Source organism: Mytilus trossulus, chromosome 5 (genome assembly GCF_036588685.1).
Source record: "Mytilus trossulus isolate FHL-02 chromosome 5, PNRI_Mtr1.1.1.hap1, whole genome shotgun sequence".
Classification (NCBI taxonomy): Eukaryota; Metazoa; Mollusca; class Bivalvia; order Mytilida; family Mytilidae; genus Mytilus; species Mytilus trossulus.
In genome coordinates this window covers 23,323,864-23,395,952 of record NC_086377.1, presented here as the reverse complement: position 1 = coordinate 23,395,952, position 72,089 = coordinate 23,323,864, and the positions used below count along the sequence as shown (strand labels likewise).

The window sequence follows — 72,089 nt, the reverse complement described above, 5'->3', positions numbered from 1 at the left end:
CCGTGTACTGTGGACACATTCTTGTTTTTCCGAGTGGTATTTAACGTAAACTCCCCTCCTGGACTTACTATTATTGATAAAAATAATAAGAAAAAAATCCCTATTCAGAATGAAATCCCCCTTATACATACATTTATGAATCATAAACTAAACTATATATCATTAAGATGGAAGCCATATCTGCGGGACCCGTTGTGAATAACGTGTGATCAAAAAATGTATCTTTAACATAGGACATGCGGTTGTCAACTGAAACCAAAGTTTTTGTACGTTTTCCTTAAAGGACGTGGTTCATCAAATATGAGACAACCTTTGGTATTGGTGAAAAATATATGAAGTATCAACTTTGACATTTTCTCGATATAGAGTGGACATTATTTTTACGAACGGACGGAAACTCTGATCACTATAGGGCGTCCGCCTTGTAGAGGGGGCCTAATTATTTAGTTATTGCAAAAAATGCCAGAAGTTCGCTGTTTTTAATTTGCTACACTTCACTTCAATAATGTGTACGGAAATCAACCAGTTATTAAGAGACAAGTTACTTAACTTCTAATACCAGTGTTTGATGTGAACTTATTTTATTTGACACAGATAATAAATAATCATATTTGTACTACTGCTTATGCTACTTTATTGTTTAAATTTAATTTTTGAATGTAAATTTGTTGATTATTAATGGAACAATGTCGTTTGTGAGTAATGTTTTTAATACACTTGTCGACTTAACAAGGTTGTTTAAAATAAAAAATAAAAAAAGGGTGACTGGGGATCAGAAATATGGTCACTTGGTCTTCATCCGACCGTCAGAGGAACGCTTGCCAAAGTGGGTCGTCCGTTTGGCTGTGCATGATGTACAAGTTTGCAGCAACGTTTGGTTAGAATGGGAACGTTTAATCTGATGCCTCGTGTAAAGAGAGTGCCTCGATCTTTGCACGTGAAGAACCCCTGCTAGTAGGTGGCTAGTGCATGAGAACATTTCTGTTTGTATTTAATTAATCCTCATATTCCAGTGGCAGTCTAATTATCCCGACCCTCATCTCGGATGGCCTCTTTTACAATACCTACCTATTGTATTTTTTGTTACCTTGTTCTCGTCCTGAACATGGATGAAATAATTACCACTGGACGTTAAGGCACCAACAATCAATCAATCATTATCAAATTACATTAAGAGGTTATTTAAGAGTGTGCTGTAATAATAAAGTTTGGTATTAACCATTCTTTTAAATGTCATATATTAAAATAAATGTATATATTTTAACTGTCTCAAAACGACAGGCGTTAATCGATATTTAACTTGTTCTTTACATTAATAATTTAATTTGTTCGTTAAATGTTTTTCGACTCGAGTAAAAAAATGAAATTTAAAATTTCGACTTTGATTATCTAATTTTGTTGATCAATGCAGCTGCCAACTATAGTCACGATTTTCAAATCAATACTCATTTGTGCAGTTAAAGTTATTATGTAAAAAATTAACGTGAAACTGCTCTATCATTGAAGTATGACTGTAGTGCTTTTAAATTGCCTTATCAATATCAATATTGAACCAAAAATAATTATTGATGAAATTTTTCCATTAAAACTTTTCATAAGTGTTTAGAATAGGAACCAGAAAGATGTTAACTATATTTGCACTTAGATTAGTAACAATGTCTTACTTGACAATATCGTGTTATATACAAAACGTGTTAGGTTTATTTCAGAAAAATAAACAAATGGACGCAAATGTGATATTTGAATTGGAAAATAGAGGACCAACCATGTGTCTTCGGGAATGTACACATTATAAAGGTTATAGTGGTGTTAATTACAGACGAGATACACTGACTTGTCAACTGTTGTCTGTATCCCTACCAGGAGACCAGTTAAAATATAGTGAAGTCTTCTCATTCTCTGATATATACAATTTTACCTTGGTAAGATTTTTTTTTATTTACTTCTAACCAATAATATTCTTCATATTATAGTATTACCTTGTTTTTATTATTAAGCAGTTGTAAGTATGAAAGTTGTTAAGTAGATACAATCATTAAAGAATTTTGTATTTAAGTCAATGGCGTGTTTTGTCTACAAAATCTCATCAGTGACGCTCGAATTCAAAAGATTAAAAAGGCCAAAAGAGTACGAAGTTGAAGAGGACCAAAATACCTAAAACTTTTGCCAAATACAACTAACGTAATCTCTTCATGAGGTAGAAAAGCCTTGGTATTTAAATCTTGATTTATCTCGACAACTAGTGTTTATCATGATTTTCAAAAATTAGAAAAACAAACTTTTGTAAGAGCACGACTAAATTTCCCAATCAATATTGCATGCGGCTTTTTTATTCATGGGAAGTCGGTACATCGTTATATATTTTGAAATACATATGTCGGAGAAATAACTCAACTTTCCGACATAACCTTTACAAAAGTCATAAAATTAATTATCTTTAAATTAATGTACAATATTTTACAAACAATATTGTTATTTTGAACAGGACGTTAACATGGTTAAGCATACAAAATAAATTTTGCGTTCTTTTTGTTAACTAGTTATTTTCTTTATATAACTATAATTTTAGGATGGAGATAGTTGTCTGCCTACCAATCCCTGTAAGGAACGTGAAAAGTGTGTTCCATTGGATAAGAATGGACACGTTTGTGTACCGTATCGTGAGTAAACTTAATATCAATCTTAGTATGACTATTCCACAATTACAAATTTCGGATTTTTGTTGTTCATTTTGTCCTCTTTGAATATTACAAGTGGGCAACGTTTATGAAATGTTCGTTTGAGTTTAAATGTAGAAATTACTATATGGTTCGTCAAAACATGTATCATATAATATTTATTTTTTAATTCCATTCGATCAACTTTTAAAAAAATATGCAGTGGAATTATTTCACCTTAGAGCACTAAAGGGATAATAGAAGTCAACAAAAACAACAAGTTTTCAAAATATCACCATGAATACACAACATACCTTAGACGAGAAATGCCACCCTTTGGACAATAAAAACTTGTTCGCCAAAAGAATGTAGTTTCTGATTGTCACTTTGTTTAAAATCCTAAATTTAATCAGTAATTTGTACATTGATGGTGTTTTTCTGGTTTGAGTAAACAATATCCTTGATTTGTAGTTGATAGTTTGCGCTAATGACAACGTTGGTGCTGGGAATAAAAGAAATGTGTGATATTGTATCATTGATGCAACAACCCAACAACACTAAAACAATCGTATTGTCTTCAACAATTCACAGCTGGTTTTTGTTTTTGAGACAAAGTGTTAACAAAGCAAAGACAATATTATATATTTATTCTGTTCCCTTGAGGACCTTAAACGTTAGAGCAAGTTAGTTAATGATTTAACGAAGTAAAAGTTTACTTTAGTGGCGTAATGATTTGAGATTTTACATTGCATCTACCAATTCTATGTTTTATTAAGATATTAAAAATAATTAAAAGATTGAACATAAATGTATTGCAGTATAAGTTTTTAAAATGTGTTATCCCTTCCTAAAGCTTTACTGGATAGGGTATCATTCCATAAAAATGATTAGTTAATTTAAAGGAGTAGGTCCGGTAAGGGCCGATTTAGGCCTCAATTTTCAAGTTCATCTGACGAAATATTTAAGACACTTTGTAAATACTTAAATGTCAATTTCAATTGATTTAATTTATTTTTAGTGAACGATTTTAACTGATTAAGTCATTAAAAACGCTCCGATTCAAGCTGAAATATAAAAAATCTATCAAATTTGCCAAAAATCGTCATTTTTCAGATGGTTTTTGTCAAAAAATGAAAGTGGCCACATCCGTGTTCATCCTTAACCTTTATATATATTATGTATTATCGTCAAATACAACATGCATTACAATATTATGAATGAACACGAATGCGGCCACTTTCATTTTAGACAGAAACCGTCTAAAATTTAACTAAAATGCTAATTTTGTGAAGATTTCAGTTATTAAGCATGACTTTATGATGCTAGTACCCGATATTTGTGCATTGTATTGTAAACAACAGCCCATATAGATGTAGAAGAATCATTCTACTTTGCAATCAATAGCTTCATGATTACATTATCACAATTTTGCAAAACTGCTATATTTTGGGGCCAAAAAGGGGTCTTACTGAACCTAGTCCTTTGGTTCTATGTTTTCTGTGTTCAATTTTTTCAGCAAACACTATACAATATATCAAGCTCCAAATCGCTACCAATATTATTGTCCGAACATAAGGGAAACAGAATTTTAAAGCATGTGAAAATGTTGAATGATATAAATCATTTAAATATTCGAAAGATCCACTGGTTGGTTTTAAATCTCGATCTTTTTCTGAATTAGTTCTACCAAAACTATATATTTCTTAACCCTGTATACAATTTTGAAAATAATTTGAACAAAATTTATTTTATAATTCTTCCTGTGTGACGTTTTCAGTCTGACGCCAAACACGTGACTCTACACATGAGTTGATGTGAACCTTGCCATTCAGTCATAGGACTTCAAATATTCCAATCCTTTATGGGTTGATTTACAATTTCTTTGCTTTTGTCCTAATTGAGATTATGACACAGTAATATCTTCTGTACCCCTACATTGACAATTCTACCTAGTATTATGTTTGTTTTGTTCGCGTATCGTTGTTAATATACTTGAATTTAATGCGACTGTCATACAAGTGAGAGGTATAGCGCTGTAAAAAAAACTTTAATCCGCCATTTTCTACATTTAAAAATATATGTACAAAGTCAGGAATGTGACAGTTGTTTGACCATTCGGTTGATGTGTTTTATCATTTTAATTTTGCCATGTGATTAGGGACTTTTCGTTAAGAATTTTCCGCGATGTGCTGTTTTATTGTGATTTTATTTTTTAAACTGTTATCCATTCATGTTTTTAATGTGACAATGCTTGATTTGAACAACAGCTTAAACAATAATTTCATTATACCAGTACTCGATATATTGATCTTATCTTATCAGCGTTGAGAATAAGCAATTAAAAAATAATTAAACGGTAGATAATTGTAAATAATATATAAACCTATTTATTTAAAGATTATTTGATTAAATTTTCTTTTGATATAATCTGTACTAATGTACGACTTCCAATCATAAACCAAACAATCAAATCGATATTATCATTAAAATACGAATATCAAAATGAATGTTTTCTAGATCGTTTGTTTTTGAAGGATTTTTTTTATCTCTTGTTTGCCAGGATATTTTCGATTTTTCCTCAACTAATAGTGTTTGCTTGACCCAATGTGGTCTGCTCATTGCATTTTCTTTTCTGATCTGAATCAGCATTAACTTACATTAATAAAACTCATTTTTTTGTCTCACTATTTTCAATGGTAACGTAAGGTACGGTTGAGAGGTCAAATATATGCTTCATACATTTTTGTACCACTTTTTATGTAACTTTGCTTTATTAGAAATGAACGAACAACCTAGTGGTGAGTTACAATTGTGTTTGTGTATATTCATTAGTTTAATTCAGGTTCTTAGTTCTATTTCTTTATTTTCCGAATTATGTCAACCTCTGTCTTTTAACTACACTCTATTAGATATAGCCACTACTTTTTATTTTGTTAGTTGTGTTAAAAAAAGTACACCATACACCCTTATTTGAAAAATAGTTCATCTGGTATTGTTATTCCTTATTCAGAAAAATAATGATAACAAGAATGTGTCCATAGTACACGGATGCCCACTCGCACTTTAATTTTCTGTGTTCAGTGGACCGTGAAATTTGGGGTCAGAACTTTAATTTGGAATTAAAATAAGAAAAATCATGTCATAGGGAACATGTGTACTAAGTTTCAAGTTGATGTAACTTTAACTTCATCAAAAACTACCTTGACCAAAAACTTTAACCTGAACTTCGCACCATCATTTTCTATGTTAAGTGGACCATGTAATTGGGGTCAGAACTATAATTTGGCATTAAAATTTATAAGATCATATCATGGGGAACATGTGTACTAAGTTTCAAATTGATTGGACTTCAACTTCATCAAAAACTACCTCGACCAAAAACTTTAACCTGAAGCGGGACGAACGGACGCACAGACGGACGAACGGCGGCACAGACCAGAAAAAATAATGCCCCTCTACTATCGTAGGTGGGGGATAAAACACATCATTGCGACTTTTGCAAAGGTACTAATTCTGTAATTGAAATCTGTAGTACACAGGCAAAATTTGCTCACATGAATCTCGCATAAAATTCACAAGAAAATTTCACGTGAGATTCACCTCAATCGAGGTTATACATGAAAATGTTCATGTTCAGAAAAGTTTCACGTGAAATTTTCAAACAAAAAAAATTAATAATTTATTTGAAAATTTAGAAGTTATTTGAAATACTCTATTTTGAAAATTCATGTGAATTTCACGCGAAAAGAAATTCACGTGATTTAAATGTGAAATTCGTATGAGATTCACGTGAAACTCACAAAAAATGATTTCACGTATAACTTCGTTTGAGGTGAAATTCATGTGAACTTCAAGTGAGATTTACATGAATTTAAATTCACGTGAAATTGATGAGAGTGACATTTGCCTTTGTACTGTAAATTTACTTTTAATATTAAGTACTTTTTCTTTACTCTTAAATTATTGTAATATTTAGGTACCTTTATTTTACAGTTCTTGTTTTGTACTGAAAATTGGTACAGGAATAGTACCAACAATGATCATAGTATATCATGTTTGAACATCATAACTATAAAAGATTTGAAATAGACAAACTTTCAAACTGCTGAAAATTTAACGATGCAACCAAAAATCTGTAGTACTTTAATTTCAAGTACAAATCAAGTACTGTAAAATAAAGGTACATAAATATTACAATAATAAAAAAGTACCTATGCAAAAGTAGCTTTGTATTATGACGATATAAACAATAAGACTTAATATAGCAAAACGTGACAAATTCGCAAACTTGGCAAAAGTACAGAGTCATTAAAATGGTTTACATACACAGCTGCAAGGTATACGTATTGAAGTTTATTTCATGTGGTATATATATATTTCAAACAAAATTTGTGTACGTTTATATTCACAAAACGAAAATGAACCTGTTAAAATCATTCCAAAAAAAAGCTCATGAACTCATGTATTTATATTAATTACTATGAACTCGAAATGAATGCTTGATACAATGCTCTTATTGTATTATAAATGTGACAAAGAACAAAACCCAAGAAAATTTAGTGTTTGGAAACGTTATTGTTACTAAATGCATGTAATAATCTGTTAAATTGTCGATTGTCATATAGGAAGAAAATAAAACGAACTTTTTACACTGACTGAAATGCTCAGATCCGTGTTCATTTATGAAAATAAATATGATAAAATATCACGTCTATAAATTAAGAAAAACTACAAGTCGTTATTATTAAAATTAAATTATCAATGTTTAAATAACAATACAGTTTTTATCCATAAACAGTGGCGCCATGCGATGCGCAGCCATGTAAAAACGGAGGCATCTGTCGTAACAAGGTGAACAGCTATGTATGTACCTGTCCAAAAGAATGGACTGGTCCCAACTGTGAAAGTAAGTTGAAACAATCTGAAAATCTTTGGTTTTTACTACACAATAGGAAAAGTAAGTTGAAATGTTAAGGGGCTAAATAGATGTTTCATATATTTGAGATATTCTTTCCTATCGATACCGTTCTAATTGCAAGGTCTCTGGATAAATTGTCATTGTGGTAAAATGAATTTACGTTATATTGCAGAGTTTGATTTATAACGGTAAATACGGTCAAAACATTTAATTTAACTGTTGTCTTTCAAAATTTTCGGTAGCCTTTAATTGATTACATTTATTTCAAAGGTCAAAAACTTGAAATCGTAGACTTGTGTACAGATATATTTGACTGTTTTTAATGTAAAAAAAACAAAAAAAAACACCAAAAAAACGATTGAAAACCGTTTTTAACTATGACAAGTAAAATATGGTTAAATATATGTTACTTCTAACAGGAGGCATAAAAATAAGGATCGCAGAGTATCAGATAATATTTACAATGTGTAAAACATGTTAAATCTCCATAATTTTATAGTACCTTTTATATGTTGTGTAATATATTCTGTTGTTTCTGTGTCTGTGTAGAAATGGCGATGTCAGTTATTTTTTACATTTGAGTTTAAATATACCGTTGGTATCTTTCGCCACTCTTTAACTTATGATGATACATAATATGAAGATTCAAGGGCGTTAGTAATTTTTGGCACTCCATTTTGAACAATAAGCTAATTTAATCACATTTCTGAGATCAAGTATCAATTTTGAACATATATATTTTTATTGTAGCAAAAATATGTGATGTGAAGATGGACTGCTCTGATCTCAAAAGCCCTAACTGCAAAACTGGTACATACCAGCTCAATATTAATGGTACCGTTAATGTACTCTGTGAAATAAGTGATAGTGGGGGCGGTTGGACTGTGAGTATTAAAAGTTAATGGTACAATGTCCTTAATAGTTCATTTCGAAAATAGAGCTCTTGTTTTTAAAAATTTTCAACTATGCAAAACTAATCCTAGGTACAAGTTTCACCATTGTCTCAAAAGGGGGAGTTTTGATCATGACATATAAGGATGCTTCAATTAATGATTGTGATATGTAAATGTATATTTTGTGATCTTAAAATGTTTGTGGCCTAATAAATGTATTTTACGTGATCTTACAATAAAAAGAGCTACTTTAGTGCATAAATCCTGAACTAACCATTATTGATACTACGAATGTGCGTTATCCGTGATATTACAATGATTGTGAATCTTTAAGGGAGTTATCCTTGATCCGACAACAATTGCGACTTCGTAATTTCATTAGATGTGATCTGACTAAAAGCTTGATTCCGTTAGTGCATTTTCCGTGATGTGACACTAAGTATGACTTATTAGAATATTTGTCTTTTTTTGTTTTTTTTCTATTTTTAACCATGGCGTTGTCAGTCAATTTTCGATCTACGAGTTTAAATGTCCTCCTTGGATCTTTCACCGTTCTTTTGTCAGTGCTCAAGCAATTAACTTGATTTTGTCAGTGCATTAACTACCGGTGATGTGACTGAGTTTTACTCCGGCATTATCCGTTATGTAACTATAAAAGTAACTTTGTGAGTGAATAATCAGTAATTTGACGATACGTGAGACTTCATTAGAGTATTTTTATGATCTGACAATAAGTTTGACTTCATAATCATGATAATTGCATGATCCTCGATTTGACATGAAGTTTGACTTCATGAGCATGATACGTGCATTCATTATCTTCGGTTTGAGATTTTTTTATTTTGTTAGTGTATTATTGGTGATTTTGAATTCGTTGTTGCATAATATGTGATCTGGCAATATGTTTGACTCTGTTTGTTCATTATCCGTTATGTAACAATGAATATAACTTTTTCGTGCACTACCCGTGATTTGACTATATCTTCCTTAGTTCGTTATTGGTGTTATGACAACAATTGCAACTACGTAAATGCAATATAGGAGATCTGACTACGATTTTGTCATCGTAAGTTCATGATCAGTAACGGTGATCTGACATTAAATTTTATTCTGCTTACGCATTATCTGTGGTGTGAATTACTGATGTGAGTTAACTTTATAAGTGCATTTACAATAATCTAACAATAAGTGTGAATCGTAAGTACATTATCCGTAATCTTAAATTAATTTTGACTTCGTTAGTACATTATCCACGATCATTATGATGTGACAATAATTGTGATTTTGGAAGTGCATTATTCGAGATCTGACCCTTTTGAAAAACTCTTTGGTGAAATATACATTTATTAAATAGCTGTTGCAGCGATTGCACATTGCCAATGGCGTTATGTGCATCATAATTATGCCAACAACACAATATCCTTGTTCGTACTTCAGAATTCCCACTTTTGGTATCTGTGATATGAAGATAAATGTGAAATCGTAAGTGCATTATCTGCGATATAAAGATAAATATGACTTCATAAGTGCATTATCCGAGATCTGAGAACAATTATGACTTTGTGAATGTATTATCCGTGATGTGACAATTAGTTTGACTTTGTGTGTGTAATTGTATTTACGTTTTTAGCCATGGCGTTGTCAGATTGTTTACGATTTATGATTTTAGTGTCCCTCTGGTATCTTTAGTTCCTCTTTAAAACATTGTTTTGTTGTTGTCTTTTTGAATATATTTTAAAGCTCTTAATTTGGCTTCAAATTATAAAAATTGAGCAGACGTACTTGTCTCTCATACACGTTAATTAATTTGAGATGGTATATAGAGTAATTTCTTAGTTATAAGTGCCTTTGAAATTGAAATAAAATATGTACAATGTAATAAAGTAAAATCCACTTAATTAAACGCTCCACCTGCACGTATAGTAGTCATTAAAGAAACTACTTAACAATTTAACATATAATTCCTTTATCAAAGAACGTGTTTAAAACAAGCAATTTATGTCAATAATAACTAAAAAAGGAATAGTTTTAACAAATAGAGACGGAAACCCTTTCATAGCGTATATCTTACTGTGCTTGAAGTGAAGATTAACTTAACTTCATATAAAACTAATATTTACATTAAACAATTGTATTAATAGAAATCAAACAATATCTCCATATTAACATACAAATTATAGATTAACGAGTGTGATTAGAACGAATTAAAAACTTGCACACGGATAAAAATTGTCAAAGGATAATGACCATTTCAAAACCTTTATTCTGTATTTCGTATGTGTCCATGTTTAAAATGTGAGAATTTCCGTCCGTATATAAGTGAATTCTTTTTAAATGTAAGCCTGGTAACTTTGATAACTATAAATACGAATACAATTAACAGAATACGTTATTTGTAAAATAACTACTTTAATCAAGCATGTGTGTTATTAACAATAACATATTCATATGCGTGGCGTAACTAATAAAGAAGTCAATGACTCTTTTTGTCTACTGACTTTTGTGAAGGTCGGCTTGAGTTGTCACTTGCTGAAAAACTTGATTGTCTGTATAAATCATATGATGTGTAAAAACCAATGTCACGTGAAAAAAAAGATTTTACTATTTTTTTAAGGTGTTTCATAGAAGACAAAGCGGTAATGTTGACTTTTACAGGGATTGGGATTCTTACAAACTTGGATTTGGAAATATAAGTGACGAGTTCTGGCTTGGTATGCTGTATTCTATGTATTTGAAATATTATTTAAATTCGTTAAGATAAAGAAAGTGTATAACAAAAGTAACACAAATGAGTTGCTAGTCTGGCCAGAGCATAAGTATTGAGTACGGACCGCGATGGCGAATATAAAATGTGTTTTACTGTTCTATGGTTCATCAAAAATATGTACAATAAATGATGTTATGTCCTAAAACCAACAAGCATGATAAGATGCGTAATCTTATTCATGGACACATTTCCACAATGATGATTCTCAAAAATTAAGGGAATTGTATATTTTCTTTTTACATTGATATCCTTTTCTTAATCAGTTATAAACCAAAACATCACAGGAAATGCAATAAATTCGGTTAATTCCACATGTTTCAATGTACATTTACGGAAATATATGGCGTTTAACATTTGATGCTACCAACTTAATTAAGTATAATATTTAAAACTACCAAGTTAATTAAACACCCTTCATACACGTTTGATTCATCTTACTACACTAGTAATCTCCCTTAACACATACGGGCATTTTAGTCACCGTTTTGTTCAGAGACAGATAAGGACAGGAAACCAGACTGTTCAAAACGAGGGGCGAATAATGCCAGAAGGAAATTTAGTTATAAATCTAAAGTAAACTGAACAAGCCATTGATAAAAAAAACGGACAAACACATGGTACACAAAACACAACATAGAAAAATAAAGACTTAATCAAATTACTAACCAGTGAGTGTTTAAAGTTATAATGCTTAGCTAGTAGTATTTAAAAAAATATCTTGGAAAGATAAATTATTTGTCAAGGAAACGTTACAAATCTTCATAGCGTAGCAATATTAATCAGATGATACTTTAAGATTGACCCTTCATCTTATTTTGGTTGTATGCATGAAATGTCTATTGAAAAACTTTGTTAAATTTTAAAGGCCCGGGTGAAATCGAATTCGTAATTAAAACTTATGAATTACAGTCAAATATGCCAGTAACAGTCATCATAGGGAGTTAGGAACACTGACCTAAATGAAAGTTGATATAGTTAAATGCAGGTTTATGTTGTGATGGTATGCTATTGTTTCAGAAAAAGGGAGAAGGTTTGGATCCATTAAAACGTTTAATCCCGCTGCAAATGTTTGCACCTGTCCTAAGTCAGGAATCTGATGTACAGTAGTTGTCGTTTGTTTATGTAATATATATATATATATACGTGTTTCTCGTTTCTCGTTTTGTTTATATAGATTAGACCGTTGGTTTTCCCGTTTAAATGGTTTTACCTATAGTAATTTTGGGGCCCTTTATAGCTTGTTGTTCGGTGTGAGCCAAGGCTCCGTGTTGAAGGCTGTACTTTAACCTATAATGGTTTACTTTTTAAATTGTTATTTGGATGGAGAGTTGTCTCATTGGCACTCACACCACATCTTCCTATATCTATTAAACTGTATGAGTATACATGTATCTACAGTAACAAAAGACAAAGATGAGTGAAAGGTCAGTTGACACTCATAACAGCTTTGACTGTACTTAATAATTCGTTTAATATTTCATTTAAAAAAGTCTTAGCTGTTTAATATAAGTGCATGCACTATAAGCGATGAAAGTATTCAACTGCATCCAAATAGCACGGATAACAAAACCGGCTGTAAATTTGAATGTAATCCATTTAATTTTAGGTAATACATATTTACATCTCTTGACAAACCCAGGCAACTTTACCCTGAGAATCGAATTAGAGGATTTTGACGGAAATCATCGTTACGCTGAATACACTCACTTCTCTATCAGTGATGAAAGTTCTGGATTCAAATTGAAGTTCAGTACATATACAGGAGATGCAGGTATTTATAACAATTATTTTGGAATACTAATAGTTATCAAAGGTTCCAGGACTAAAATGTAGCACGCCAGGCGTTTAGTCTACACAAGACTCATCAGTGACGCTCATATCAATATATTTATAAATCCAAACAAGTACAAAATGGAAGAGTATTCATGATCCAATATTCCAAAAAGTTTAGCCAAATACAGCTAAGGTAATCTATGCCTGGGATAAGACAATCCTTATTTTTTATTGAAAAATTCAATGTTTTGTTAGCAACTTTTTATTAAAATGACCACATTTTTGATATTCATGTCAACACCAAAGTGTTGACTACTGGGCTAATGATACCTCGGGAACGAAACGTCCACCAGAAGTGGAATAGTTATAAAAAATACCAGGACTATCATTAAGTACGCCAGACGTTAGGATGAATATGTTCATGTAATTTATAAGAAAACAATTTGTCTTGGTTTTACGCTTCTCTAAACATAAAGCGTCTAGTGCTTATTTTATCACACACAATAAGCAAATACCAACCAAATATAGAAACACTTAACATTTTGTGTAATGCTAAACTTATATCTCACAGCTTGATTTTGGAATAACCTTCATCAGACACGTTTAAAGCAAACTATTGAGAAAGAAAAATTACGAAAAAAATTAATCATAGAGGTTGTTTACCTAATCTTAAAAACGTCTGACGTCATTTAGTCTAATGGAGTGTACATTTAGGAACTATTAATAAAATTGTTTAAACAAACATTTAAACAAGTTCGACCTCAAGGCTGCTAGGGTGTCTTCCGCTAGTTGCATAGTTGAACAGCAGACACGATTGCATGTATTTGTCAAGATCTCTAATGTAATTAATTTGTTAGACTTTCCATTCAACGAAGAATTTATACTTTTTAAAAACTGAAAATACTATTGTTTGATTAAATTTTTAACATTTTCATATTAGGGGCGAAAACACAGATAATGTCGCATTTTTATATGAGAAAGTGTCATAACTATGCCAACCTAAGAGTCCCGTCATCCTATTTTTTTTTCATTTCACAATATCTATTTTCAAAAAAAAAATCTGAACGGTTTTTTTCTTTTTATAACCGAATTCTGAAAAACCTTTACAACTTACAATTTTGTACAACCAGTTGCTAGAAACACGCGTGGTGATCCAGTGTGTTAACTTTTTAAAAAGATTGATTAATTATTGGTTGCTTAACGTCCAGTGGCAAATATGTCATGGATATTCAGGACGAGAACAAGTTCCCAACACGTACAATATGAAGGTTGATATGATAGAGGCCATCTGGGATGATGGTCGGAGAAATTTGGACTGCCACAGGAAAATGAGGGTATCTTGGATAGGAACAGAAATTTTGCCTTACAACAGGCCACCTACGGATCCTCAAAAGAGTTGTTGCAAGGGTTCTTAACGTACAAAGAGCGTGGCACTCGCATTTAACGTCCCCCTTCTGACCGGACGTGACTGCGAACTTGATACATCCCGCACAGCCAAACGGACGCCCCACTTCGGCAAGCGGTTTACTGCCGGTCGGGAGAAGACCAAGTGACCAAATTGCTATACCCCAGTCACCCTTAGGGGGCTTTTTAAAAAGATCTATTGATTTGAATTAAGACCTCCTATCTACATTCGCCAACTGGATCCCCCAAAAAGTTGTTAAGCTTTTTCACAAGTTGAAAAACCTTTACAACTTACAATTTTGTACAACCAGTTGTTAGAAACACGCGTGTTGATACATTGTGTAAACTTTAAAAAAAAAAATCTATCGATTTTAAGACCACCTATCTACATTAGCCAATAGGACCCAAATAGGGATAACAAAACGTTTATGATAATTTGATGACTGGTCGCAAAATTGCTCGTTTATCATTGTACCCAGTAGATTGTACTAAAAAAATAGAATTGTTATCGTCCTTCATTAGTAAACATATTAACTGGTTTGACATATGATCTGTTATCCGGCCTTCATTCATATCTTTTTTCATTGCAATGAGTCTGATGTTCACTCTCGTCTTATGTATTAAATTGTAAACCTGGTATCTTTGAGAATATCTTCTACACATTTTGCGTATAATCTAAATTGATTACAATTTTTATTATAACATGCAAGTATTCTTATCGTTTATCAATATCACTCAGTGCATTTATTTACTTTAGGAGATGCACTTACGTATCACAATGGACAAATGTTTTCGACTAAAGATAAAAATAAAATGAAATGTGCCCAGGACTACAAAGGAGCTTGGTGGTACAATGCTTGTCATCATAGCAACCTGAATGGTCAGTATCTGATCGGAACGCATTCGACATTTGCTGATGGTGTGAATTGGAAGGAATGGAAAGGACACAACTACTCACTTAAATCAAGTAGAATGATGTTCCGTAAAGCATAACTTTAGTTAATGCGTAAAACATAACGTTAACTAATGCGTAAAGCATAACGTTAATTAATGCGTAAAGCATAACATTAAATAAAGCGTAAAGCATAACGTTAATGCGTAAAGCATAACGTTAAATAATGCGTAAAGCACAACTTTAATTAATGCGTAAATTACAATGCATATGTTGTTAACGTCACAACCGCTGCTTAATCTTAGTGTGACACTCAATAATCTAAAAAACAATAATTTCAATACTGTATCAGAACGACTGCTATTTTTCTAGCGGATTTCTATTTGATTAAAATTATCACCATACAACATTGTGGTTTTTTTAATTACTTGAAGAAATGAATCTGCCACCTCAGAAGTTTTATACTTCTTCATTGAAAATCTGACAATTCTTAAACTGTGCCATTGTATGAAAAAATGCTTAATTTCCCCTTGCTGTCTTTCCCCTCATTTTACAACGTTTAGATGATTTCTCCCATTTTATTTATCAAATATAATGTTAACTCATTCATATCCCTGACTTGGTACGGGTATTTTCCTAAATTGATTATGGTTGAAAAATTCGGGTTTTATAGCTATCTAAACCTTTATCTTGTGTGACAGTCGCATACAATTCTAGCCGTATTAAATATAACATAAGGAATCTGAGACTTAGATCTGAGCTGCAAGTTATTTTCTCCATTTTTTTTGGACTATAAACAATAAGACATAACAGATTAATCAACCGACACCATGCCATAAACTACAATAATAAATACATGATTGTTGGATGAACACAATACCGTATATAATTGCAAAATCGCCCTCAGTATAGCAGTCAGATTCGGGAATAAGACAATGATGGTATTGAAAGGCAACTTTGTTAAAAAAAATTAAGACACAAAATATTGAAACATTACACGTTATTAAACCAAAACAAACAGTCAAAACCTTATCGAAGAAGTTAAATTATGAATCTAACTAATGCAATTAAATTGTCCAACAACAGCATCACTACCTCCGTATATATTTATGATAAAATGTCCTTATAGAGGCATTTTGAAACGTTAAACATTTGGAAGCTTGGACATATTTGCAGTCTTATAATCATTATTAATGCATGTTGTTCTTTGAGATGACCCACAATTATCAATGGCATTGGTTACTAAATGTAGATCAATATCAGCAAGTACTAAATTAGCATCATTTTGAAAATCTATCTAAATAGACAATAATAGTGCATTGACTAGACATATCAACGATATAAGGATGAGGCTTAGAAACGGGGAAAGCGAGGCTATCCCGAGCATTTTCCCCGTTTCGTGCCGAATCCTTATATCGTTGATATGTCAAGTCAATGCACTATTATTGTCTTTATACTTCAATCTAAAAAAAACATTTTCAATAGTTGTTTAATGTGTTAATTTTATTATTTGATTTAAACATTTGGAAACTCCCCCTTTTATAAAAAGGCCTCATATCATGCAGGCGGAGAAATATACAACACAATGAAATGTACATTTCATTAAGAAAACATTTAATCGATGGTGAAGGAATTATTGTTTGAGAATAAACTAAAATATCAACAATAAGCATAAAACTTAATGATTTAAGTGAAATATTTTTTTTCTAAAAATTGTAAAAGAAAGAAGTTTGAGTCGTTGTATACAATGGTATACATTGGAAACAAGAAGAGGCTGAATAGGTCGTATGAATAATTAATTACAATTTCGGCAATTTCTATTTAAATATTCATGAGGAAAAGTGATATCAGGTCAGTGACTGTATATGACATAGAAATATACAGTCCACGCATTTTGACTGCTCAAATAGAACGAGTGCAGTATGATTGGTTTTATCCATGTTTACTGTCTGTTTTTCAATAACAAAAGGTTCTGTACAAACATACTTACCACCGGATATGATATCAGACAATATATTGGACATGTTAGTTTGTTGATCTGAATATTCTAAATACTATTTTATTTGTCGACGATATATTTTACTGCATTACTGTTGTTGCCTGCACGTGCTAATGCAACAACAACGATGTTTTTCTTGCTGAAGGATAAGCTTATCTTTTGACCTGTTAATCGTACTTTCCCTGACATTATCTTTACTAGTTCACCAAGTTTATTCTTGCCCATTGACTGTTCCATATAAAATTGAGTTTATTTGTCGAAACCATCAGTTAAAAAAAAAATGTTACTAATTTGGTACCAAATAAAAGAAACAAGTACATGTCAACAACATTTATGAGAACAATTTGGTAACTCTTTTAGGATTTTTCCTCACTCAAAACTTTTCACCTTAGTATTTTACATAGCATGTTTACCTTTTTTTAATTCGTGTGTCACTGATGTCTTATGTAAACGTAACGCGTGTCAGACCAATCTTGATATATATTTATTAAGTTAATATTAGATGTTTCACTTAAGGTCAAGTTACAGTAAATGGGCTATGTCACAAATTTCAGTAAAATTTGGCATAAAACTCTGGCTCGATGAACTTCAACTGAAAATCGAAAAAATAATGCATTTATCTCAGTTATCATTTCAAATATTACTGATTGAATTCTTAAAAAAAATGGGTGAACATTTGTATAGAAAGCACATAAAATCGGTAAAAACCCATCTAATAGTTATCAAAAGTACCAGGATTATAATTTTATACGCCAGACGCGCGTTTCGTCTACATAAGACTCATCAGTGACGCTCAGATCAAAATAGTTAAAAAGCCAAATAAATACAAAGTTGAAGAGCATTGAGGATCCAAAATTCCAAAAAGTTGTGCCAAATACGGCTAAGGTAATCTACTCCTGGGGTAAGAAAATCCTAAAATTTGTCTTAAAATCGTCAAATCTCTAATTCTAGTCCATAGATTTTTCTTAAAAAACTATTTATTGGGTTTTTTCGATTTTCAGTGGTAGTTCAACGAGCCAAGGTTGTACGCAATTTTTTTAGCAAAATCTGCGTCATAGTCCATTTACTGTTCCTTGACCTTAAATGTATATTGATTGATGACTGTGTGGACTTAAGCGCGTAATGTTCAAACTCTTCAATTTATTAAATCCTCACAGATCGAAAGCAATTGTCAAGATATCGGTCCACGTTTACAATTGCAATGGTTGAAATCGGATGTTTTCCTTTTGCATTATTTTGTGTTATATTAGATTAAGCATATTTATTTAAAGTGGAATACTTGCAATGATATCAATCCCTAAAATTGTCAGCCAAGATCGGAGATCGAACCAGGGAACTTTGTATTTTAGTTCAATGCGTTTAAGTTACTTTTCCTAATGACATTAGCATTTTCATCGAGTAAATAACATTTGTTGCAGCTCCTTTACTCACATTTATAAACTAATCTTCCTCTTTCGTGTTCTTTCTAGTCACATATTTTATGTAGTTTTTTGGAAACAGACGATACCGGAAATACCTTTCACGAGTTGCTCTGTTGTGTAATTTTGCAAGAGAATCCCCTGATATAAAATTGAGAATGGAAATGGGGAATGTGTCAAAGAGACAGCAACACTAGTTCAATGATAATGAACGCCATACTAATTTCCAAAAAGTACACAAGAAATTAAAATCAAAATAATACAAAAATGCGGCGGGGTTAAACATGTTTGTGAGATCTCAACCCTTAGTTTACCAGCCATGATATGAAATTATGGCTTGTTTACTTTCATTCACTATACATCTGCAAAATCTTTCATATACATGCTAAGTAAATGATAAAATACAATTAGATATACACGATTCCATGAGTACAGTTCATGTATCAGATTGGTTTTCATATTTACCACATATCGGTATTCTGTCAGAAAAGCAGTACTTCATTGATATAACTCTGATAGATCTAACTAATTATACACCCCTACCCCAGAATTGAATTAAAGGGAACTTTATTCAAATTTCTTGATGAATATATTAATTTAGGGGCCAGCTGAAGGACACCTCCGGGTGCGGGAATTTCACCTGATGGTAGCCTTCTGCGGTTGTTATTTCTATGGTCGAGTTGATGTCTCTTTGACACATCCCCCATTTCGAAATTTCAATTTTATAGGTTAAAAAAAAACAAAAAGATCAAGTTGTTAAAATCAACAAACCTAACTAATTAAATCCCATTTGTCTTTTTAACTTTTTTTTTCTTTCATATAACCTGTAACAACAGAGTTAATTGCAATTTCTAATTCTCTCACTCGGTATTGATTCCATATGCAAAATCATAAAATGCATTTAATAGATAAAAGAAGAGGAGGTATGAATACCAATTATACAACTCTCTCACCCAAGTCACAATTTTTAAAAGTAAACAATTACGTTTGAATAATACTGACTGGTTATCAATTTATCGATTATTCATGTAAATCGTGAACATCTATTGGATGTCATCCAATTTGAAAGATAAAACATCTAGAAGTAAACAATGAAAGCAGGCAGATAAATCCAATCTAGAGAAACATAATTATAAAAAGTGTTCCAGTTTTTAATACTCAGAAATCAATGAAGAATACACAGTACAACCGCATTATTTGGATAAGATTGAACCCATTAGATAGGGCCACACACAACTTAATATTTTGTCTTATTTTAAATATCAATATTGTGTTTATGTCATTTCCTGAAAGATAAAAATCATTATACAGTCACAATCTATATCATCTTCATACAATATAAAATAGATCATAAAACATCTTATTTACCATCACAGATAACAGTGTTTACAATCAAAGCAATGTTATGAAAGACCCAAATGGTATTCGTAAAACTGTGATGGAGAATACACTATCAGAATCAGTACTGCTTAATACGATTGGATTGTCTTTCCTTAAACATATTAATCTTTGCATTGAACAATTCGTAAAAAAAAAAACCATATACATTTACATTAAAAGTAACACATGCATGTATAGAATGACATTTTGACATTTACAGGTGTTTCAAATACTTATTGCCCTTGTTGCTTAAATAATTAAAGCAGATAGCAGTGTTTACAATCAAAGCAATGATCTCAAAGACCCAAGTGGTATTCGTAAACCTGTGATGGAGAATACACTATCAGAATCAGTACTGCTCAGTAAGATTGGATTGTCTTTCCTTAAACATATCAATCTTTGCATTGACCAATTCGTAAAAAAAACCATATACATTTACATTAAAAGTAAAACATGCATGTATATAATTGCATTTTGATAGATCCAGATGTTTAAAATATTTATAATATTTATTACCCTTGTTGCTTAAATAATTAAAAGTAAAAACAAATAATCTATATCATCTTCATACAATATAAAACGGATCATAACTTTTTAAAACATCTTAATAACCTTCACAGGTAACAGTGTTTACTTTCAAAGCAATGTTCTGAAAGTTCCAAATGATATTAGTAAAACTGTGAAGGAGCATGCACTATCAGAATCAGTACTGCTAAATAAGATTGGATTGTCTTCCCTTAAACATATTAATCTTTGCATTGAACAATTCGTAAAAAAAACATATACATTTACATAAAATATCATGCATGTATAGAATGACATTTGACAGTTCCAGGTGTTTCAAATATTTATTACCCTTGTTGTTAAAATAATTAAAAGGAAAAACAAATAAAAAATAAACGTGTTTGTGGTTTTCACATTCAAAAAGTTAATTTTAAATTGCAAGTATTTTAGATAAAAGTCACAAGAAACCTCAAGTTAAAAAAAAAATGCATATGGTTTTTTTTTATAACCCAATGAATATTTTTCATTATAAAACTTATGTACATATACTTTTTTCTGAAGAAAATTCTTTAATTTATTCATATTTAGAAGACGCGACGCAATTCCCCCGACATATTTTCCGTAGGCAAAGTGACATCAGTGTGACTCATCCCGTAAAAATCCGGTGATCGCAATACGCATGAATGTTAAAATAAACTTTTATCTGAATTTGCATGTTAAACACGTGCTCAATTTTCATGTTTTTTTGTTGATTTGTTTTTTATTGTTGCCAAACAGGTAACAATCGTTAAACTTCGGCTTCAAAACACGAACTTTAATGACCTGCCATAATTTTACAACAACACTGACCGATTGAAAAAAAAAATGATGATACGATATTTATGCGAAAAAAATGATAATTTCGTGGAAAGAAGACTAAGTTTATAATGTTGTATGCATTGGTTCAAGAATTGGAAGAACATTTTTTTTCTCCGGTCACTCGTTTCTTATTACTTTAATTTCAATTTTCGATAGCTATAATCCTTGCTAAAATAATTGTATTCATTAATTTTGGATGTAACGCGTCTTCTGTTTGGCTGACGTGGTTTTGCTTATCACATCATAGACACAATTTTGCCTTGCGACCATGACGTCATCAACGTTTTTGCATGATTTGCGCCGATTTAATATGGAAATAAGAATTAAATTATAAGTAATAACTGTAATATTTTGTCAATCTATTCGAAATAACATTTCAAAAATGTGGGGCACACTGTTAAATAACCCGCTACTGTTTCTTCATAGGCAGAAAAAAATATACAGTCATTCCTTAAATAAAGGAAAATTACTCCATCATTGTGGTGTGAAATTATACTTTTAAAGTTGCGATAGTGAATTTTAAACTGAGTGTTGATTCAAAATGTGTAAGCATAATATGTTGTTATTCTCAACGTAAATAATATAAAGTTTACGTGAATATGTGTTTGATGTATTGAGTTATGCAACTTGCATGCAATATAGCATGAACTATGTTCCTATGTACGGTATAGAACGGCAGTCAAAACCACAGCTTACCTAAACTAGATTAACCGCACAAAGTCATCAAAGCTTGGAGACAGCCATGCCATTTTTGCAGGTACGTATCTTTCAAAAAAATATATGGCATCTAAGTCATCATCACTAAATCAATGTGAAACAACAGAAGTCACACTGTTTCTAGTAACCTCGATGTCATCTGAAAAAAGAATAAAACATATTCACTGTTTTTCCCCATAGTCTTTTCACTAATAAGTTGAGATGTAACATCTTTCCCACTGTTCGGTTTATCTTATACTATCATGCTTATAATTTATTGAAAAAGAGAAACAGATGAACATGAACTTGTATCAACAATTATATTTGTATATTTTCCACACATACAAAAAATGTGCATCAGAAGCAGAGTTCACCTAGGGAACATGATATGCAAATATATTTGAAAAAGTTGCAGTGTTTTACTATATTTTCAAATGATAGGATTAATTTAAGATTCAAATTATTTAATTTGAATGAAACAGTGGAATTTATATTTTTACACCTCAGTTATCACACTGGTACAATAGATATTTGATAGTATAAACTCTTGCATTAAATTTACTCACTATATCATTTAGCTCTGTTAATTGGATATAAACATTTCCTTTGTTGTAAATTGTTTATTTATACTATTGCAAAGAGTTTTCTTTACATTTTTGAATTTGATATTACGTTGAAATTACCCGCCATCCCTCCATCTTTTTCATTTTTTTTCTTTCTTTTTATAAATTTATAGCGGCGGATGTTTGCCAAAAAGTTTGATTATATATTTATGTTTATGTATTTTCATTTGTGTATTTAAATATTTATGATATATTGTGTTTTGTAACATTGATGGAATATTTAAAACAGCCATACAAATTATACCTATTGACTTCCTTTTATTTCACCCACTTGATAATTAATCTATACAGAATTGTATTACGACAATAAAATATATAACTAAAACTGGGAAGTGTCTGCCAATAGACCACTTTCGAGTTCATCCGTCACCGGCAAAAACTCGTCAATTATGCACGCCTTTATGAAGTCATTTACCAGATAGAGGGGGGTCGCCTGTATCCCTGCACTATTTATTTTCATCAAGCGTCTTAGTGATCGTCTTTGTGTAGGATAAACTAGAAATAATGGTTGCTCTGTAGTTACTTACTGACAATTCCCTTATGACAGCAGTGTTGATTGTCAATTTTGAGAATTCAATCTGCCGAATAATTGGTACAATATAGAATTATAGTTTTCCAACCATTCGCTCAACATTTGAAGGGAAGTGACGACGCCCCTAAACGCACAAATGACGGTGACAAAGGCGCGTATAATTGACGAGTTTTTTCCGGTGACGGATGAACTCGAAAGTGGTCTATTACCACCTACGGACACGTTACCAACTGTCATTTCGGTAATGTGCATGAAAAAAATATGTCGAATACACAAAAACAAATATAATGCCAATATACATAACATATTCAACCTAATTTGTATTCTATCACAACAAACTCAAAGTTATGTCTTCATAGTATAATACAGCTTTCGGTGGGCTGGTGTTACCTTTCCTCGTTAGTTTTTATCTAGCGGCGTAAATCAGTACATGATATATAACATGTATAAGGCATGAAGATGGAATACTAAGGATTAGATGAATAATCTATAGTATAGTATCTTTCAAAAAAATGTAGGATGCAGCCAACGCTTAACTGTACTATAAGTACGTATGAACCAGTGACAATTCCAGGACACATTTTAACTATCTGTTCCCAGTGATGGTGATACAAGGCTTTATACATAACAAAAAAAAGGCCGCTAGTTTTCCCGTTTTATTTGTTTTACATTGGCGTCTTTTTTATAGCTGACTATGCAGTATGGGATTTACTCATTATTAAAGACCGTACGATGACCTATAATTGTTTTTTACTGTGTCATTTTGGTCTCTTGTTGGGAGTTGTCTCATTGGCAATCATACCCCTTTTTTGTATATATTTAGCATATTTTGTACTTATAGTTCGTGTAAATAGTACCCAAACAATGTTAGATCTGTAAGTTTGGAAGCATTTTTTCGCAAAATGTTTGTTCTTTCCTGACCGGGATCTATAATCGCCTTACACTATGACCGTTGCTAGATCACTCCTGCACTTGGATGCAACACAAATCCAAGCCTTCGGTTGCTATGTGTTACCTCGTAAAAGTTTTCTAATTTTGTTTGTTTATTTATATTTTCTTACCAACAAAATAATATTATTATTGATTTATGTTAGTAAATGTTAGTAATAGTGTTTTAATTTGGTTTTTTGTTACCATGTCGGTTTTCCTTCTTTAACAAAACTGTATAAATTAAATTCCTGTGCATGTATTAAATTTAATAATTAATATATTTATCGATGAAATTTTTCGATAAAGGTTGTCATAATTGTTTGCAATATCAACGAAGAAGGATGTTAACTATCTTTCAACTTGCAGAAGTAATAATTTCTTCTTTGACAATATTGTGTTGTATTCAAAACGTATTGGGTTTATTTCAGAATAACAAACAAATGGACGCACATGTAATTTTCGCAATGGACAATATAGGACAAAAGATGTGTCTTCGAGAATGTACACGTTACAAGGGTTGCAGTGGTATCAATTATAGAGCAGATAACCTGACTTGCCAACTATTGTCTGTGTCCTTACCAGGAGACCAACTTAAAGACAGTGAAGGGTTTTCCTTCTCTAATCTAGACAATTTTACACCGGTAAGATTTAAATTCTGATTCTAATTCATATCATACTACTTTTTTATTATCATTAATCAGTTGAAGTAGTCGTGGTCGTGGTATGTTGGTATAATTGATGGATGTTGTTGTAGTTAACTAAAACCGGTACACCGGTTATCGGTATATTGCAGTGGTTTGTGCTTACCATAAAAAGCATTAAGGCAACAGTAGTATATTGCTGTTCAAAATAGACAAAAGAAACGTAATAACGTTGACGCAATAGTTCATACATAGTTTAGTATTTTTTTGTCAATATTGCAAAATATAGAAACAGACAATTTCATGAAATGCTGAACAAAAATTGTATCAAAGAGAATGACTTGTATTGGTCTTTTTCTTGACATTTTCCTTAATATCTTTTTACTTCTGTAACAGCATGACTATGACGTCCACATAACTTACCAGTATGTCTTTCTTTAAAAATTCTTGAGTAATAATTATATCTTAATATGTATATAATTTGAGGTATATCTGCTTTAAAGATAAAAGTCAAACGTTATCATTTTTTTACTATAATTTCAGGATGGGGATAGTTGTCTTCCTCCGAATCCATGTAATGATCACGAAAAGTGTGTTCCGTCGATAATGAATGGACACGTTTGCCTGTCCTATCGTAAGTTAAATTAAATTTATTGACTTCTAACTACCAGTATTTTGCTCGTTTAAATAATACAGGTGCAACGTTTATTTAATGTTCCATTTTTAGCTCACCTGGCCCGAAGCTTTTCTCATCACTTGGCGTCCGGCGTCCGTCGTCGTTAACTTTTACAAAAATCTTCTCCTCTGAAACTACTGTGCCAAATTTAACCAAACTTGGCCACAATATCATCATTGGGGTATCTGTTTTTGAAAAATGTGTACGGAGACTCGGCCAACCAACCAATATGGCTAAAAATAGAACATAGGGGTAAAAATGCAGGTTTTGGCTTATAACTGTACACCAAATCATTTAGAGCAAACCTGACAGGAGGTGAAATAGTTTATTAGCTCAAGATACATCTGCCCTGGAATTTTCGGATAACCGGTTGTTAGGTTGCTGCCCCTGAATTGGTAATTTGAAGGAAATTTTGCCGTTTTGATACGACCTTCCAAAATTGAAAAAAATTGATCGTATATTGGTATCACGTTGGCGTCGCCGTCGTCGTCGTCCGAAGACATTTGGTTTTCACACCCTAACTTTAGAATAAGTAAATAGAAATCTATGAAATTTTAACACAAGGTTTATGACCATAAAAGGAAGTTAGGGATTGATTTTGGATCTTTTGATCCAAACAGTTTAGGGAAAAGGGCACAAATAAGCGTTTTTTTGGTTTTCGCACAATAACTTTAGTAAAAGTAAATAGAAATCAATGAAATATAAACACAAGGTTTATGAACACATTAGGAAGGCTGGGATTTATTTTGGTAGTTGAGGTCTCAACAGTTTAGGTATCAGGGGCCAAATAAGCACTTTTTTTGGTTTTCGTACCATAACTTCAGTATAAGTAAAAAGAAATCTATGACATTTGAACACAAGGTTAATGATAGAATTTTGGAGTTTTGGTCCCACCATTTTAGGAAGAAGGGACCCAAAGGGTCCGAAATTTAACTTGATTTCAACAAACACTGTATATATGGGGTTCTTTAATATATGCCTAATCTAACCATGTATTTAAATTTTTAATGCTTGGGTCGGGTTATCCAACTGGTCCACATTGAGTTCTTAAGGGATCCAAAATTGAACTTAATTTGATTTCATCAAAAATTGAATTCTTAGGGTTCTCTGATATGCTGAATCTAACCGTGTATTTAGATTTTGGATATTGTACCATAAAAGGTAATGTCCAATTTCAAATTTTAAGATTTTAAGTTTAAGTTCTTAGACCACATTCATTATGTGTCAGAAACCTGTGTTGTGTCAACAAATTCAGAGCTGTACCAAGCTTGCATGTTGTGTCCATACTTGCCCCAATGTTAAGGGTTCGAACTCCGCGGTCGTATAAGGCTGCGCTCTGTGGAGTAACTGGTTTGTTATTATCTTGAATATTAATATAGATAGAGATAAACTGTCAACAGCAATAATATACAGCAAAGTAAGACCGAAAAATAAGTCAACATGACCAAAATGGTCAATTGACCCCTAAGGAGTTATTGCCCTTTATAGTCAATTTTTAACAATTTTCATTAAATTTGTAAATTTTCAAAAACATTTTCCACTAAAACTAACTAGGCCAAATTTATTATGAATAGAGATAATTGTAAGCAGCAAGAATGTTAGGTAAAGTAAGATCTACAAGCACATCACCATCACCAAAACACAATTTTGTTATGAATCCCTCTGTGTCCTATTGTTAGTCTTTTGGTCTTTTTATTTCGATTTATGAGTTTAACTGTCCTTCTGGTATCTTTCGTCCTTCTTTTTATACATAGTTTTACACTTTATCATACACTTCTGAGTTTTGTAAATATTATAAACTTTATTATAGTTTGATAGTTCAGGTTATCAATATAAATTTTCAAAAAAAGCAATTAGACAATTTTTAGTAAATAATTTATTTACTTATTCATTATAAATATAATTTATTCACAGTGCTATAAAATGATGTTACCATCTGTACAAGGATCGATTTCTCATCAAACGAAAAGTATTATTAAAATGCAAATCTATTATTTCAAAAATGATCATGTTGAATGACTTTTTTTTACTTGTATCTATTTGCTTAACCATAGTTATATCGACTTTACTTTATATGACCTACCGAATTAAGACTATTTACCGGATTTGTAATCACATAAGCAACACGACGGGTGCCACATGAGGAGCAGGATCTGCTTACCCTTCCAGAGCACCTGATATCACCCCTAGTTTTTGGTTGGGTTTGTGTTGTTTATTCTTTAGTTTTCTATGCTGTGTCATGTGTACTATTGTTTTTCTATTTGTCTTTTTTTTATTTTTAGCCTTGGCGTTGTCAGTTTGTTTTGGATTTATGAGTTTGACTGTCCCTTTGGTATCTTTCGTCCCTCTTTTAATTGATTAAATGTGGTTGTCCCTTTGGTGTCTCTTTTCTCTTTTTACAGTTAATTGACTGATCATATAATTATTAAAGTATGTTTATAAATCAGTCATTTCTGATATACCGTTGTCCTATTTTAGAAAATGTTGAGCGATTAAATTTATGCTGAACCCAACTGCATACTATGTTTTCCTTTCATTCGACAGAAATGAATCTTAAGCCAAGCGGTTGATGTTTGTTTTAATTGTGTTCCGTATTTCACCCCTATATTATAGGTTGAATAAGGCTGTGAATTCTTAGTTTTAGTAATTTATTTTAATTTTCATACAAAACCTTAAAAAAAATACCTATTAAGTATAAGCATAATCCCGAAGAAGAAATGTGGTCAGCAGTATTATGGCGTAAAAATCATATGCTAAAGTTTTGCAAGAAGTGATAAAATTGATAAATGTTAAGATGCAATTTGGGTTCTTATATACAAAGCTGTTGATAAATACATGTACCAAGGTAAATGCTTTTTAAATCGCGAATTTTTTGGCCGTTATGGAATAACCGTTTCACAGATGATATCGGATATGTTCCTTACGTCGGAACTATATTCACCTTTCCTTTCATGAATGTGACCTACTGATTTAGACTATTTTACCGGAATTGTTTTTAAGAGGAGCAACACGACGGGTGTCACACGTGGAGCAGGATTTGCTTTCCCTTCTAGAGCACCTGGGATCCCCCCTAGTTTTTGGTGGGTTCATGTTGCTTATTCTTTAGTTTTCTTTGTTGTGCCACGTGTTCTTTTGTTTGTCTTTATGTCTTTTTTAATTTTTGGTCATGGCGATTTATAAGTTTGATTGTCCCTCTGGTATCTTTCGTCCCTCTTGTATGAAAAATTTCAGGCATCGTTTTTATTCGTCAGTGTAGTCACAAGGCAATTATAAACCCGTTGGAAGTAGGTAGACTTGTATCTATATGATCAGCCTTAATGTCAACTGGAGTGGTTGATATTATGCTCTTAAAGATAATCTGACTGTGATGTAAAACAAATGAATATACAAAAACTAAAAAACAATAAGAATATATTCTTGGATTCTAGTTGCATGTAAAAAATTTCTTATATGATATTCATGAACATAGAAATAAGAATGAAATGGATACAAAGATTAACATGTTCCCATACGTTGTTATTTGTAAAGTAACTACATTAGAAACATGCGACTGTAAACCAACACGAACAGACAAGTTTCTAGTTCGATGCATTTCAGTGCAAAATTTAGTTTTAGTGAAAATCATTATTACGTTTAGCATCGTCATTTATGGCCCCATTTTGAACCAGTGTTGCAAGAATTTTTCGGTATATTAAATTCGTATGATTGACAATAAGCACTACTGTCGTTATGAAATTGCAATTAAGTACAACTCATATGTCAAGTTTATCCATGCACAAAAACGATAACTAGAAAAACTGATTAATATCAATCGTGCATAGATACAGACGATCCCCTTTTCTGGGAGCACGAAAAATTGACGATAACTTGGAAGTGGTCTATTGTATAGCAAACGGTATTTTTACAAAATAAGATAAATAAATGTAATTTTACAAAATATGATAAATAAATGTAGTTTTACAAAATATGATTAATAAATGTAATTTTACAAAATATGATTAATAAATGTAATTTTACAAAATAAATAAGAAGACAATATAAGAGAATAGTAGTTTTCATATTAATACCTATTTTATTCATTTACAGGGGCACCATGCGATGCACAGCCTTGTAAAAACGGAGGCATATGTCGTAACGAGGTGGACAGCTATTCATGTACGTGTCCGGTTGAATGGATTGGTCCTCAATGTGAAAGTAAGTTTAGGATATAATTATATATAAGCCATATTGCTAGAATGACAAGGTTTGAAAAGACTGAATCAGGTCGTTATAGAAGAATTTCAAAATGTGTTTTTTTCAACATTAATGGAAGATTTGTACCAAACGTGGACAGGAGCTTGTTTATGATCATAAGATAGTATCCAGAAGTTAATTTTGTAAAAACAAAATCTATTTTTTCCACATTTTACTCTTTGACAGACTATAAGATTCATAAACTATCCTAGATTTTTACCAAATTTGGACAGAGGCTTCTTTCAATCAAAAGATAGTATCTATCAAGAGGAATGTTTTATTAATTGTTTCCTCATTTTGGTTGAGGCTGCGATCAACAGCAAAAGTAGGCGAAACATTCGCGGAACCCTTACCAATTTATTGTTTTTAAATTCATGATGTTTACAACATGAAAGTCACTACTATGGTTAACATGGTTAAATGCCACTATCATTATAAGAATTTTATGTTTTACTGATGTGTATTTCAATCTTTATATGTAACTATTATGGGCCGATAATTTGTTTTAATAAGTATTCGACCAACTATTTGTCGCAATTTTGTCCTTGAATTTTAATTTCCACATTGTTGTCAAAGATGGTAATTATTGTTATTATACTGCTGGGACATAATAACCGTAATGGTTTCCCCTTTTCACAATTTAGAATTAGACAGTTTTTTTTTATTATAACAATGTTATTCATTTACAGGAGTATCATGCGATGCGCAACCTTGTAAAAACGGAGGCAAATGTAGTTACCAGGGAAATAGCTATTCATGCACGTGTCCGGTTGGATGGACTGGTCCTCATTGTGAAAGTAAGTTCAGCATATAATTATACATAAGCCATATTGCTAGAATGACTAGGTTTAAAAAGACTGAATATGGTCGTTTTTGAAGAATTTCAAATAGTTTTTGTCATCAGTAATGGCAGATTTGTACCAAACATGGACAGAAGCTTGTTTATGATCATAAGATATTTTTATTCGTCAGTGTAGTCACAAAGCAATAATAAACCCGTTGGATGTAGGTAGACTTGTATCTATATGATCAGCCTTAATGACGATTGGAGTGGTTGATATATATTATGATCTTAAAGTTAATCTGACTGTGATAAAGAACAAATGAATATACGAAAACTAAAAAACAATAAGAATATATTCTTGGATTCTAGTTGCATGTAAAAATTTTATTATATGATATTCATGAACATAGAAATAAGAATAAAATGGATACAAAGATTCACATGTTCTCATACGTTGTTATTTGTAAAGTAACTACATTAGAAACATGCGAAGGTAAATCAACACGAACAGACAAGTTTCTAGTTCGATGCATTTCAGTGCAAAATTTAGTTTTAGTGAATAAAATCATTATTGCGTTTAGCATCGTCATTTATGGCCCCATTTTTAACCAGTGTTGCAAGAATTTTTTCGGTATATTAAATCCGTATGATTGACAATAAGCACTGCTGTCACTAGGAAATAGCAATTAAGTACAACACATATGTCAAGTTTATCCATGCACAATAACGATAACTAGAAAAACTGATTAATATCAATCGTGCATAGATACAGACGATCCCCTTTTTCTGGGAGCGCGAAAAATTGACGATAACTTGGAAGTGGTCTATTGTATAGCAAACGGTATTTTTACAGATATGATTAATAAATGTAATTTTACAGAATATGATTAATGAATGGAATTTTACAAAATAAATAAGAAGACAATATAAGAAAATGGAAGTTTTCATATTAATACCTATTTCATTCATTTACAGCGGCACCATGCGATGCACAGCCTTGTAAAAACGGAGGCATATGTCGTAACGAGGTGGACAGCTATTCATGTACGTGTCCGGTTGAATGGATTGGTCCTCAATGTGAAAGTAAGTTTAAGATATAATTATATATAAGCCATATTGCTAGAATGGAATGACTAGGTTTGAAAAGACTGAATAAGGTCGTTATAGAAGAATTTCGAAATGTGTTTTTTTCAACATTAATTGGAGATTTGTACAAACGTGGACAGGAGCTTGTTTATAATCATAAGATAGTATCCAGAAGTTAATTTTGTAAAAACAAAATCTATTTTTTCCACATTTTACTCTTTGACAGACTATTAGATTCATACACTATCCTAGATTTTTACCAAATTTGGACAGAGGCTTCTTTCAATCAAAAGATAGTATCTATCAAGAGGAATATTTTATTGATTTTTTCATCATTTTTGTTGAGGCTGCGATTAACAGCAAAAGTAGGCGAAACATTCCCGGAACCCTTACCACTTTATTGTTTTTAAATTCATGATGTTTACAATATGAAAGTCACTACTATTGTTAACATGGTTAAATGTCACTATCATTATAAGAATTTTAGGTTTAACTGATGTGTATTTCAATCAGTATATGTAACTATTATGGGCTGATAATTTGTTTTAATAAGTATTCGACCAACCATTTGTCACAATTTTGTCCTTGAATTGTATTGATAGAGAGATTTTCATATTGTTGTCAAATATGGTAATTCTTGTTATAATAGTGCTGGGACATAATAACCGTAATGGTTTCCCCTTTTCACAATTTAAAATTAGACTGGTTTTTGTCTCGCCTTGACGGAGTCAAAAAGCGAGACATAGGTATGCTGTTTCCGGCGACGGCGACGGCGTCAACAATGTATTAGTTTGTGATTAGCTCAGTTTTATGGGGAACCACTAGTGGTATGTCAATGATAATTGTTATGCAGTTGTATAACCATTGCCACATCTCATTGCCATGGAAATTATTTGGCTCCGCCCTCTCAGTCATGGTCTATTGACTTTGAATGGTTTGCTTACTTTACATGTATTAGTTTGTGATTAGGTCAGTTTATGGAGATCGTCTTGTGGTACGTCAATGATAATTGGTATGCAGATGTATCAGCATTGTCACATCTCATTGCCATGGAGATTATTTGGCTCTGCCCCCTCAGTCATGGTCTATTTACTTTGATTGGTTTGCTTACATTACATGTATTAGTTTGTGATTAGGTCAATTATTGGGAATCCACTTGTGGTAGGTCGTTGATATTTGGTTTGCAATTGTATTAGCATTAATTGGCACAATTCATTGCCAAAATTACAAAAAGGCGAGACATATTTCTGTGATAACAATTTATTTATTATTATAACAATGTTATTTCTTTACAGGAGTATCATGCGATGCGCAACCTTGTAAAAACGGAGGCAAATGTAAATACCAGGGAAATAGCTATTCATGTACGTGTCCGGTTGAATGGACTGGTCCTCATTGTGAAAGTAAGTTCAGCATATAATTAAACATAAGCCATATTGCTAGAATGACTAGGTTTAAAAAGACTGAATAAGGTCGTTATAGAAGAATTTCAAATAGTTTTTGTCATCAGTAATGGCAGATTTGTACCAAACGTGGACAGGAGCTTGTCTATGATTATAAGATAGTATTCAGAAGTTAATTTTGTAAAAACAAAATCATTTTTCCGCATTTTACATAAAAAATGGACAGTCTATTAGATTCAAAAACTATCCTAGAATTTTACTTAACTTGGACAGAGGCTTCTTTCAATTAAAAGATAGTATCAAGAGGAATATTTTGTGGATTTTTTCCATATTTTTGTTGAAGCTGCGATTAACAGCAAAAGAAGGGGAGACACTTGCGGAACCCTTACCAATTTATTGTTTTAAATTCATGGTGTTTACAATATGAAAGCCACTGCTATGGTCCACATGGTTAAATATCACTATCATTATAAGAATTTTATGTTTTACTGATGTGTATTTCAATCATTATATGTAACAATTATCGGCCGATAATTTGTTTTAATAAGTATTCGACCAACCATTTGTCACAATATTGTCCTTGAAGTGTTATTTTTACATTGTTGGCTAAGATTGTAATTTTTGTTAGTATAGTGCTGGGACTAAACCGAAATGGTTTCCCCTAAAACGTTTTTACACATTACGTTCACTAAAATGATATAGAGTTGAATTTAAACTAATTTTGAAACAGATGGAGTTGCCAAAAATTTACAACCGCATGTGTCTAATATATTGCTTACTAGTTAAAGCACTGCAGAAACCATTAATTGGCCAATTCCGTAGTATGCATTGTATAACACTTGATCAGTTCTAAGTAAACTTGTAAATGTTATAAACTTTAACGAATTATGAAATTTATAATTTCAAAGCTCTAAAATTCATTAGCTCTGGTAATAAATATCAATTTTCAGAATATTCAATAAGACATTGTTTAGTAAATAATTTATGAAATTATTCATTATAAATATAATTTATTTACAATGCTTTGATATGTTGCTACCATCTGTACATGGATCGATTTCTCATCATAAATAAATCATCAACGATAATAAAAACAAAAAGGCAAATTTCGAAATTCGAATGTGTTCTAGATTTCCGTGCGTTTTTGACGTTTATTTATTTTACCATGGTAATATCGACTTTTCTTTAATTGATGGAGTTTGATTGTCCCGTCGGCCTCTGCTATTTTACAGTTAATTGGATGGTTTAAATAATTTAAATTGTCTGTTAATAAGTCTGTCATTGCTGCTACACAATTATCCCATGTTAGAGAATGCTGAGCGCTAAAAGTTATGCTTAACTCAACTACATTCTACGTTTGCCAGAACTCAATCTGTATTCACAAAGCAAAAATGAATCCGTTAGTATGATAAGTTGTGTATTTATATAATTACATTAGATGTATGTTTCATTGTGATAATTTATTATGATTGGCTAACTGCACATCGCGTGTTATTCCGTAAGCAATTGCATTGCTGAATAAAACTGTTCATTCATGATAACACGTGGTCCTACAATAAAGTGCACAGGTGAATAAAAAAATAATAATAAAATTCGTTGTTTTCATGATCATAGCTAAAAAGATGTAATTATAAGTATTGAATGCTTCTTTTTGTAACTTCATAGGGTTGAAAAAGCGTTGCCCGTGTGCACATTTTAAATGTTAAGCGCTTCCGCGCTTCATATACAAAATGTTCTTTGGTCAACGCTTTTACATCCCAATGAAGTTACAAAAAGAAGCATTAAATTCTTAAATGAACAACCAAAAGTTTTATTGGTTGATACTTTATTCTAAAATTATTCTGAGTGTGATAAAGAATTAAAACCCGCTCAAATAGGAATATATTCGTGGTGTCTATAACCAAATGTTTATATCAAATGATCGGGAGGAGCTTTCGGGTTAATTTGCCTATGGGCAGTCTATTTGAAGATGTTGGTCATACGGTTGATTGCTGTTATGTATATTATTGATTTCTAATTTCAAATCAGTGTCAACCAACTGATATACAAAAGAACTGAGCGTTTGATGAATTCACTCCTGTCTATAGATGGACTGGTTTTAAATTAAAACAAAAACCTGTTAAATCCCGCCAAGTCAAGTGAACTAAATCAAGTAACGATTGCATGTAAACATCTTATTATGTCGTACACCGTGCAATTCATGAAATCAGAAATGAGAATGAATTTGTAACAATGATTGACATAGATAAATACTTAGATACGTAATCATTTTTACCAAGTTATAATATAAAAGACGACGAGACAAATTTCCGTAAATAAATTTTGTGTTTGTGAACATCATTAGTGAGTTCAGATTCACTGTCACTTCCGTTCCCAAGTTGAGCGAGTGGTTAAAAATATGATCTTCTATTGCTGGATTTATTTGGCAAATTCAATTCATATAATTGGCATTCAGCATTGCTGTCATAATTTAGTACTAACGGGGGGTAATATTTCTGGTTTATCTCTGTATAATGTCGATCACTAAGACACTTGATGAACATTAGAAATGCAGGAATTCAGACGGCTACCTCCATCCAATAAATGACGTCAAAAATGCGCGAACTTTTTACGATGAAGGACTCTTGAATCAGACAGTGTGTTTTATTATAACAATGTTTTTCACTTACAGGAGTATCATGCGATGCGCAACCTTGTAAAAACGGAGGCAATTGTAGTTACCAGGGGAACAGCTATTTATGTACTTGTGTGGATGGATGGACTGGTCAACACTGTGAAAGTATGTTTTATTAGTCAAGTTGCTCGTTATATAATTCCTATTGTTATACTGAATAGATCGGAAAGGATATAATGGAGTCGTTATAGAAAGATTGACAAAAAAAATTCAAAAAAATCGTGATCTTCATTTTTGTCTCGCCTTGACGGAGTCAAAAAGCGAGACATAGGTATGCTGTTTCCGGCGTCGGCGACGGCGACGGCGTCAACAATGTATTAGTTTGTGATTAGGTCAGTTTTATGGGGAACCACTAGTGGTATGTCAATGATAATTGGTATGCAGATGTATTACCATTGCCACATCTGATTGCCATGGAGATTATTTGGCTCTGTCCCCTCAGTCATGGTCTATTGACTTTGAATGGTTTGCTTACTTTACATGTATTAGTTTGTGATAAGGTCAGTTTATGGAGATCCACTTGTGGTACGTCAATGATAATTGGTATGCAGATGTATTACCATTGCCACATCTCATTGCCATGGAGATTTTTTGGCTCCGCCCCCTCAGTCATGGTCTATTGACTTTGAATGGTTTGCTTCCTTTACATTTATTACTTTGTGATTTTTATAATAAGTCAATGGTATGTGGTATGCAGTTGTATTAGCATTGACACATTTGATTTACATGGAGATTGTTTAACCATGTAACTCAGTCATGGTTCATTGACTTTGAATATTTGCATAACTTGTGTAAGATGTTAAGGTATTGCTATTTTGATTTCAACATTTTCATAATCAAAATTACAAAAAGGCGAGACATATCTCTGTGATAACAGTTTATTCAATTAAAGATAAAATTTAATTTCTCATGGAAAGTTGAGCATTTGAAAAACGACAAGTAATTTTAGGTTCTGCTTTAAGACACCTAAATGCCTAACACATATTTATTCAGCTTTATTCTTTTGAACCTGATATATACATAACACATCGGCTCTATTTTAAAAGATGCAGTAAGAAAACAAGTGCTATGGTTAACATAGTTAAATCCTTATGATTATAAGCGTTAATGTTTTACACATCTCTATTGTAATCAGTACATGGCACATGTCGTTTGTTGGTCGATAAATGGATTAAATAAATATAAATGTATTAGTATTTGTCAAATCCTACCTACTAAAGGATGTTAATTTTTATTACAAACAAATATACTGACCGCCATTTATGTAGTTGCCCACAGGGAAACAACTTACGATGATCTATACATGTAATTAGCAATTTTCAAGGAGTTATATATTTTTGATACTCCATTTTGGCAATTCAGAAAACCTAAATATATGACTTTCCTGAAATCAAGTACTATAATGTTTTAGGTATGCAATGCGGTGGTGTTAAGATGGACTGTTCAGATCTCAAATACTCAAGTTGCAAAACTGGTATATACGAGATTGAAAGGAACAGCACATTTAACGTACTCTGTGAAATGAATGATACTGGAGGCGGCTGGACTGTAAGTATTATAAGATAATGGTTAAATAATATAAATTGTTCGATACCTTTAATATCTAAGTAGAGTGATGGAATCGTAATGTATAAAGCAGGGTCTAACCATAAATTTGGTAAGTGCACTATTCGTGATATGATAACGATTAAGACTTGTTTATTACTTGATCGGTTAATTGACAATAATTGAGACTTAGTGAGTCGTTATCCATGATCTGACAATACATGTTACTTCGTAAAACCATTTTCCGTGGTAGGAAAATAATTTTCATTTTAAAGTCGTGTAATGCATGTTCTGGCATTAATTATGTGCATTAGCCGTGAATTGTGACTTTGCATTTACCATGATCTGCCAAAAGTTGGTACTTTAAAAGTGCCTTATTCATAACCTTACAACAATTTTGAATTCGTAAGTGTACTCTACTCTAGTTTGCAAGGACCTTGACAGTTCTTGTCCATTTGTTTTTGATGCGTTTTGTTATTTGATTTTGCCATGTGATTATGGACTTTCCGTATTGATTTTCCTCTGAGTTCAGTATTTTTGTGATTTTACTTTTTAGTATGTGCATTTCCCTAATCCGACAAATATTTTTGACTTCATTAGAGTAGTAAGCGTGATCTGACAATACTTCATACTTCGCAAGTGCATTAATCGTATTTTAAATATAATTTTGACTATTTATATAAACAAATAACAGTGATATGAAAATTACCGTAAAATGCACTTATAATCCGATTTTAGATAGGAGTAAAGTGTTAAAAATTTCTATTGGAACATCCTTATCATTTCGAATTATTCAGACTTCTCCAAAAAAACATTTGTAAAACCCGGAATTGTTTCAGCTCAAATGATTAATGCGTTTTGGACACCGGTTTTCTACTGTTGCATTTCTCAATCGGTTATATGATATGATTCTGCAAAACAAGTTCACTTTACCAGCAAGCTTAAATTTATCATTTTAGGTATTTCAGAGAAGAATGAACGGCCATGTTGACTTTTACAGGGATTGGTATTCTTACAAAGTAGGATTTGGAAATATGAGTGACGAATTCTGGCTAGGTAGGCTATTATTCTGTTTATTTGAATCTCAATTTGAATTATCATAGAAAGTATGGTTAAGAAAAAAGTATAATATATATATGTACCAGACATCACATTCTGTCAAATGATCTATAAGATGCAAGTGATATCTTTATATGAACGTTATTTTTGACAGGGAAGCTAATATTCATAAGCTTGGGAAACTACTCGGTTTTTTTCACATTTGAGCATCAGTTTTCAAGATAATGTTAACAGACAAAAACATTAAACTGTAACTTTTTTTTAATGAACTTAAACTTACCATCAAATTTTCTGTTGACCGATCTTAACTAAGAAGTAACTTGCTATTTTTAATTGGTTGGATAAAAAAAAAATGTTCTATTACTACTATACCATCGAAATACACCTACCTATCGTAAATTGGATGGTAGAAAAAACTTTATAAACTTTTTGAAATGCATTAGAATCGAAATGACAGCAATGTAGTCGAAGAATTACCTTCGTCAATTTACGATCGCAACTCCTAAATTACAGTACTGTTATTCCTTAAATAGATTCCGGATTATTATTATTTATTCAATCAAGTGTACACGTACATTTAATGATATAGATTATAATGAATATGTGTCAATACATGCAATTCAAATATATTTACAGACACATTGAACACAAATTGACTTTCCCGAAACCTTTCTATTCATTCATTTGCCATTGAAACTGTAGCCCCTAAGCAAATAATTGATTGATTGATTGTTGGTTGCTTTACGTCCAGTGGTAAATATTTCATGCATATTCAGGACGAGAACAAGTTCACAATAAATAGAATAGGTAGGTTGATACCATAAAGACCATCTGGGATGATGGTCTGGGAAATTTGGACTGCCACTGGAAAATGAGGGTATCTTGGATAGGGACAGAATTTTTGCCTTGCAACAGACCACCTAATGACCCATCAAAAGAGGTGTTGCAAGGGTTCTAAACGTGCAAAGAGCGTGGCTTCGGATTTCACATCCCCCTTCTGACCGGACGTGACTGCGAACTTGATACATCCCAAGTGAACATATTTCTATGCCCCAGTCACCCTTGGGGACCTAAGCAAATGAAAAAAACCATCTAAGGTCATCATTATTAAAACAAAACAAAAGGTTGTATCATTACATCGTGGAAGAGTTAACCATAGGCCAATTCAAAGAGATGAAAGCAGGGAATGACTTCCACCCCTGATATGATTACAACATGCCTATCACAACACGAGTTTATTGTTGAAATAACCTCAATCAGCATGACCTAGTATGTTTATGACTATATTGTATATCTACTCCATTATATTTTTCAGGTAATACATATTTACATCTATTGACAAACCAAGGCAACTTTACCCTGAGAATCGAATTAGGGGATTTTGACGGAAATCATGCTTACGCTGAATACACCAACTTCTCTATCAGTGATGAAAGTTCCGGATTCAGACTGAAATTCAATAATTATTCAGGAAATGCAGGTATTAAATTAAAAAAAAAATTGAGAAATTGTTTCCATGTTTTAGTTGGTGGAGAACATGGGAAAATATAGAAACTACAAAAGTAATAGTACAGGAATAAAAAAAAGTGTGCCATTGTAACGGATAAAAAATAATTTGAGATAACAATAAATGACTATTAGATAGAATCGGGATTAAAAATAAAGTTTCATCTTTTGTGATTACACTTATTTAAATATATGTCTAGGTATGTCTTGCCTAAGTATAATAAGAATGTCCGGTCATTGTAAACAAAACTATTTGTCCTCGGCATGAAACTGTCAATGGCTGTGTAAAGCCTCCTATAACAATGTATACTCAATATTGAATACATATTACTAGATACCCTCGAAGCTAAAATTGCGAAAGCAAAAGTTACGAATCAATTTGAGTCTGAGAAGGAAGAAAGATTTTGAAGATAACCATAAAAAGTAAACGTCATAGGTCAATTTAGTGTGATAGATGTTTTGATTTTAGATTGATAGAAAAGGTGTCAAAACAAACATTTTCATATTTTAAACCTTAGATTTGCTTGAATGTTTCCATCATCTTGGATTGTAATAGAGTAACACAAAAAAGGTCCAGATCTCGAATGGAATATGCAAATTTAGAGAGCAGAATGTAATTCATTTATAACTCGTTTCATCTTAACAAAGAAAATACTGTGTTGGTCACATTTTTATGAATGTATTTAAAACTTTCATTATATTTTGTATTTGATTATTTTTTTATTTTGTCACAAAGAGTGAGGAAAATTCTGATATTGTTACTTAATATTAAAATGTGCAATAAATGTACATACTTTGTTTTGTAGCAAGAAAACGAGCCCCGTGACCCATATTTTCATGTCATTTTCAAAAAGCCCAGTAGTATCTCCTCAAATGTTATCTATTTGTAGTTTTCTTATTACACAGAGAGTGTTCTCGATGTACAACCTATTCACAATTTGACAATTTTGCACTACCAGTTTCTTTCAAAAAGCCCCCATGATCCATAATGTTTCTTAAAGGAGTAGGCCCGGTAAGGACTGACTTTGGTCTCAAATTTGAGGTTTATTTGATCAAAGATATTTGACACTTTTTAGACACTTAAGTGTCTATTTCTTTCGATACAATAGTTTATTTGAAAGATATTTACTTGATTTAGTCATAAAATACGCTAAATATGAAAAATCTATCACATATGCAATAATATGTCACTTTTCAGGTGATTTTTGTCGCATCCGTGTTCCCTCTCAACCTTCATATATGTTATGTATTATTATGCACTATAACTTCAATTTGAATGTTTTTTGAGGGTTCAAAAAGAGGTCTTACTTGATTACTTCTTTGACAAAAGTATGAACTGAACTACATTTGACAACTTATTTAAAGATTTTATCGATTTCAATTGAGCCCTTTATCTATATAAAAAGCCAAGAGAACACAAAATAACTGACCAAACTCCTCAGAAAAAAGGTTAATAAGTTGCAAATATGTGTATCAGCTTGATGCATTTGTTTAAATGTGTACGGTAACGCTGTTATAAATAGAAAAATAGAGAACTATTACTAGAGTACATTCATTTGTTAATAAAATTTGCTGGATGATCATATCATCTGCTATCTGACCTTCAAACTAGTTTTATTTTATGTAGCCTTGTGTACTAAGGTATTAACCTGGTATCTTTGATGACCTAACACATTGTTCGTATCTTACTTGTTAATCGACATTTTTTGTTTAAACATTACCGTCTCCATAATCAATAACAACCAATCAAATTAATATTTCAATATATTTTAGGAGATTCGCTTGCTTACCATAATGGACAGATGTTTGCGACTAAAGATAAAAATCAGAATAATTGCGCACAGAAGTATAAAGGATCATGGTGGTACAAAAATTGTTATCAAAGCAACCTGAATGGTCAGTATCTGAGTGGAACTAATACGTCAGTTCGTACTAATGGTTTAATTTGGAAACATTGGAGAAGCTACTACTCGCTTAAGTCAACAAGAATGATGTTCCGTAAAGCATAGAAATCACTCATGTGTAACTTACAGCACAGATCATTGTAGACTTGCGCTCTCTGCTCAATCTTTATAATTTAAGTTTGTAACCCGGATCTATTTTTTCTGAATCGATTTATCAATTTCAAACAGCAGTATACTACTGTTGCCTTTATTAAAAAAGACGCTCAATAAAAACAAAAACAAAACCATTTGAAAACGTGAACCAATTTTACTCTGCTATTCATCACCAAATTCTTTTGTATTGAAATGATTAAAACATGTAAAATATTAAATTAAATTTTTTTGTAACTTTTAACCTCTGTAAAAAAATACATTGATTAAAAGACAATCGGAAAATTTGATAACAGGTCAGTGTGATATACTGGTTTAATGGACCCATGATACATTCTTCCCAATATTACATGTTTAACATGATTGAATAATAACTTTCTCCAATCGTTGTGCACATGTTGAAATATGTGTTTATTTTTGGATCATTTCTTGCAGGCCAGTCTCAAAGTTCTTGAAGAAGTGATACAAGTATTTGAATTGGAGTGTACAATATTATGTAATGCTAGAAAAGAATAAATGTGTTTAAATAAACAAGACCACTTTTTTTAATTTTCGAACATCTGTATACTACTGTTGCCCTTCATCAAGTTAGGTATCTGTATTGGCTAGAGCTAAAAGGGGAGGGTTGGGATTTCACAAACCATGTTAAACTATGCCGCATATTTGCGCCTGTCTCATGTAAGGAGCCTTTAAGTTTTAATCTCATTTTGAACTTATAAGTTTCCCTTCCTAAATAGCAATATACCATCACGTGCATTTTGGATATAGATTTCTCCAACTTATTCGATATAAAAGATCAGACATTATCAAACGTCAACAGTGTCTGAAAATAAAGTTCATGAACCAGGGGTATTTTAAAGAAAGTCTCTAACATTTTCTAAAAAAGTTCATCTGAAGGTTCCAAAACCTCGTTGATAAATATTCCGTATCAACTTCACAAATCTCGATATTGTTCTTTTGATTTTCTTTGTGAATATTGCTTTTGCTGTGTAGTTTGTTTTTGTTGATGGCCATTAGACGTGGATCGGAACTTGAACATCCCGCCTTGTGTTTTTTGATGTATAGTAATTCTCGGGTTCTTGTCTTTCATGTAAGCTGGTGTGATTTGCCTATATGCCTTTTGGTGTTTCTTTGATACATATGACGTGGCTATATCATTTAACACCTCGTGATTAATTTATTGTAATACGATAAATGTTTTCATTTCTTTAATATTGATAATGTGCCTGCTCTATATGCCCTCTTGTGCTTCTTTGGTATACATTTGTTTCTTTTAAAGTGATAAGTATTATAATATAATGTTGACTGATGTACCCTTATGTTTGACATTTTTACATTTTATATCTGTTAGGTTTAAAACCTGGTTTTATCCATCTAGAGAAATTGCCTGTACCAATATCAAAAAAGAAAAAAATGTATGGTTGCCAATGAGATAACTCTCCACAAGAGACCAAAGTGACACAAAAATTAATAACTAAATGTAATTGTACGTCCTTCAACAATAAACAAAGCCCATACCGCATAGTCAGCTATAAAAGGCCCCGAAATGACAATGGAAAACAATAAAAACGAGAAAACTATCTGCCCAGTTTATGTCAAAAAATGAACGAAAAACAAATATGTAAAACCTAAACAAACGTAAACCACTGAATTACAGGCTTATGACTTAGGACAGGCAAAAACATAGAGAAGGGTTAAACATGTTAGCATGATCACAACCCTCCCCTTTACCTTAGACATCGGTATATTAGTACAACATAAGAACGAACCATAAAAATCCGTTGAGGTCAGGAATACGACAGTTGTTATCCATTCGTTAAATGTGTTTGAACTTTTGATTTTGTCATTTGATTAGGGTTTTCCGAATTGAATTTTATTCGGAGTTACGTTTTGGCCTTTGTTAGTCTAGTATGTTTTTTTTTTTAAATTTTAGTTCATTTCGAGTGTTATCTGTTTGGTCGGGTTGTTGTCACTTTGACATATTTTCCATGTCCATTCTTAATTCTATTACAAACAAAATATAATATGAAAAAAGGATGAAAAAACGGAAATTCCCTTATCGAAATAGCAAAATACACATGTACAAAACATTTTGAATATTTGATTCCACCATCATTATAAAATATACTCGATTAATATCTAAAACACCATACAACACGACATTCATGCATTTAAAACAAACAAGTCTTAAATTCAACATGTTTTACGATAATGTATTATCAGCCAAAAAATTGAGAAAAATACGAAATTAACATCCAACAATATAAACAATAGCCATTGTTATGATTAATTCATCTAAGTTTAACGACAGTGAAGTTAATATGAGTTGATCTAGTCTATCTGAAGTGTTTCTCCGTCGTATATTATTTGTATTTTGACTGTTTCAGTGATATAGAAGCCATTTTACTAAGTGCTCATTTAAAGGATTAGATGGTTTATCATAGATAAAGAAAGATGTTGTGTAAGTGCCAATGAGACAACTCTCCATCCAAATAACAATTTATAAAAGTAAACCGTTATAGGTCGATGTACGATCTTCAACACAGAGCCGTGGCTCACACCGAAGAACAAGGTAAAAAGGGCCCCAAAATTACTTGTTTAAAACCATTCAAACGGGAAAACCAAAGGTTTAGTAATCTATATAAAAAACGAGAAACAAGTATAAATTACACTAGAACACACACGTGATATTGCGGGTCCGTGACTGATTTAAAGTATATAACTATGCGTATGCCTTATTTTAGTATTGGTATTGTCATCTGACAAAGTCATGCCGATTATAAGATGCACAGTTTTCTCTGCTTTCAAAATCTTTCTGTTTATACCCGTCGACCTGGAACCTATCAATTATTGGTAATATTATTAATTTGTAAAACAAAAGGGCCTGGAATGGAGTACTTTTTACTCAACAGTTTACAGCAAAATTCTAAATACACCGTTTGGTTGTGCGCCTGTCAAATGCGGAACATACAGATCATGTATGGATACATTTTGAAGGTAACAGTTGAATATACTATTGGTTTCGGTGTCGGACTCGACCCGGAACTTCTTAATTATTGGCAATTTTAATTACGTGGAAAACAAATGGGACTGGAGTGGTGTAATTTTTAATCAACACTTTTGTACTATATTAGTTATATATCAAGTTGAATTCTTTGATTCATCGTTTAATCGTGATTTCGGCTGACAAATTGGACTTCGTAATTTTAGTATCATAGATAATTGTATTTGTTTATTACTGGATCGTAAACATTTATATTTTAAATACGATTGAAATCTTTGACAGTTTTGAGTTGTCGACCTTCTGCTTAACAAATTAAAGTTATTTATCCAAGTTTTCAAAGCGGCCATCAGCTGAAGACCTTTAAATTCGAGCTCTCTTTGCACCACGCGCAGCTAGTTTAATACATCTAAAAGGACCATACAGTGTCTCGGGATGAGTGGAAATGTCTTTACCTGATGTACAATATAGTTGTATTTTGGTTCAAGACCGACACCAACTATATTTGTCTCCTTTATTAAGACCTAATGTACAACAGCCAATGCACATTAGTTCCCAGAAAAATACAAAATTTAGTTCAAACATGCATTCATCAATCATAACAATTTATAAAAGTTAAAATGTTCACCAAGAAAAGAAGATTCAATGTTATATTTCTTTGAAAGAACAGTGCATCGCTATCAAACATCCTGAATTTACTATAAAATGTAAGTTTAATTATACAACAGTATTGAACGTGTACACATGTAAAATGTGCATAGATATATATAAGTTGATCTGTAATATTCCATCTTCATGACTTATATATAAGTACTGTGTTACGACACTATATAAACACTGACGAGGAAAGGTAATAACCGGCCACAGAATTAGATTGTTGTCGAGTGGTCCAGCGTACCGATAATAGTGCAAAGGAGATTTGGCGCCATGATAACACAATAGCATAAGTTTGAATCTTGGTCAGGGAAGAACAAACTTTTTTGGGCTGTTATTTAGACAAATTAAATATACAGTCTTGTATCATCGTCATTGTGATCAATTTTACATCATAATCCTACTGATGCATGATTTTACGTGTATTGCCTGTGCAATGTTCAGTTTCGAAGGTTATATTAGAGATTATTATAAATTAAGGAATGTATCTCCCTCATGCAAAGCTCTGATTCCTTTCACGGATTTGGCTATACTTTTTGGACTTTTTGGATTGTAGCTCCTCGTCTTTTATATAAGCTTTGGATTTCAAATATTTTGGCCACGAGCATCACTGAAGAGACATGTTTTGTTGACATGCGCATCTGGTGCAAGAAAATTGGTATTGTTAATTTTATTATGTCCCTTATCTTTCGTCTGGCCCTTTGGGCCGAGAACGTCAACAAATGCATAAGTATAAGAGACTTTACTTCTGAATTATTCCATCAATGTGAAAAAAGGACATGTATCATGTTCAAGAGGGGTGAATGCTGAAATATTAGTCGAGAGATAATCAAATTTCTAGAACCATCAGGGAATATAACTTTATGTGTCCTCTATGTCATGATATTGACCAAAACGTGTAAATCTTTCTTACTATTCATGGAAAAGCTTTGTCATATGTGTTCTTTATGAACTGTTTACATCTTTAATAGCGTCTAAAAGCAAAAAAAAAACAAAAACAAAAATATTTGGAATTTAATCTTTCCTGCTTTATTATTATTCGGTTTATTTAAACAGTTTGATGTTGTTCAGGATTAGTTTTTGTAAATGACGCAAGTCTTGATAACTTTTCTCGTCATGCGGCTCTGTTTTTCACGACTGATATTTTTCTACCCAAAATATTTGACTTTAGTAAATCATTATTCAAAAAAAAAATTAAAACAACATTTTATTTTTTGGGACTTTGTACATAAATATTATCGCTTTAACTGTTCAGTCAATATGTGGTAACATCCAATTGATGTTATATAATAGTGCCATTGTGCTAGTAAATTTTTGTATTCTTTTTTTGACATATTTGTTTGTTGTTCTGACATTGATTAAGACTCTTATACCAGGTGATTCTTTTGCTTTGTAATCAACACCGTGATAAAATTCCAGATATATTTATATATTGTGAAGGAAACAAAAGATGTATAAAAGCTGTATATGTGTATTGCAGTAGCCACATTTATGTATAAAGTAACAACGACAGAAGAATGACGTTACAATGAAAGTTCCTTACCGACGTGGGTTTCTCAAAATTCTCCAGGGCCGCAGAAATTTCCTCAAATATACTAAATAAATTGAATAAATTGTCCTAGAACTGAATGAAATTTTACAAAATAAATGAAATGAAATATTTCTTTAAAATCAATGTCCCATATAAATCAAAATAATTTTAATCTTCTGTCACTTCACTTGAATATAATTGAAACAAATGTCACTTTAAACACGTTCTGATTTTCTCTACTAAATCTGTCTCGGCTCTCCGCTGATATCGTTGCGTCTGGGTAGTAATTGAATCGGATTCACAAATCTCAAAATAATATAACTTAACTATTGGTCTGTTAAGCTTAGACTTAGATGTTCGGACCGTCGAAGATCGCACAAGGTTATCGTTTCCATAGGTAAGTTCTGTAATTACACCGAGTATCCATGTCGTGCGTGGAGAATGTTCATCATATATCTGAACTACATCACCTATTTTTACACTTTGATTATTATTCCCAGACACTCGGTGAAATTCTCGTAAAGAAGTCAAATATTCGTGTTTACATAAGACGGATTCTCCTTTTCGCTTGATCATTCATAGTTTCATGATTGTTTGTTAAATCGGCACTATAACAGTCTGTTTCATCTGTACGTAACGGAAACGATTTAATTTGTCTTCCATACAATAGATGCGGCGGGGTAAGCGGCTCTGGATCGTCAATGTCCAACGATATATAGGTAAGCGGTCTATTGTTAAGGTTATCTTCAATTTCCAGAACTAATGTCTGTATCAGAGCTAAATCTATACATGCGCGTTCAAGAATCTTTTTAGACAATTTTTATTTAGTCCAACCAGTCTTTCCCAAAATCCGCCGTACCATATGGGGCACGTTTTGGTATGAATATTCATGAGGTTCCAAATTTGCATAATTTGTCATGTAAAGATTTAGAGTCCGTTAACTTAAGTATTTCCTCTGCGGCGGAAACACATGTTGTAGCATTGTCTGATATCATTACTCCGGGTATCGATTTTCTGCCTAGGAATCTACGAAAAGCTAGCATGAATGATTTTTCAGTCATATCTGGAAATATTTCAAGATGAATAGCTCAAGTATTGGCACATGTAAACAAACATATATACACTTTATGAAAGAGTCCATCGTCTCCTTTGATTAAGCGCACCACTGAAATCGACGCCTGATATAGTAAATCGTTCTTCGAACGATACTCTATCTTTTGGTAGAGGTGGAGGAGCTGGTGCTTTGTAGGCAACTCCTGTTACTTTTCGACAACTTACTCATTTTCGAATAACGCATCCAACTTCTTGCCGTGCTGAATGTATCCCATTTTTCTGCCTCAAATAAGTTACGATAGCTCCTATGCCGGAATATAATTTTTTAATGTGAATATCATTTAAGAGTAATTGTGTTAGTCTATGCTTTGTTAGTATTAAGTACGGAAATTTTGCATTCTCTGGAAGTAGTGCGTTATTAATACGTCCATCGAATCGTATTAATCCGTCTTTATCCAGATACAACCGTAATTGACATTTTAAACTATACGTTGACTTTGAACATATGCTTTCAAAAACATCACTGTATCTTTGGTGTTGCACAGCTTCAATTAACTTCATTGTTGCAATATACTAGTATATACCATTTGGTGTTAGATATGTTGTGATCAGTCTACTAGTAAAAGTAACTGTATTGCGGACATTTCTGTACGTAACCTAAGATATGCGCAGCTTTATTGAATAAATTGTTTCTATTAAAGTTGATACGTTAAATATGTTGTTTTTCGTCCGTATAAAGTCATCTGGCGTTTCTTGATTTTCATAGTCCCTACTAGTTGTAACTTTATTGTGGACTTGAAAGTCATTTGGCCATTGTTTTTCGTCTGTTAACCAGTCAGGACCATGCATCAATAATTTGCTATTTTTCAATTGTTCATACGGTAAGCCACCTGATAATAATTCAGCAGGGTTGTGTTCTGTAGGGCAATATTTCTAGCTATGTTCACATATAAGCTCTTTGATTTCGATAACTCTGTTTGCTATACAGGCTTCAAGTTGCTTCGTTGAAGATATCCAGTGTAAAATTATTTGACTGTCGCTCCATAGTACACACTTTTAACGTTCTGTAAACCTGACATTATATGTGACGTTAGTCGTCCTCCGACTAATGCTGCCATAAGTTCAATTTGTGGTTTAGTCAAATTTTTCAAAGGTGCCACTCGATTTTCAGCCATGGCAAAGTTAGATTCTTCCCCTTTTACTAAGTACGCATAAGCGCCGTACGCTATTGCGATTGCATCGGTGGAAACATGCAAGGTAGGTTCATCGTTAATGTCCATATTTTCAAAGTAATGTCTGGAAAATTCAATGCATTAGTTCAAGACTTGATCGATAGAATGCCACTGTGGTCTAATTTCATAAGATATTTTTAGTCCCACCCAAGTTTCTGTTTCCATAAATCCTGCAATAGTATCTTGCTACGCACTGTAACTGGGCTTAGATTTTTGACGATCTTCTTAGTATTTCTCGTTTCATGATTTGATTTTCTTGAAGCATAGACAATGGTTTGAATCCAAAACTAACACGGTCATCTTTGTTGTTCCATAGTAATCCTAAAATTTTAATACAGTTATCTCCATCGTAAACGTTATGAGATGCAGCTAAATCGTTCAGTGCTGTACAATTCGATGCCCATGACGGTAAGTTGAATCCACCTTTGGTCATCAGTGCTCTTGTCTTTTCATAGAACTTCAACAGCTCAGTTGTGTTGTCGAAACCTGCACTCGTGTTGTTTACGTATAATCCATCTATGAGTGTTTCAGATGTATGACAAGACTGTTCACGTTAATGCTTAAATAAGGTCGCATTCAATATAAAAGGTGAACACGATGCGCCGAATATGATAGCTTTAAAGCTGTAAGTAATCAGCTCCGATGAAGGGTCTGTTGAGTCCTTTAGCAAGTAAAATCTCGTCATATATCTGTCTTTCTCGTCTAATTTAATTTGAAGAAACATCTTCTCTATGTCGGTGAAAAAAGCATATATATTCTCTCTTAATCGCATCAAAAGTATTTATGTGTAATTTAAGATTGGGGGTTATCTGCGCAAACAATCATTCAGACTAAGCGTGTCTGGTGATCGACGACAGCTACAGTCATAAACACTACGGATGGATGTCGTCGCTGTATATTTCTTGGCTGAATGGTGAGTGATATAATGCGCATGTTCTGTGCTTGTCGTTAGATTGTCTATGCGTTTAATAAAGCCTCTCTTTTCCTGGTCGTTTATAATCTCACCATATTTTCTAAGTGAAAACGGAATATAACTGAGTCTTCGTACTACATTTTCTGTTCTTCGTTTAGCTATGTCCATGTTGGACGAACGTGGTTTATGGTTGTCTTTCCATGGAAGTGTTGCTGTGTATTTACAAGTATTGGTATCGTACGATATATTTTGAGAAAACATTCATGTCCTGAAAGCGGTTGTGCCAATTTTAATCCGCGCAAGTATGGTAAGTTAGTTGTCTCGGTAGTATGTATCCGTATTGGTGAAGCTATTTCAGGAACAATGAGTATATTCAGCTGTATGCGGCTTCCGTCTTTCATGAATACAAATATGTCATCGGTTTTCAAATGGCGTACTGATTCGTTACTTCCGCCAAATCCAGAAATGAATATGGCTTTTGTTCCTTTTGGTTTTAATTCTAGTTCCTCCGTTAGACCATCTGTAATAAACGAGTGCTGAGCCCCTTCATCGAACAGTTTGTTTGCGTCAATACTGACTTGTGCGATCAAGGGCACGGTAGCTATCGCGGTCTGGAAAAGTACTTGTGAATATGTTGTACAGTGCATTGCTTATGCGGTTTTGGCTATATCTTGCTGATCGAAAGAAGCTGATGTATAATCATTATTGTTATAATTCGGAATATTGTTGCTAGAAAATGAAGACTGACTCTTGTTTAAACAAATATTTGTATGATGTTTTCGTCCACATTGTTAACAAGTTCCTTTAGACTTACAAAATGTAACTCGGAAGTTGCCAAGACAATTAAAACAAGCTTTCGTTTGTTTAAGGATTTCTAGACGGATTTTTTGGTCAACGATTTTCATACTTGTATTAGAGCTATGAGACTCACCGCAATAAATACCTGGTTTCCGCGTGTGTACGGCTACCTCTCTTCTTTGTGTCAGTTTTAGCAAAGTATACTGTGCTATGCAATGTTTCTAGATTCGATTCTAGATTTTAAGTTTTTGTCCGGTTTCTAATATACTTATCTCATTAAATAAGTGTTGTCTGAGTTCATAAAGCGACCACTGGTTTAAACCATGTTCACGGGTAATATTCGCCTTAATTATGCTTTGTTAGTAATTTGTTGAGCATAATAGGTATAACACATATTCCTATATCTATATAAGTAATGTAATGCACCATATGATTCCTGACTTTGACCTAGTGATTCTAGTCCTCTTATGAGAGTTTCTGACTTGTCATAAAATCTGCGGCAAGACTGTACTGTACTATCGGGTGCGGGTAGAGCTAAAAAAGTCTGCATGTACGTGTACATAATATTTTAAGTCTGTCCAAATCGCTGGTGTAATAAATCGATTGCTTTACTGTAGTTAAAATTTGTAAGTGTAAAACCCGAAACTGTAGTCAAAGCCTGGTTTTTAAATAGCGACTTTAAATTGTTGAATTTCTTGGAGTCTGCTAATGAGGGGTTACTATGAATTGCTGTGGAGTAAGATTCCCAGAATGCTTTCCAATTAAGAACGTTGCCGTCGAATTTAGAAAATTCTAACTGTGATAATTTGTGAAATTGGTTGTTGCTGTTTGACAAATGAGGAGCGTACATGAGTTGCGAATCGAACGATGCTATTGAGTTTCTATTGACATCAAAACTCTGATCTAAAGGATTAAGTGAACTATCTGTTACTAGCAGTGAATAGCTAGTACGAGTGGTTGGTTCTAGAAAATTACGCATTTTGCGTAATTTTGTCTCTAAAGTTATAGAATACTCATCAGAATCAGAAATCTCCGCTTCATGTTCCTCTTCCGATAATTCACTAATAATCTGAGTGTTCAAGTCTGACAAATATCTTTGCTTATCAATGATCAAATACACAATTATTGAAAGTTCATATCTGTCGAATTCTTTGTTAGCATCGTCAAATTTCCGCAAAAGTCGTGTGAGAGCGCTCCTGTGTTTCGAACGTGTTCCTTTAAACTTTGTTGACATTTTTCCAGCAGTCAAGGCACCATAATATTGTGAAGAAAATCACGCGAAAATTCGTGGGTTTCTCAAAACTATACTTAGCGGAGACTCAGAGATATACATCATAATGGCTGTTACAATATACTTCCCACGTAAATCCACATGTATTGGAACCTATTTGCAAACCCTTTGCCGATTTTATTGTTTTAAAAATTGCAATTAAAACAAATTACTTTTATTGGTATTCGGATGCATAATAAAAAAAAGAAGTAATGCACAAGAGCTCGACAATTTCAAAAACTTAAAAATAAAATAAAATTCCTCAAAACTCTATACATTTTATTTTGGCTCGTTTAACATGTTTAAGTCATTTCAAAACATGACGTTATACAAATTAAAACGCTAGAGTTGAAAGTTTTGTAAGTCAGCCACTAAAATTCGTATAAAGATCGTATTTAAATTGATTTTTGATGTAGGTTTTGTTTAATTTTCTATTGTATTGCATTTCATCGCAAATGACGATTTGACGGTAGATAACGAGGAAAACATGTAAATTAAAAATGTCTAATGTTAGGTTTGAAAAAAAAGAATTAAACGGATTTGTTTCTAGCGGTTATTCACGAAATAATCCATACAAGCTATACATTTATTAGAATGCTTGAACTTTACCATAACGGGGCGTAAAAAAGAACAGCCACACACAAAGCATACCTACACTCGCTTCAGTTTTTTAATGACCGTAGTTGTCATATTAAAATCGTAATAATGCTAAAGATAAAATTAAAATATCACGGTCCAGGCCATGTGTAAATTTCCAACAATCTATGGCTTCCATGAACTATTTCTCAATAATAACACAATGTTGACAAGGGTTCTCCTATTTTTGACATGTTTTACCTATTATGTCTGTTTGTTTTATTCACACCTCGTTGTCAATATAAGATTTCCAGCAACTGTCATAAAAGTAGTAGGTTTAACTAGATATAAATGTATGAAACATTTTCTTCATAGGAAAACAACCGTAACAAGTCAGGAACATGACAGTTATTATTAATTCGTTTGATAGGTTTTAATTTTTGATTTCGGCTTTTACTAAATGACTTTCCATTTTGAAGTTGGTTTTATTTTGTTATTGAAATTTATGCTAACTTGAACAATATCTTGGGTTATTGTTCTACGTGAGTTAAATGTCTTATGAATAAATGACTAGTTTGTATGCTGTGTTATATAAAATTGTAACACTGGGAAGCTCGTTAGAGAATACCTATTTGTGGGTGTAGTAAAAAGTAAAATCACAATAATACTGAACTCAGAGGAAAATCAATTAGGAAAGTCCATAATCACATGGCAAAATCAAATAACAAAACGCATAAAAAACGAATGGACAAGAACTGTCATATTCCTGACTTGGTACAGGCATTTTCAAATGTAGACAATGGTGGATTAAACCTGGTTATGTAGCGCTAACCCTCTCACTTTAATAACTGTCTCATCAAATTCCGTTATATTTACATGACATAAAATTTAATTAAAATCAATTGTATGGTACTTTATACATACAAAAAACTGTAACATAAATAAAATAAAAAAGAGCAATCAATAAAGCAGGCGTTCAAACTTTAACACCACTCGTTTGTCATTTAAGGTTTTTGTTGATGATGATTTATCAGTATATCAATATAAATATGTATTGATAAAGTCTCAAAAAAAATTCTGCAAACAAGAACTGTATTTGTTTAATACATTATTACTTAAATTTGTTTCTGATATTGTTACATGTGGCTAGACTTGGATAAACAATTAAAATTAGAAGTTTAAACTTAATCTGAGTTTGTTCATCATTGAATAACACTATAGTATTTAACAAAATCAATACTAATTGTTGCGGTTAAAGTTACTAGTGGTTAATCAAAAATTGTTCTAATTACATAATCGCTATCAGTTACAGTTTCAAGAATTAACCCCAAACAAATATTGATTAGATTTTCCCATTACACTTTTCATTATTATTTACAACAGAGACGAAGGAGGATGTTAACTTTATTAATAAATAAATTAGTTACAATCATTTACTTGGCACTATTGTGTAATTCACAAAACGTGTTAGGTTTATTCCAGAAAGACAAACAAATGGACGCACATGTTATTTTCGCTATTGAAAATAGAGGACCAAACATGTGTCTTCGGGAATGTACACATTATAAAGGTTGTAGTGGAGTTAATTACAGACGAGATACACTGACTTGCCAACTGTTATCTATATCACTACCAGGAGACAAACTGAAAGATAGTGAAGGGTTTTCATTCGCTAATTTAGACATTTATACACCGGTAAGATGTTTATTCTGATTCTAGTTTACAATATGCTTAATATTTTACAAATGTGTTTTATTACTTTAGTAACAATAATAACAATGTAGTTGTAGTTATCATAGAAGGAGAGGAGAAATATGTGAAGAAAATTGCATGATTGGTGCTGCTGGATTTTTGTATAAGTATACAATAATCAGTATAATAGCTATGGGAAGATTATAGGCACTGGAGCCTACCTTCTCCCAATTTGGCTATAAAGTTAATTTTAAACTTTGATAAGCTAAGACAAACATTGACTGACTGATTGATTTGTTTTTTCTTTAGACTACAGCATCACTAATCACGTTAAATCATTCGTTTTATGTGTTTGAGCTTTTTTGGTAAGGAACTTTTTTCCGTTATGATTTTTCACAGATTAGATAAAACAAACTTGTTGTAAGATCATGACTAAAGAGGTTCCAATCACTAAAAAATACGCGAATTTCTAATTCTTCGGTAATCGCTAAATTGTTACAAGATTCGAAGTACATTTGCCGGAGAAGTTATTCAATTTTACGATATAACCTTTTAAGTGTAATGTTTATATATATGTATTTAAATATAAGACGTGTAAAATAATTTGTCGTTACTTAGCTGTATACGCACGTTAACTGTAATTATTTTCCTTTCTTAATTATAATTTCAGGATGAAGGTAGTTGTTTTCCTGCAAATCCGTGTAAGGAACGTGAAAAGTGTGTTCCATTGAAAAGGAATGAACAAGTCTGCATATCATATCGTTAGTATACTGACTTTCCTTTCTAAGTGAGAAATATATCTCAACTTAAGGTGGTACTTAACACTACAGGGAGAGAACTCTGTAAAATCAGCAGAACGTTTTAAAGACGTCGTGTTGTTAAGGGAATATTAAGCTTCTCAATGATCAAAATAAGTTTTTGTCAAACTGCTATATAACCAGTGTAATTTTTCTGATTAAATGGTTGGTTCAATTTTTTGGAAAATTTTATATTTTTGTCAAAAGTTCAAAGTTAATACTTTGTCAAAATTGAAAGAAAATTAAACGAGCCAAATTAATTTTAGTTCAAGTGTTAGGTACCACCTTAAAGTCAGGTTGAGTTTTTCCCTTTTTCATATTACATGTGTGCAACGTTTATTCAGTTTTCCATTTCTCCTAAAACTATTGAATGGGTGGTTCGTCATAATATGTATCATATAACATTTATTTCATAATGCTATTCGAACAACTTTAAAAGGAAAGACATTTCCACATGGGACGAAGCCAAAGAGTGAGTAAAAAGTAAAAACCACAAAAAATAGGACAGGGAATTATTCCTTAAAAAGGACTGATAAATCTGAGGTTGAATGTTTTAACATTCCTAGCAAATACTTTAAACAATACATCATTTTCATCTAAATCATCACTACCAGCAAAAAATTTTTTAAAAAAACCAGAACTTTCTGAAGCAAGTCAAAAGTACAAATTGATTTACTTATTAAATCTGTAATTCTTTTATGTTTTAAATTGAATATTTCAATGCTTGATTAAGACCTTAATTAATAGTTGAATTACTCAAGTAATCTATATATTGATGATAGCTAATAAACGTAAAGGATATGCAACTATAAAATAATTGAACGATAGATTATTTGTAAATGTTATATGAACCTATCTATTTAAACATTATTTAAATACCGAGTAATGACATTTCGTTTTGTTACAATCTCAACTAATGAACAGCTTCGCATTATAAACAAAACATCAAATGGATATTACCACTAAAATGAAATATCAAAATTGTAATGTTTTCTAGACTTGTTTGCGTTTTGGACGATATTCCCACTTCTTGTGCTGCCTCTTTTTAAAGTTAATTTACTAATTTAGATGATCATTAACGTACGTTATTAAAACAATAACTGTTGTAACCTGATATTCAGTTTTAATGTAAGGTGGAGCGGTCAAAGATATGCTGCTTACATTTTTGTACAAATACACATTTAACATAACCGTCCATTGACAGAAATTAACTTGCAGTGGTCGTCGTGAGAAAAAGGGTGTTATAGTCGTGTTCCGTATATCATCGTTAGTTTTAGTCAGGCTCTTAGTTCTATTAAATTTTTGAATCATGTCATCATCAGCCTTTTAACTACAAATAATGAACTTTTGTCATCATTTGTTGCAGTATGATTTATCATTAAAAATATCAAACCACACACACTCTTGTTTTAATTTTGTTTTATCTGTATCATTTATTTTTCCGAAAACGAAATGGTATAAACATTACTATTCGAAAAATTACACTGACATTTGAGTTTATTACATACACAGCTGCCATACCAGTATAAACATATTTCAAACATCTTGTATACGTCAAAAGTCATTAAAAAAAATTAAAAACGTTTAAATCTCTACAGAGATAGCCTTATGTATACTTTACTTATATAAACGACGTTGAACTCGAAATAAATGCTTGATACAATGCTTAGATTGTTATATGCATGTGACAGAGAACTAAAACCATGCAAATCGGGATATATCCGGGGTAAGGAAAACTTACATGCATGTTAAATCTGTAAATAATTGTAAGTCGAATTTTATAATTGTCATTAAATTAGAAAACACAACAAAATTTTACACGGAATCGAATAAACTATTTCCCTAATTAGAATTGTAAACTAGGAGAAATTATTATTAAAATCATAATATCGATTTTATTAATAAACAGGAGCGCCATGCGATGAGCAGCCTTGTAAAAACGGAGGGGTCTGTCGTAATCAGGTGAACAATTATATATGTACGTGTCCGGATGAATGGACTGGTCTTAACTGTGACAGTAAGTGATAACTTTTTTCTTATATTAATACTACATATGTTATTGACTAGGTGAACAAAGATGGGTTTTCGTGCGCTCGGTCCATGGTCCTTGATTTTAGTTGTTAATATCTGATATTGTATGTGTGTGTGCTTACGTTATTTTCCATTAGTTTATCCTCCTTGCTTATATCATTTTACAATGAACGTTGTTTAAACGTGCTCCCTCACAACTTCATATTTTTAGGAACAGCAGATATAACATAATTGTAATTTATTGTAGAGATGATAAGACATGAATGAGTACACATACTTGAAAGAATAAAATACAATATAAATGAGCTAACTGGCTGTTACGTATCTTTACCAAAAGAAAAACCACATGAAGATATCGTTCTTGTAAAAAGGGTTTCGGATGAATTGCAAATGTCCCAAGATAAAATGCAATACTCCAGAATGTTCATACGATTAAAACCTTAACTGTTGTCTTTTGAAAACGCGTTGTACGCTATGGTATGTAATGTGTTATGTTGTTTGTTACTAATCTTTTTAATTTATGGCGTTGTCAGCTATTCTTTTACTTCACTAATAAATTTGAGTTTCCTTTTGTTATCATTCGCCTCTTTTCACTTTCGATGATAAATGGCAAACATATTACAAGGCGTTCTGCGCTTTTAATATTCCGTTTTGACCAATTGGCAACGCTGAAATGTAGTACATTCTTTGGATTAAGTACTACATTTGAACACATATATTTCGTTTAGTAAATGTATGTGGTGTTAGGAATGACTGTTCTGATCTGAAAAGCCCAATATGCAGAACTGGTATATACCAAGTCAACAGGAAAATTGTATTTAATGTACTTTGTGATATAAATGATGATACAGGCGGATGGACTGTAAGTATTACAAGATAATGGGCATATGTTCTGTATTGACCATTTTTTAATAATGAATTTGTTTCTTTGGAATGGAAAAAAATCGAAAGTAGAAAAAACGGTATCATTGCATAAAACAGGAAGTGAAGTAACGATTTTTCCTGATGCGGATTCAGACACTTCTTTTCACCACAGTTTAACATTACACGAAAGTGACGTGTAATGTATAACCAACGTTTTTATACCTGTACTAGGGATTGTATATCATTTCCAAAATAAATTGAGAAATTTATAAAAAAAAATATCTACCAGCATAGTCAGAATCTAAAGGTTATCCATACGGCCTTTTCCAATATGTAAACCAACTTTCAAATGGTCTTCGATTAATACAAATAAATGAGAGGTACGCATTACGGCAAAAAATTCAAATGCAATTTATCTCTGTACGTGAATACTATTTAGACGATAACTGTATTGTATTTAACGCTTGGCATTCGAAAAAGTTAGATTTAACAGTCGCAAATTAAGATGAGCTATCGACATGATTTCATTGATGAAGGTTGACTCAGATACATATTTGTTTAGCACATGCTATTGTATATACCCGTGTCGGTTATATTTGGACTTTTAAACATTGTTCTATTCGAGCGGCACTGATGAGTCTTTTGTAGACAAAACGCGTGTCTTGCGTAATTTTAAATGTTAATCCTGGTATCTTTGATGAGTATATTATATAATAAGTAATTTTAAAACTCTGTCAAATGACCATACTTCCTAAACCAACTATTCAGGTATTCCAGAGAAGGCAGAACGGTAATGTTGACTTCTACAGGGATTGGAATTCTTACAAACTCGGATTTGGAAATATGAGTGACGATTTTTGGCTAGGTAGGTTGTATGTTTCAAGTTCAATTGGCAAAGGAAATGCAATACACAAGTAAAACAAATGTATGGTATATCTAGTCAGAGGTTTATTCTCCAGTGCAATAGGCGATAATAAATAGAAAATCAAATAAAAAATATACTAAATAAAGTATGACATCATGACGTGCAGTAGCCACGTAACACCACAGGAAAACCTTTTAAAGTCTTTTGCAACATTAACCATTTGAATAATGCAATTGTCAAAGCGTTGATTGCAGGTTCATGGTATAGGTGAATTCGGGTATAGGCAATTTACAAACAGCGAGGCATCGACCTATTCTATGGGTTTTACTGGTTCTGACAACAATGCATATACATACTCTTAAAAGCAAGTGTTCCGGGGCAACATTTGTATGACCCAGAAAACAAAATACGTGGGACCCGTCTCACCGAAATATCAAACAAAAACAAAACTTTCTAGAGTTCACTTTACCTCAGGGGATTTACCGTCTTAATTGTAACACTTTTCATGCAATTCATTTATTTCCAGGTAATACATACTTGCATCTATTAACAAACCAAGGCACCTTTACTCTTAGAATCGAATTGGAAGATTTTGACGGAAGTCATCGTTACGCAGAATACACCCAATTCTCCATAAGTGATGAAAATACTGGATTTAAACTGCAATTTAGTGAATATACAGGAAATGCAGGTATTATACAAATATGAACAATAGTTGTATCAATTATTTGTCGATGCAGCTTGTACAGAACATGAGTTCATATATTGATGTTCTTCATTTGAATGTCACTGTAAAATAACAACACAAACCAACATGTGTCGTAATTTTATAAAGCTAAATATGATTAATGTGTTCAAACATGAGTTTCTGAAATACACATTGAACAACACGCTTTAACATTTGGTCCACTCAATAGCATACCGTGTGTTTTACACGTGTTTGAACTACACAGTCAATAACCGATGTGTACTATACATATACGCAGTGAAGAACCGTACGTGCAACATGAAAGTTCTAAATATTCAGTAAATGAACAATAAACAAACGTGCATGTGACAGGTGTTTCTAAAGTAGAAAATAAATAAATAACCGTATGTGAAATACATCTCATTAGGCAGCTTAGCACTGCTGTTGTCTATATCAACTAGATATAGAAATGTTCGTGCAATGTTGAATTCATGTCACATGTCTTCACAATTTTTGGTTCGTTCTAGGGTTGGAAAAATATATATATATATATGTATATCGATGTTTAACTGCAGTTTTTAAAAATCAATAAGAGATCAATGAAAAAATGTAATAACCTTTTGGTATTCGACACCATACTGTGGATCTTCTAATTTTTAACAAACATTGTTTACAGGAGATGCGCTTACGAATCATAATGGATATATGTTTTCAACTAAAGATAAAAACAACATGGACTGTTCCCAGACCTATAAAGGAGCATGGTGGTACAATGTCTGTCACTATAGCAACCTGAATGGTCAGTATCTAACAGGTACGCATGCGTCATTTGCTGATGGTGTGAACTGGTATCAGTGGAGAGGATATTACTACTCACTTAAGTCGACAAGAATGATGTTCCGTAGAGCATAGAAATGATTTATGTGTTACGTACGATATAGAACCTTGTTTTTATGACATTAATGTTGTTCCATAGATATGGATATCTTTCATGAGTAACGTACAGTACAAAACATAGCATATATTGCAACCGTTGCTTAATCTAAAAATATCAATAAAAACAACAAAAATTATTTAAAAAAAAAATGTAACAGTTCGACTGCTATAACCTGTCGGATTACTTTTATAACAAAATGATTAAAATGCTATAGTTTTTGTCAAAATGGGTGAACTATCAAACAAATAAATAGTATGTTACCCATTTTACACTTTGACAGACGTACATTGATTTGAACACAATCAGAAATATATTTAACAAGTGAGTGTGATATATACAGGTTGAATGAACCATATCGTATTCTTCATTTAACATTTTAAAAATGATTGATTCATAACTTTCTCTAGTGCAAGAAAATTGGTACCGTTAATTTTATTTCACCCCAACTTTGTGATCAAAGTTAAATCTTATTAGTAAAATTAATAAAACCAGTCATCTTGTTTGTTTATGATGAGAAGCCATGATAGTAATAATCTGTTATTACATTTGTATGCCCCACCTACGATAGTAGAGGGGCATTATGTGTTCTGGTCTGTGGCATCCTTCGTCCGTCCGTTCGTCCGTCGGTGCGTCCGTTCAGGTTAATTTTTTGGTCAAGGGAGTTTTTCATGAAGCTGAAGCCCAATCAACTTGAAACTTAGTACACGTGTTGCTTATGATATGATCTTTCTAATTTTAAAGCCAAATAATACTTTTGGCCTTAATTTCACGGTCCACAGAACATCGAAAATGAAAGTGGAATTTTCAGGAAGTTTTTGGTCAAGGTAGTTTTTGTTGAAGCTGAAGCCCAATCAACTTGAAACTTAGTACACTTGTTGCTTATGATATGATCTTTCTAATTTTAAAACCAAATTAGACTTTTGACCCCAATTTCACGGTCCTCCTTAAATAGAAAACGAAAGTGGGAGTTTCAGGTTAAAGTTTTTGGTCAAGGTAGGTTTTGATGAGATTGAAGTCCAATCAACTTGAAACTTGGTACATATGTTCCCTATAGTATAATCTTTCTAATTTTAATACCAAATCAGATTATTACCTAATTTCACGGTCCATGGAATATTTTAAAGGATAGTGCGAGTGGGGCATCCGTGTAACTTAGACACATTCTTTGTCAGTTATGTTTAAAATAAATGAGCTAATATGTTATTTATAACATGAACTACATGTAATATTTTTTAATTGCTTATTGTAAACATTGATAAGTAAGCTAATACATCTCCTCTTTTTTTTTTTTACTATTTATCAGCTTTGATGAGTGCTTGGTTTGACTATAGATTTTCACATCTCTTCTCTTTCTATAAACAACAAAGTTATTTATTTCTTTTATTTTCCTCTTCCTGTGTCAAATCCATTCGTTCAGCTTATGTTCAATTGTGTGTGTGTGTGTGTGTATGTCTTTTGATTAAGTACTTTCAATTTATATTATAAAGTGTGTTTTCCTATGTTGCGACGTTACAATGTTGTTTTCATGTACCTATAATGATGAAGGTTGCTAACTATAAAACGTTTGAACCCGCTGCATGTGTTTGCAAAAGTCCTAAGTTAGGAATCTCATGTTGTTGTTGTCTTTTGTTGGTGTGTAGATATAGGAAGTTGTGATGTGAGTGCCAATGAGACAACTCTCCATCAAAATATCAATTTAAAAAAAAGGTAAATCATTATAGGTCAATGTACGGCCTTCAACACGGAGTCCTGGATCACACCGATCACCAAGCTATAAAGGGCCCTAAAATTACTAGATTAAAACCATTGAAACGGGAAAACCAACGGTCTAATCTATATAAAAAAGACGAGAAACGAGAAGCACGTATAAATTACATAAACAAACACAAACTACTATACATCAGATTCCTGACTTAGGACAGGTGCAAACATTTGCAGCGGGATTAAACGTTTTAATGGATCCAAACCTTCTCCCTTTTTCTGAAACAATAGCATAACATCACAACACAGAAAAACACACGGTAAAATATCAATTGGCAGGCTTAACTTAATCAAAAAACGTTAATTAAAATACTATGAACGAATAAATTTGATCTGCGATATCTGAATGCAAATGCACAGGTAATAACATATTAGGGACAAACATTCAAGGCCAAAAAAGAAAACAAACAAGTTCAATCAAAGCCATGGCAAGACACCACTCACTGCGAATTATTAAACCCCTCGGAAATATTCACTTGTAAAAAAACCGGTTTTAAAAAATACAGGTTAATCTTGAAGTTCATGCAAATGTGGTAAGACGAAGTGAGTGAAAATAAGAGTATTCCAAATAATCTAAGCTGGTATATAGACAAGATCCATATAAATTTAAAATAACAAAAAAGCATTATAAACAGTATCAACAGGTCGATTAACAAGAAAATACGATTTCAGACAACTCGCAGTTACTGACAACTAGTTAAAAGCCAAAATCAATTAATAATAAAAAATCATGCATCAGAGACCAAAATCAACTAAAACACATCCCACGGATTTAGTATTTTAACGTCATGAACAGTCAGAGAAGACATGACTTGTGCAATGCCAAACATAAATGTAGCGACAGGTAGTAGGATAGTGAGGAGCGACTTTTATAGAGATAAAAATTAACGTGTCTCTGTCTCTCTACATCCCGCCTTTATGGTTCATATATGAATGCCTCAGTGGTTCATATATGTTTCTCGTTTTTTTTATATAGATTAGACCGTTTGTTTCCTGCTTGAATGGTTTTACACTTACTTATAAATTTTGGGGCTATTTATAGCTTGCTGGTCGGTGTGATCCAAAGCATTTTGAATAGTTATCAAAGGTACCAGGATTATAATTAAGTACGTCAGATGCGCGTTTCGTCTAAGTAGAGGTTTCCAGATTTGCTACGTATCAGGTACGGTTGGTACGTTACACAACCGTTGGTGCTGTTTGGGAGGTTTCATTTAATGCATGAGATTATTGTATGTATCATGATAAAAATAGAGAAACAAAATTGCATATCAGTGCTAAAAACCGTTATCTTTTATTTTATTACGATTTCACTGCTTCAAGAAAACCTTGCACGTGATATTATACGATAAAATTAATTTTGTGCACAAGAGAATGAATCAAACAGTCCTTACTGGAACTGAGTTGCCTCGACCTTTATATTCTAAATATAGATTTGCGTTTCTGTATGGCTATATTTCTGTTTTTTGTATTTTAAGAAAAGGATTAGAATAAAGAATGTTTTCTAATACTTAAATATGAATTGGAATAATTAGAAATTACTTATTATTAATATCTTACTTTTACCTTACTGGTGTCGTTAATGACTACATAGACGGATCCAGGGGAAGGGGGGCTTGGGGATCCCCCCCCCTTTTCGTGGCAAATATTTGGTTGATTATATAGGGAATCACTGAAGCATGGATGAAGCGCCACCCCCTTTATGGAAAGTTCTGGATGCGTCACTGAACTAGTGCACGTGCTAATGGCAAAAATGAGTTCAAAATTGTCATTAGAATGAATATAAATTTTATGACACTAACGAAAACCATTTTTTGAGTAGAAATATTTATCATCACGATGTTACTTCATCGTGTTAGCTTATTATTGTTATGTCACTAGATATTGTTATTACATTAATATTTGTAAATATTGTCGCGAGTAAAATTGCACATGCCTGCGAGTAGTATAATATAATCTACGAGGGGTAATATTAAACCAATATCCATCCATTAATCCTTTTGTCGTACAGCATTGCCAGAAAAACTTCATACACCACAGCGTATTTTGTTCACTGATAACGGCAATAATTTGACGCTATATTTACACTTAGTCTAATGCAATATGAATATGTCTTTCTATCTCTTCGTAATGTTCTACGGAAAATACTGTGTTGATATATAATGTCTTTTGCACCATTTACAACTGATTTATGGACTCAAAATTAAGGATCATTTTCATCGGTTGGTAAATGTTTCTTTGTAATTTGGTTCAGGTTTAAATGTACTAGTATCATGAAAACAATATTACTTAAAATAGTTTAACTCCAGTTTTTCTGAGTTTTCTCTCTCGGCTTACTGCGAAAAAGATATTAAAAAAGGGCATGTTTCTAAAATTTATAGAACATATTGATTTTATGAGGGGTTTTTTTATAAAGAAAAACTTTAAGCCCGACGGTAAAGATAATTGTCCAAAAAGGAAAGATGCTGAGTAAATACGATATCAGCCATATCTCTATGCATAATTGTTCAAATTGAAGATGTAAACGACCTTGTATTTTTTATAACTTCATTCCGGATGTCTGATTTTTTTTTTTTATCATTATTCAATTCTTCAACATATATATACAACATATATATTACATATTACACAAAATTATCACAAGGTACTGTTATTAAGTAAAATGACATACATAATCAATACAGTAATCAGAAATCACGCGTTTTGACACCTTTGGTTTCTTGTAACAGAGTATTAATTTTTAATAGGTATGTCTGATCATGTCTCCCTGGACTTTTTTTTTTATCTTGATTCTATATTTATTGACAAGTGTAATAGACCTCTCGCGTACTGACTGAACGCAGATTTGGTTTAATATTAATTTTGCCATTTTTCTATTGTTATTAAGGTCAATTTATTTTGTTCAAATACATTTTATTTGATCATGTTTTCTAAAAACTTACCAAAATAAATACAAAACTTTTACATTTTTTATGATATATAAAGTTTCTTTGTCTATGTAGTTTCACGGGGAAATAACTCTTAACTATAAACTTTTCGTACCGACGGTTACTTGCAACGGTTGCTTGAAAGCATAATCGAGTGCACACACTATTGTTTTCTACGAATACAAGAAGAAACCACATGAAACTACAGCTAAAAATTCTCTAAACAGTTATGCATATGATTCCTAAAACATTTGTTGATATAAAGTGTATACATCAATAATTTTCAAAAGTTAAATGAAGGCTCCCACTTCATACTACGGTTGGAACGGTAGCAAATCTGGAAACCTCTAATAAGACTCTTCAGTGACGCTCATATCAAAATATTTATAAAACCAAACATGTACAAAGTTGAAGAGTATTGAGGATCCAAAATTCCAAAAAGTTTTGCCAAATACGGCTAAGGTATAGTTATCGAATTTACCAGGATTATAATTTAGTACGCCAGACGCGTGTTTCGTCTACATAAGACTCATCGGTGACGCTCATATCAAAATATTTATAACACCAAACAAGTTGAAGAGCATTGAGGATCCAAAAAGTTGTGCCACATACGGCTAAGGTAATCTATGCCTGAGATAAGAAAATCCTTAGTTTTTCGAAAATTTCAAAGTTTTGTAAACAAGAAATTCATTAAAATGTAGGCCTGGAATAAGAAATTCCTTAGTTTTTTCGAAAAATTCAAAGTTTTGTTAACAGGAAATTTATAAAAATGACCACATTATTGATATTCATGTCAACACCGAAATGTTGACTACTTGGCTGGTGATACCCTCGGGACGAAACGTAGTGGCAGTGGCATCGACCCAGTGGTGTAAAGAAGAATGTTCGTTGACATATAATGGTTTACCTTTACAAGTTGTGAGTTGGATGGAGAGTTGTTTCATTGGCACTCATAATACATCTTATTAGATACACATGATACATGTAATACTTGTATAATGACAACAATAATGTATATGTCAATTAAATCCAGAATTAAGAATAACATTTAATAAATGCCTGGATTTCAGTTCAAATAAATTTATCTGTTTAAGTTTTTATCTTGCTTAAGAAATTCTAAACGGAAATCTGTACGGTAAAATGATTTTTTTGAAAAAGTGGTCGATTGAAATTTCCCTCAACACCTTTGACTAGATGTATCCAATTAAACATGTTAAATTATATTTTATAATGTTAATATAATGATTGTGGATCTGTGATAGTTTGTATTCACTACCTTTCTGCACCAACTATAATTTGATACGTTTTTTAGAAACGAAATAAGTCGAAAGGTCAATTTCGGTGTTCCTCATCCAGTTAGGGAAGCAATCCGGTCCATTTATAGCTTGAACAATAAAACTGTTACTTCACCTAAAATTTTGAATAACGTTACATATATAATCTGTAGTAACAATATTAGATGGTTATTCCAAAGTTATTGACATTAATTGTCACTACGGAATGATCTTTCGTTCAACAAAATTACCAAACGAGGAAAATAAAAAAACAAAAAATCCCTACTCGAATAACAAAATCATAAGCTCAAACACATCAAACAAATTAATAAAACTGTGTATATTCTGGACTGATAATTGTTATCATTTAACGTGTTTTAATAGTAAATTCAATATAAATATATTCTTATTTGAATATTACCGGGTGGTCAACTTCTGGGTTGTGGACAAACACTAATAAGTGCATTGACTTTCATACTCATGATTTAAACCATTTGCACTTTGCAACTGATAAGGACAAGATTTATATGTATATAGGGATTATGGTATCTACTTTGATTAGCTTGCAAATAGTGATTTATCTTGACAAATCTTGTCGTGAGATTCAACTTGTTTACATCCGTCATTACACCGTTCTTTACTTTCACTTTGCGATTTAATGTCATTATTTGTTAAGAATAGTACCTTCCTTTTCATTTACATTGTCTATATTTATGATAGAATAGGGTTTTCATTGATCTCAGTTAAGCATTATATATAATCATTACGGTTTTACAATGTACACCTAAGTTCATACTCTCTAACGAGAAGGGAATTTACTGTCCGTTTAAAAAAATAGCATAGAACATATAAATGTGTTTTTGCTTTCAAATATTATTGGTAAAAATGCCAACAATAGGGGTACAGCAGTAAAAATTGTGTTGGATTTCAAATATTTTGGCCACGAGCTGAAGAGACATGTATTGTCGAAATGCACATCTGGTGCAAGAAAATTGGTACCGTTAATTTGATTATAATCGATCCATAACAGTGTTAAGGGACTGACGACAATTGCCGTACCTATTTTTTTTTTTTTTTTTTTTTTTTTTTTAACAAATTAAGAAATATTGTGGGTGGGGCATCGACTACAGCCAGTCCTCTGGGAAATCACATGTCCCTTTTAAGTACTGGACAAAAATATAGGGAGTGTAATTGGGATGGTATATTATTTAAGGTTTGCCACTGGAAAATGTTTTGTAATTATAACGTTTGGACCAATTATTATAAAAACAAAAGATCGTGTGTGAATTTTAAGTGTCCGCCATGTTTGACAGCTCAAGAGTAAAAATTGTGTTTTCTTATCTAAATGCTTTTTCGCTTGGAAGTTTTATATTATAGTGTGACACTTGAGTTGTTATATGAATTGGAATTGAAATAGCTGTCTCCACTTGATAAATAAGATAAGTTTTCATCAAATTCTTCTCTCACTTAAAAATCCCGCAACCATCCACCATAACCGGAAGTTCCAAATTACACACACCAAAATACAAAAAACAAGCCTTACGAGAGAAAACCGACAAAATATTCCCACGCCACAAAAATCCCAATTTAAGGTATTTCATTTCATATTATTTTAAATATTTGTATACCTCTTTTTACTAAAATAATTAAAGATATAATTTTTAAGTCATAATATTTGTGCGGTTTTCACTTTTTAAAATTGTGAAAGTACTTTTAAAATTGTAAAAGTACATTTTAAATTGCCAGTGCATTAGGTAAAATTGATCAGAATATTGCGTTTGGTTATTCCACCGTGTATAACAGCTAGTTTAAGCATGTGTTAAATGAACCCTGAGCAGAAATTGTTTTTCAAGTATTATGTTATGCAACAAAAACAAAAATATTTAAAAGAAATTGAGTTGGTATTATTGATATTTTGCAACCATTGCGTATTTTCTCCTAAATCAAAACTGTAAAAATAAGATATCTGTTTTGATAAGTAAATTGTTTAAATGGACTTGACTTTGTAATGGTGTTACGCTTTGTATTTTGCAACGCTGTTGTATTTTCTCATAAATCAAAACTGTAAAAAAAAAAAGGTGCATATATCTGTTTTGATAATTGAAATATATAACGATGGGATTTAACAATATCTGTTGTCATAGTTGTTAGCAAGAACAGAGAAGAAAGATGTTAGCTCTTTTATCACTTACAGAAGTAACAATTTCTTAATTGGCACTGTCGTGTTATATTCACAGCGTGTTAGGGATATTTCAGAATAACAAACAAATGGACGCACATATAATTTTTGCTATGGAAAATACCGGACAAAAGATGTGTCTTCGCGAATGTACTCGTTACAAGGGTTGCAGTGGTGTCAATTATAGAGCAGATACCCTGACTTGCCAACTATTGTCTTCGTCCTTGCCAGGAGACCAACTAAAACACAGTGAAGGGTTTTCTTTCTCTAATCTAGACAATATTAGTTTGGTAAGATATTTTATTCTGATTATCTTCAGATCATCACGTTTTGTTACCATCGCTTACCAGTTGTAGTAATACAAAAACAGGTCACTATTTATCGGTATTTTTATTTGCCTAGTGCTTACCATAAGAGAACAGACAAAAGTAACATGACAATGCAATACTGTTAACATACTTTAATCTAGGGTTATAAATTGTCTTGGAGTGAGCAAAATTTACATGTTCCTCGGTTCGTAATCGCGGGGATTTTAGTTTTCTGGAAAAAATTGGGTGAAGAATTTAGATGCAAATACTTTGGTGTTCATTTTCACTCACATGCTTGTTTTTCATTCTAACAACATTCATTAAATTTGTTATAAAATTATTGTTTTCAGAAATAAACTGATTTGTCTTATTGAAGGACATTGCAAAGTAAACGTTTAAATTGTTGCACACGTGTAATCAGAACTGTTGACACTAAATAACGTGAAATGATCAACAGATTAAAGATCAGCAAATTTATTAACTAAGCCATAAGCAGGTCATTTAAACAACCCGATTGCATAAAAACGCCTCGCGTGTATTTTGAATTGAAACTTATAAGACCATTTTGCTTTGCTTTTAAGAGAATAATGAGAGATTAATTAATTGATCTTCATCGGAAGTCTGACTTTCATCTTTTAAAACTTGTTCTTTCATGCGAATAAAAATTTCAATAGTTTTACAACGGAGGTTATTTTATGATTCACATTCAATTTTAAGTTTAACATGCTACACTGGATTTTTACCCCTGCCTAAGTTAATTATAAGTATGCTTGCTGATTTTTTTCTTTAGATTTTATACCCGTATCCATGTACTCAAAAGAAAAGTTGATCTTTCCATGTCTTACCTTGGGAAACAGTTATTTTCACTCGTAGGACACTTAAATTCGCCGATAAAGCCATCCACGAAAACCTCGACAATTGGTACCCCACGAATAAATTTTTTCTTTGGAATATTTGAAATATCATGATAATTTCATGAAAACTGAACAAAAAATGTATCCAAGGGGGATGACATCTATTGTTGGTCTTTTTTCATTTTGACAATTACATTGAGAGTTGGAACTTCTGTAACATGTATCAAAGAGATCCAGCTTTATCATAAATGTGTCTTGTTTAATTTTTGTGTATTCGTAACATAGATATAAAATTCGAAGTAAATATGTAACACTCAGAAACGTCTCATTCCCCCCAAACGTGTCTGATTCACCTAAACGTGTTTATATCAAGCTTATTTTTTTCTTTTACTGGAATTATCATTCTTGTCAATATTATAAGTACGTTGGTTATTTAGGTTTTGCATTTTTATCAACGTATACTCATTATACTATTTTATTAAACGTAGAAATATATTTTTTAATCCGGCAGAATAACCTTGGTAAAGGGGTAGCGTCCGTTCGGCTATTTTTCAATTTACGTTACTTTCATTTAAAACGGCCTCTATTATATACGAAGATTAAATAGTTTCTTACTTAAGTATTTAAAAAAATCGGTCTTTTTACTCGCTCTTCAATTTTTTAAAGGAAAATCCCAAATAGTATTTATACTATATTTTCCAGGCATAGATTACCTTAGCCGTATTTGGCACAACTTTTTGGACCTTTGTAGACGAAACGCGCGTCTGGCGTACTAAATTATAATCCTGGTACCTTTAATAACTATTTACACCACTGGGTCGATGCCACTGCTGGTGGACGTTTCGTCCCTGAGGGTATCACCAGCCCAGTAGTCAACACTTCGGTGTTGACATGAATATCATTAATGTGGTCATTTTTATAAGTTTCCTGTTTACAAAACTTTGAATTTACCGAAAAACTAAGGATTTCCTTATCCCAGGCATAGATTACCTAAGCCGTATTTGGCACAACTTTTTGGACCTTTGTATCATCAATGCTCTTCAACTTTTTACTTGTTTGGCTTTATAAATATTTTGATATGAGCGTCACTGATAAGTCTTGTGTAGACGAAACGCGCGTCTGGCGTACTAAATTATAATCCTGGTACCTTTGATAACTAATTCCAACATCACTAAAGACACACGAACAAGAGACATAACGTCCAGTGCCAAATATTTCATGCATTATTTGAACGACATCAGTAAATATTGAAGATAAGTTATATTATCAGGCATACCTGGAATTTGGGATTGCGCCTAAATTTTTACGGTTACTCGGGATAAATGATCATCAACTTCTTGCAACTGGACAACAAACGATTTCAGTCAAAAGTTAATTCAAATGTTACAGACTGAATTTTCAGTTATAGTAATCAGTAACAACCAGCATCGAACAAATTAATGAAAATAAATGACCACTTCATCAACCATGTCCCCCATCACAGAAATGCCGTGAATGTATTGATTTCATTTGGAACATACATGTATTACCGCGAAAAGACGCGAGACGATATGGCGTTTAAAAAGGACACGTTTTGGGGTTATGAAATCGGACACGTTTAGGGAAAATTGCATATTTAGGACACGTTTTGGGAGATTAGACACATTTGGGAGATTAGACACATTTGGGGGAATCGGACATGTTTGGGGGGAAGGACACGTTTGAGTGTGTATACAAATATGCTGCAAAAAATAATTCCACTTTACATTATTTCCTTTGAAAAATTATAAGGTATTTCTTCATTTAATTAATTTTACGATAGATTGTCATCATCTTGCACTAAAAGTTAGAAGCTTTTGTTCCAAAAGACACGTTAAATTTTCTGATTTTCTTTATATAACTATAATTTCAGGATGGAGATAGTTGTCTACCTACCAATCCCTGTAATGAACACGAAAAGTGTGCTCCGTTGAACATGAATCGACATGTTTGCCTAACATATC

The 72,089-nt window shown here is 32.2% G+C and overlaps 2 protein-coding genes across 2 annotated transcripts; both read left to right on the top strand.

Annotated features, from left to right (window-relative positions):
* The first annotated feature begins 1,557 nt into the window (after nt 1-1,557).
* On the top strand, nt 1,558-15,413 carry LOC134717761 (techylectin-like protein). Its single transcript, XM_063580255.1, has 7 exons — nt 1,558-1,922; nt 2,570-2,660; nt 7,456-7,563; nt 8,326-8,459; nt 11,083-11,179; nt 12,842-13,006; nt 15,170-15,413. The coding sequence occupies exons 1-7, from the start codon at nt 1,623-1,625 to the stop codon at nt 15,403-15,405; spliced, it is 1,131 nt and encodes a 376-aa protein (XP_063436325.1). The 5' UTR covers nt 1,558-1,622; the 3' UTR covers nt 15,406-15,413.
* A 9,295-nt stretch (nt 15,414-24,708) lies between these two features.
* Nucleotides 24,709-35,860, top strand: LOC134717760 (adhesive plaque matrix protein 2-like). The gene is made up of 7 exons (XM_063580254.1): nt 24,709-24,885; nt 25,429-25,519; nt 29,648-29,755; nt 30,484-30,591; nt 31,554-31,661; nt 32,960-33,067; nt 35,739-35,860. Exons 1-7 carry the CDS (start codon nt 24,709-24,711, stop codon nt 35,858-35,860), a joined length of 822 nt encoding a protein of 273 aa, XP_063436324.1.
* The last annotated feature ends 36,229 nt before the right edge of the window (nt 35,861-72,089 follow it).

What these genes read in the sequence shown, in the direction of transcription:
- LOC134717760 (XM_063580254.1), top strand. Translation starts at nt 24,709, where the DNA reads ATGGACAATATAGGACAAAAGATGTGTCTTCGAGAATGTACACGTTAC. An exon ending in GATTGGTCCTCAATGTGAAA is followed by an intron (nt 29,756 to 30,483) that starts GTAAGTTTAGGA and finishes ATTCATTTACAG; the next exon opens with GAGTATCATGCGATGCGCAA. An exon ending in GATTGGTCCTCAATGTGAAA is followed by an intron (nt 31,662 to 32,959) that starts GTAAGTTTAAGA and finishes ATTTCTTTACAG; the next exon opens with GAGTATCATGCGATGCGCAA.
- LOC134717761 (XM_063580255.1), top strand. Translation starts at nt 1,623, where the DNA reads ATGTTAACTATATTTGCACTTAGATTAGTAACAATGTCTTACTTGACA. An exon ending in ATATATACAATTTTACCTTG is followed by an intron (nt 1,923 to 2,569) that starts GTAAGATTTTTT and finishes CTATAATTTTAG; the next exon opens with GATGGAGATAGTTGTCTGCC. An exon ending in ACACGTTTGTGTACCGTATC is followed by an intron (nt 2,661 to 7,455) that starts GTGAGTAAACTT and finishes ATCCATAAACAG; the next exon opens with TGGCGCCATGCGATGCGCAG.